General features: G+C 39.7%; 1 pseudogene; it reads right to left on the bottom strand.

The window, feature by feature from the left end:
- Window positions 1-53556: 53556 nt before the first annotated feature.
- Window positions 53557-53936, bottom strand: LOC783117 (histone H4-like; annotated as a pseudogene).
- Window positions 53937-72089: the final 18153 nt, after the last annotated feature.

Here is a 72089-nt window from a genome sequence, read left to right as displayed (position 1 = left end):
AAGAGAAACCCGAGTAAAACGGTAGGTGTTGCAAGAGGGCATCAGAGGGCAAACACATTGAAACCATATTCACAGAAAACTAGTCAATCTAATCACACTAGGACCACAGCCTTGTCTAACTCAATGAAACTAAGCCATGCCCGTAGGGCAACCCAAGACGGGTGGGTCATGGTGGAGAGATCTGACAGAATGTGGTCCACTGGAGAAGAGAATGGCAAACCACTTCAGTATTCTTGCCTTGAGAACCCCATGAACAGTATGAAAATGCAAAATGATAGGATACTGAAAGAGAAACTCCCCAGGTCAGTAGGTGCCCAATATGCTACTGGAGATCAGTGGAGAAATAACTCCAGAAAGAATGAAGGGATGGAGCCAAAGCAAAAAGAATACCCAGCTGTGGATGTGACTGTTGATAGAAGCAAGGTCCAATGCTGTAAAGAGCAATATTGCATAGGAACCTGGAATGTCAGGTCCATGAATCAAGGCAAATTGGAAGTGGTCAAACAAGAGGTGGCAAGAGTGAATGTTGACATTCTAGGAATCAGCGAACTGAAATGGACTGGACTGGGTGAATTTAACTCAGATGACCATTATATCTACTACTGCAAGCAGGAATCCCTCAGAAGAAATGGAGTGGCCATCATGGTCAACAAAATGCAGTACTTGGATGCAATCTCAAAAATGACAGAATGATCTCTGTTCGTTTCCAAGGCAAACCATTCAATATCACAGTAATCCAAGTCTATGTCCCAACCAGTAATGCTGAAGAAGCTGAAGTTGAATGGTTCTATGAAGACCTATAAGACCTTTTAGAACTAACACCCAAAAAAGATGTCCTTTTCATTATAGGTGACTGGAATGCAAAAGTAGGAAGTCAAGAAACACCTGGAGTAACAGGCAAATTTGGCCTTGGAATACAGAATGAAGCAGAGCAAAGACTGATAGAGTTTTGCCAAGAAAATGCATTGGTCATAACAAACACCCTCTTCCAACAACACAAGAGAAGACTCTATATATGGACATCACCAGATGGTCAACACCGAAATCAGATTGATTATATTCTTTGCAGCCAAAGATGGAGAAGCTCTATACAGTCAGCAAAAACAAGACCACGAGCTGACTGTAGCTCAGACCATGAACTCCTTATTACCAAATTCAGACTTAAATTGAAGAAAGTAGGGAAAACCACTAGACCAGTCAGGCATGACCTAAATCAAATCCCTTATGATTATACAGTGGAAGTGAGAAATAGATTTAAGGGCCTAGATCTGATAGATAGAATGCCTGATGAACTATGGAATGAGGTTTGCGACATTGTAAAGGAGACAGGGATCAAGACCATTCCCATAGAAAAGAAATGCAAAAAAGCAAAATGGCTGTCTGGGGAGGCCTTACAAATAGCTGTGAAAAGAAGAGAAGCGAAAAGCAAAGGAAAAAAGGAAAGATATAAACATCTGGATGCAGAGTTCCAAAGAATAGCAAGAAGAGATAAGAAAGCCTTCTTCAGCGATCAGTGCAAAGAAATAGAGGAAAACAACAGAATGGGAAAGATTAGGGATCTCTTCAAGAAAATCAGAGATACCAAAGGAACATTTCATGCAAAGATGAGCTCGATAAAGGACAGAAATGGTAGGGACCTAACAGAAGCAGAAGATATTAAGAAGAGGTGGCAAGAATATACAGAAGCACTGTACAAAAAAGATCTTCACGACCCAGAAAATCACAATGGTGTGATCACTCACCTAGAGCCAGACATCCTGGAATGTGAAGTCAAGTGGGCCTTAGAAAGCATCACTACGAACAAAGCTAGTGGAGGTGATGGAATTCTAGTTAAGCTATTCCAAATCTTGAAAGATGATGCTGTGAAAGTGCTGCACTCAATTTGCCAGCAAATTTGGAAAACTCAGCAGTGGCCACAGGACTGGAAAAGGTCAGTTTTCATTCCAATCCCCCCAAAAAAGGCAATGCCGAAGAATGCCCAAACTACCGCACAATTGCACTCATCTCACACGTTAGTAAAGTAATGCTCAAAATTCTCCAAGCCAGGCTTCAGCAACATGTCAACCATGAACTTCCTGATGTTCAAGCTCGTTTTAGAAAAGGCAGAGGAACCAGAGATCAAGTTGCCAACATCCGCTGGATCATAGAAAAAGCAAGAGAGTTCCAGAAAAACATCTATTTCTGCTTTATTAACTCTGCCAAAGCCTTTGACTGTGTGGATCACAATAAACTGTGGAAAATTCTTCAAGAGATGGGAATACCAGACCACCTGATCTGCCTTTTGAGAAATTTGTATGCAGGTCAGGAAGCAACAGTTAGAACTGGACATGGAACAACAGACTGGTTCCAAATAGGAAAAGGAATTCGTCAAGGCTGTATACTGTCACCCTGTTTATTTAACGTATATGCAGAGTACATCATGAGAAACACTGGACTGGAAGAAACACAAGCTGGAATCAAGATTGCTGGGAGAAATATCAATAACCTCAGATATGCAGATGACACCACCCTTATGGCAGAAAGTGAAGAGGAACTCAAAAGCCTCTTGATGAAAGTGAAAGAGGAGAGTGAAAAAGTTGGCTTAAAGCTCAACATTCAGAAAACGAAGATCATGGCATCCAGTCCCACCACTTCATGGGAAATAGATGGCGAAACAGTGGAAACAGTGTCAGACTTTATTTTTCTGGGCTCCAAAATCACTGCAGATGGTGACTGCAGGCATCAAATTAAAAGACACTTACTCCTTGGAAGGAAAGTTATGACCAACCTAGATAGCATATTCAAAAGCAGAGACATTACTTTGCCAACAAAGTTTTGTCTAGTCAAGGCTATGGTTTTTCCTGTGGTCATGTATGGATGTTAGAGCTGGACTGTGAAGAAGGCTGAGTGCCGAAGAATTGATGCTTTTGAACTGTGGTGTTGGAGAAGACTGTTGAGAGTCCCTTGGACTGCAAGGAGATCCAACCTGTCCATTCTGAAGGAGATCAGCCCTGGGATTTCTTTGGAAGGAATGATGCTAAAGCTGAAACTCCAGTACTTTGGCCATCTCATGCAAAGAGTTGACTCATTGGAAAAGACTCTGATGCTGGGAGGGATTGGGGGCAGGAGGAGAAAGGGACGACAGAGGATGAGATGGCTGGATGGCATCACTGACTCGATGGACATGAGTCTGAGTGAACTCCGGGAGTTGGTGATGGACAGGGAGGCCTGGCGTGCTGCGATTCATGGGGTGGCAAAGAGTCGGACATGAGTGAGCGACTGATCTGATCTGATCTGATCTGATGGGACTGGATGCCATGATCTTAGTTTTCTGAATGTTGAGCTTTAAGCTAACTTTTTCACTCCCCTCTTTCACTTGCATCAAGAGGCTCTTTAGTTCTTCTTCACTTTCTGCCATAAGGGTGGTGTCATTTGCATATCTGAGGTGATTGATATTTCTCCTAGCAATCTTGATTCCAGCTTGTGCTTCATCCAGCCCAGCGTTTCTCATGATGTACTCTGCATATAAGTTAAATAAGCAGGGTGACAATATACAGCCTTGACATACTCCTTTTCCTGTTTGGAACTAATCTGTTATTCCATGTCCAGTTCTAATTGTTGCTTCCTGACCTGCATACAAATTTCTCAAAAGGCAGATCAGGTGGTCTGGTATTCCCATCTCTTGAAGAATTTTTCACAGTTTGTTGTGATTCACATAGTCAAAGGCTTTGGCATAGTCAAAAAAGCAGAAATAGATGTTTTTCTGGAACTCTCTTGCTTTTTCTATGATCCAGCAGATGTTGGCAATTTGGTCTCTGGTTCCTCCGCCTTTTCTAAAACCAGCTTCAACATCTGGAAGTTCACAGTTCACATATTGCTGAAGCCTGGCTTGGAGAATTTTGAGCATTACTTTACTAGTGTCTGAGATGAGTGCAATTGTCCAGTAATTTGAGCATTCTTCGGCATTGCCTTTTTTGGGGGGATTGGAATGAAAACTGACCTTTCCAGTCCTGTGGCCACTGCTGAGTTTTCCAAATTTGCTGGCAAATTGAGTGCAGCACTTTCACAGCATCACCTTTCAGGATTTGGAATAGCTCCACTGGAATTCCATCACCTCCACTAGCTTTGTTCGTAGTGATGCTTTCCAAGGCCCACTTGACTTCACATTCCAGGATGTCTGGCTCTAGGTCAGTGATCACACCATCGTGATTATCTGGGTCGTGAAGATCTTTTCTGTACAGTTCTTCTGTGTATTCTTGCCACCTCTTCTTAATATCTTCTGCTTCTGTTAGGTCCATACCATTTCTGTCCTTTACTGAGCCCATCTTTGCATGAAATGTTCCCTGGGTACCTCTACTTTTCTTGAAGAGATATCTAGTCTTTCCCATTCTACTGCTTTCCTCTATTTCTTTGCATTGATCGCTGAGGATGACTTTCTTATCTCACTTATACCAAAATTATGAAAGTCCAAATGAGCTTTAACAAGTCTATTTCCTTAAATACAAAATGATGCTAACAAGGAATTAATAAGAAATTCTACAGAATACTCAGTGTCAAAGACAATCTCGTGAAATAGTGAATTGTATGTTCTACATGATTAAAAAAAGTGAATTCTAAGTTCTAATTAAAATACTATATGCTTACCTCACCTATAATGCATACATTCTGTAGCAGCACATTACTGTATATACAGAAATAAAACTGCCTTGAGAAATTTGCAGTGATAATAAGATAAACTAGATAATGGTGAATTTATTAATAACTCCAAAAGGAAATTTTACTGCCAAAGAAAAAAGTTCACCATATCATAGATGACCTGGCTTTACTGAATTGAATATTTAACTTCTAGAAAGAGTTGAACCGTGATTAGACTTGGCAAAGAATTTTGTGTAAGTGTATTCAAAATTTATCTGTCAAGAAACATCCTTGAACTTCTGAAAGGCAGTTCAATGCAAGGGTTAAGAGTGTTGTCTCTGGAATCAGATTGCCTGGGTCTTATTCACTCATTCAGTGAATATTTGTTGTGGGCCTAAAATATGTTCAGTGCTGTTCTAGGTATTGTAGATGGAGTAGTGAAGAAAGGAGGCTGCAAAGTCCGTGCCTTCATGGACCTTACATTCCAGTGATGGCAGAACAGGAGACACATGAGAAAGTCAAATACAAAATGTGTTGATGAACAATATGTGCTAAGGAGAAAAACAGCTCAGCAGCAAGAAATAGGAAAGGTCATTAGGTGGGGGCCATTGTAGTTTTAGCTAAGTGATCTGGGAAGGTCTCATTGAGAAGAGATGTTTGAGGAAGGATCTGGTGCTAATTAGAGGGTGAGTCCTGTGTGCATATTGGAGAAGGGCATCTCAGGTAGAACAACAGTAACTGCTAAGTCTTCAAGGCAGGAATATATCTGAAATATTTGAGGAACTGGGGGGAGTCTGTGTAACTGGAGGTGAATAAGAAAAAAGAAGAAGGAAGTGAGGCCCTGTGGTTGGGGGAAGGTAGCTCGTCAAGAACTGTGTGTACTTTGGCTTTTCCTCTAAGATGGGAAGCCTCTGCAGGGTTTTGAGCAGAGGGATGACTTCATCTACTTATGTTTTAACAGGATCATCCTGGCTTATAGTTTGAGAGCAGACCAAAGGAAGGCAAAGCAAGACTCAGGGGGTCTAGTTAGGAGGCAACTGCATTAGTCATGAGATGTAGTGATTTGGACCGGGGGTAGTGAGGAGCGATCAGATACTGCATATGTTTAGAAAGAACCTTGGATGTGATGTGTGGAAGGTTCAGTTGATACCATGCAGGGCCCTGTGGAGCTCCTGGGCACAAGGCCTCTCTGTGTCCCCCATTTCTTTGATTATAGGAAACAGCCTTCATTCAGCCTCCATGACCTTCCCTGAGTTCCACTGGGCAGATTCAGTTATTAATTAGAGAAAGGAGGGTGGACCAGGGAGAAACAGTCAAGAGCAGCCTTGGTGTGAGGTTCTGTTTCCCCATCAAGTGATTCACACAACAATATCTTTGAGCTGTTTTGCAGACACTGAAGCCCCCTCCAGTGGGAGAAGTTGACGATTCATGATGGTATGCTGCCCACAAGCATGGAGATCCCAGACCCATTGGACCTGAAGGTTGATGAGGCTGACTCCCACTTACCTCGCCACCAACCCATTAGAAGAATGTCCACAAGTAAATCATACCCTCTTGGAACAATTTCTATAAAACTTCTCACTGTCTTCCCCACGTGGGGACACATGGCTTTGGGGGTATTAGCCCACTGTGGCCCCCTTTGTCTGGCAAAGCAATAAAGCTATCCTTTTCTACTGCATCTAAAACTCTGCCTCCGAGATCTGATTTGGCACCAGTGTCCAGAGAAGCTGAGCTTTCAGCATCACAGTCATGGGTGTAAACAAAAGCAAAGGTATGGCAGAAATGCCTATAGCACAGGCCTTAGACTCGGACATGTGTGTCTTTGAATCTAGTTCCATAATAACATCTTGAACAACTTACAGAGCCCCCATTTAGCATCATTTACTCCTCTTTAGAATGAGCATCACAATATCCACCACCCAGAGTTGTCATGAGTATTCAATATAATACTATAAAATAACATATAAAAATCTCTTACCACCACACCTGATACATGATCAACTTCTCTCAGGGTAAGTGTAACTTCTCTCAGGGTCAGTTCGTACTCAGCCTTTTCTCTCTTTATTTTCCAGACATCTGTCTTCCCCTCCAGCCAGACCAGTTTACTACTGTGGGTCCTAAGCACTCCATGCTCCTTCTCTACTCAAAGACTTGGCTCAGACCCTCACCACTGTCTGGAATTCAGTCCTACTTCCTTTCTTCTCCTAACTCCAGGTTAAAACCTATCTCCTATCTCCTCCCTGAAATTCTTCCCTTCCTCTCTTGAAAGCCCATAATACCTTCTTTCTCTAAAATTTCATGTTTCTCCCTGTATACATTACCCATTTCACACACATTCGCTACCTTTTCAGGAAGGTGAGAGAATATAGAGGAAATTGGAGTGTTAACCAATAGTCCAGGCTATGAATAAAGGCCCTACCTATTTGGGCTGGGTTGCCCTGCCTTGGTCAAGTTATCTCATTTTTTTCCTCCTGTAAGACAATGACAGCAGCAGCTCTGTGTCTGAGACTGTCAGGAGAACTAGATGGAATAACCTGTGCACCTTGATTGTGCTGAGTGGTGAATAAAACAGTTGTTTCTTTTTCCTTCATGTTTCTTATTTCTAACTAGATTTTAAGATTCCAAAGGACAGCTGTATATATGTGCTTGATATTTATTTGTATCTTTCTTAGGATCTACATCAATGGCTTTCAAACTCTTTTGATAAAGTACAGTAAAACAATGCATTTATATCGTGTCTTAATCTATTTATCTCATATATAAAATAAATTTACATATACATCTACTTATAAATGGATATATACCTATAGACACATCTTCACATATGTATGCTAGACATGCATGCACACAACTGATACAAGTTGCATGAAATTATATCCTGACAATCTGCTATATTTTATTTTCTTCCACTCTAGTCTATTCTTTTTTTTTTTAATTTTATGTCATTAAAAATCCAGTGGATACTGGTAAAATTGACTCCATGACCCACTAATAGGCTTGTGAGTTTTAAACAATGAAAAACACTGGAATGTCACATAGTAGGCACTATATATTATATTATTGAATGAGTACTTGTGACACGGAAATTTTCCTCATAGTCCCTCTCCCACTCTCTTGGGCAATCTCCCTGCCAAAAAGGACAAGACAAAAGTGTTTGTCATTTGATAACTTAGATGCTGGGTCACTCTTTATTTGGGATGTGTCCTTTCCTATAAGCCACACTGAAGACATATGCTATGGACTCTGACATGTTGCTTACAATTTCAGCAGGTGTCATTACACACCAGCCTTCTGCTGGCATATGGCATTGTACCTCTGAAGCCAGCTACATAAAGCCCTTAGGGTTCTGGAACAGTAACGGGCCCTTTGTCCTCTGTACATGCATTTGGCTTTTTTGTTTTCCCAGAACCGTCACTGGCCCCCTGCTTCTCCTCTTGTCTATATTAGAGTTCTGACAGGCACAGAATAAATTGGCTCTCTTTAACTCCAACTCAAACTGAGAATCAATATTCCTTAAAAAAAAAAAAAAAAAAAGCACAGGAGAGAAACAGTACCATGTGTGGCCAGTACACTCTCCACATCATCTCAGGAACATGGTACCCCTTCTCAATTCCAATGACTAAACTCCAAGGGAAAACATCTGAGTTTTTCTCCAGAGTTCATCCAAAATTGACCACTATCTCCAAATGAAACTACCTCCCAAAGCTTCCTCTTGAGGCTTTTTGCACAGAACAAAGTGAGATAGAAAGCACTGCAGGCATGCCTACTCATCTCTCCTACACATTTTCTAGAGTTCTACTCTTATAAAATTATAGCCCCTGGCAGGAGGACCCTGGTACTGTACTGAAAAATGATTGGACTAACAGAAATTAAAGCAATATGTGCCTGGAATTAACTGCTTCTTGCTGTGCAGTGGAAATATGTAGAAAATTACTGCCCACCTGGCCTGTAGCCAATGAGGTATATCAGCAGCTGAAGGAAGCACTGGCAACAAACTGTAAATAAGCTTTTGGCATGTATTTGAATTAGGTTCATTTTGACATCAGAAATAGATAACCTTACAAAATGTAGAATCTTAGAACCAGGTATTCAAACACAGCTCAAGCTTGTATAAAAATTAAAAAGATTTCACTGTTTACCTGTTCCTTGGTGTTTATCACACCCAAATAAAATGAGATTAAAAAGAGAGACTGCTTTCTTTCTCAAGATCCATAGGAGTTATAAAAATGTAATCAAACCTTGGTTGACTGCGTGGAAATACTTGGAAAAGAGATAAATACGCTTACACATGTAACTGTGCCTTCCAGTGGCATTTATTTTCCTATTTTGATTTCTGTGTTTCTTTCTTGCTTAGCACGTAGTAGGACATCTATCAATATTGGCTGCCTTGAATGGGTAAATGACTGCCACTTTAAACTTCTATTTAAAAAAAAAAAAAAACAGGCATTAGCATTTATTTTATTGACAATAATCGAGGGTCTCCTGTGTGTAGATCCTTTGCTGGGGGGAGAGGATATAAAATGAAGAAATGAACTCCTCTACAACTCAAGAAATTCTCAATCAGTAAGAAGGGTGAATAAGAACAATTGCAGTAAGATGTGATAACTGTTCTTGCAGAGCTATAAAGAAGGATCCATGGCATTATACAGGAAAAAATGATGACAGAATCAGGGAGTACTTTAGAGAAGGAAGGGATTTATGTCAGGTTTTCCCCACCCACTTGGTATCGCATCATGTAGAAGTGCAGGGTTTAACGATATGGTCTATTTTGTCACAGTCATGTGAGTCCTAATCCATCATTTATAAATAGGAAAAAAAAATTTTTTAATTTTGATTACGAAGAGTCAATGGGGCTTCCCTGGTGGTCCAGGGGTTGAAAACACACCACCAATGCAGGGGACATGGGCTCAATCCCTGGTCCAGGAAGATCCCACATGACATGGAGCAACTAAGCCTGTGTGTCAAAACTACTGAAGCCCACATGCCCTAGAGCCCATGCTCCACAACGAGAGAAGCCACTGCAATGAGAACCCACACACTGCAACTAGAGAGTAGTCCTCACTATCCACAACTAGGGAAAGCCCGCTCGCAATAAAGAAGACCCAGCACAGCCAAAAATAAATAAGTAAATCAGATCAGATCAGTCACTCAGTCGTGTCCGACTCTTTGTGACCCCATGAATTGCAGCACGCCAGGCCTCCCTGTCCATCACCAACTCCCGGAGTTCACTTAGACTCACGTCCATCGAGTCAGTGATGCCATCCAGCCATCTCATCCTCTGCCGTCCCCTTCTCCTCCTGCCCCCAATTCCTCCCAGCATCAGAGTCTTTTCCAATGAGTCAACTCTTCGCATGAGGTGGCCAAAGTACTGGAGTTTCAGCTTTATCATCAGTCCTTCCAAAGAAATCCCAGGGCTGATCTCCTTCAGAATGGACTGGTTGGATCTCCTTGCAGTCCAAGGGACTCTCAAGAGTCTTCTCCAACACCACAGTTCAAAAGCATCAATTCTTCGGCGCTCAGCCTTCTTCACAGTCCAACTCTCACATCCAAAGAGTCAATGACTTTCCCATGATAACATAGCCAGTGAATTTCTTCTGTGACTCTTTGTCTGGGACTCACGCAGACAGTCAAACCAGATATGTTGCCACACTGTTCCACATTCTCTTTGATCACTATCATGGTCCCCATTGTTTCTCTACCTTTCTTTTTTTTTCTATTTAAGATGATCAATCTGTGGATGTTTCCCTTTCCTCCCTCAGATCTGTTTTTAGAAAATGGCCTAAGATCATTCACAGTGAAAATGACTGTAACAGCTTCTACTGTGACACTCATCAAGGATATTTTTATTTCATTTCAGAAATTCACTTGTGATCAGGGGATAGAAGGGAGGTAAACAGGATTGCTCTTTGCAAGTCTGAAAATACCTTCATTTATTACATTCTCTGAGTATGTGGCCCAATGTTAGACCTACTATGCTTCAACAGTAATTCTATGAGATAATGCCGATAAGACATTTAACATGACCCACGAAGTGCAAAAGGAAGCTTGAATGGAGCATCCATTTCCATCCCTCCTCCTAAGTGGGAAGTGACCTTTGCTCCAATGTTTCTTCAATGTTATTACCAAAGTTCATAAAACACGACTCCTGAAAAGAAACTCCACCAAAGAGAATGCAGACACTTTCAATATATAACAGAACTGCTGATAACAGGAAGAAATGAAGGTGGCAGGAAATGCACAGACCCCAGACAGGAAAGGCCTGAGTTCCTGCACGGCCCCTTAACATTTTTTAAGCTTTAGTTTTCTCATCTGGCAATTTGTGCTACTCAGCTTTGCCTTCTTGAGCTCACAGGCATGTGGCAAGGATGTCATTAATTAAAGGATGAGAAGATAAGGTATACATATTATCTATATATGAGTAGCCATATAGGGTATATATTTGTCCTGTTTTCTGCAAATAGGTTTTTAAGGGCTTTTCAAGGTATATAATGAATAATGTATTGTTTTTTTTAAGGTCTAACTTTGCCATCAAAAAATGAAGAAACTCAAAACTGGAACTATATGCTGGGAAAGAATGCACTATGTGACTTCCCACTACCATTGATTTTGTGCATTCTCATTGTCAAAGTTTTTAGTTTGGAAAGGTGGTAAGAAAACTACAAATTGGTTACTAGTGCCAGTTATATATTCCAGATACCTCTCTTCAAGTTCAAAGGAGAGGTGGGGGAAACATTAAAATAATAGAATTTTATATCTGAAAGGAAGCCTTGTCAAATTCTGCCATTTATTACATGAGACAGTACGTAGTTGGCTGACCTTCCTGAGGTTAACAACGATGTGTTATTTTGGGTTCCCCCAGAAGGAAAAGAGAAGTAGGGAAATGAGACATGGGGAGCGGGGGAAGCCAATCCAAGGGTGCTTTATCAAGGCACCCCACCATGGGAGAGTGGGGCTGAATTCTGCTGGGAAAACTCTGGGAGCTAGAGTAGACCATGTGTCTCAGTTGTCCTGCTTAGGCTGAGGGAGGTGGAGTTTGTATACAGCAAACCCTGTTTGAGGGTTGCTCCCAGGAGGCAATTATACTTCACTCAGCATGTCCAGCCTGCTTCACTGGCAGCGAGGTGAGCATCAGTGCACGAGCATTCTCTTAAAGAGGTACAGGTGCTGGTAAGCCGAAGTCAGGGCTCAGCCATATAGATACCCTCTATAGGGACTCATACACACACAACATGTGCACCTTACATGGTCACCTTTGTCATCCTTGCAACACCCGTTGAGGCACAGAGGGCAGAGCCGAGCACCCCCAATTGCCAGAGCGAGGAGACACAAGCTGGGCCCTGAGAGTACCTGCTACACACTGTCAAGCAGCTCAGTCAGAACTTGAATCCAGGACTACAGGTGCCTTGTGTTGCTGTTCAGTTGCTAAGTCATGTCCAACTCTTTGTGACCCCATGGATGGTAGCCTGACAGGCTCCTCTGTTCATGGGATTTCCCAGGCAAAAATACTAGAGTGGGTTGCCATTTCCTTCTCCACAGTATCTTCCCAACCCAGTGATCGAACTTGCATCTCCTGTACTGGCAGACGGATTCTTTATTGCTGAGCCACTTGGGAAGCCTCCTTTAGATGCCTATACCCGGCATGGCATAAGCCAGCCTAGCATGCTGTCTTCTACTATACCTCATCCCTCTTGCCTACCAGTCATGTTAGGTTCTGTATTAAACGCTTGCAAGAAAGCAGGGAATGTGTAAACAATTTCATGAAAACAGTGAAAATATGGAGTGATGGTTATGCATTGGTATTAGCATGATTTTTTTACATATTATTTATTTTTTCTTGCCTTTTTTTTTTTTTGCTTTTTCCTTTTTTAGCATGATGTTTTAAGGCATTTATTTTTGAAAGTGACATTAGTTCAGTTCCACTGTTTGGAATTTTATAACTGAATTGAATAAACAAGTCTCTGATTGCTCTCTTGACTAGAGAGTATATTTTTGTTTCTTTAAAAGAATGTTATGCTTATATAAAAATAGGCTTGAGAAATTTGGTAAAGCTTCAACTGTATTTCAGGAACATACACAATTTTAAAAAAATATATATTTCTGCCAATGTCAGTGAGCTTCCTGCTGAGACCAGTGAGCCCCTAGGCTGCATCAACAAGCCCAACTCCACTACTGTTTATAAGGGGAATTTATCATCTACATTCTGTAGAGAAATAGTACAAACCTGTGGATTTATGCTGCTTAATTCATCATACAGCTCAAAGCCCCAAATAATTTTCCTACAGGGGGTTTAGATGAAATGACAACTTAAAGCTCAACAAGGTTAAAAGTCATGCAAATGGGTCATACACTGACTTAATAATGGGCCTGAAATAATAACAATATAGAACAGTCTTATGGACTCTGTGGGAGAGGGAGAGGGTGGGAAGATTTGGGAGAATGACATTGAAACATGTAAAATATCATGTAAGAAACAAGTTGCCAGTCCAGGTTCGATGCATGATACTGGATGCTTGGGGCTAGTGCACTGGGACGACCCAGAGGGATGGTATGGGGAGGGAGGAGGGAGGAGGGTTCAGGATGGGGAACACATGTATACCTGTGGTGGATTCATTTCGATATTTGGCAAAACTAATACAATTATGTAAAGTTTAAAAATAAAATTAAATTAAAAAAAGAGGTTATAATTTTAACTATCATAATTTAATATTATTATTCTCTCTCTGATGAGCAACATGAGTGATTTTTTGGTATTAATATTTTCAATTATTGATGGCCTCATGGTTACTTAAGAAGAAAGAAGGTGTCTTTATGTGTATGAGTCCACCCTTCCCCACAAGGTGATTGTCTAAGTTAGAACAAACATTTCACTGAAACTAAGATACAATCCCCATGGCGAAAGGGCATCTCCTTGGGCTTCTCCCCAAGCCATGCAGAGAGTAAACTGTCCCACGGGTTGAAGAAGCCCTGAGCATGAAGCTCAAGCACGTCCTGGTTGTATCTCTTTTCTTCAGTCCAACAAGCCACCCAGAAACAATTTATGATAAAGAAGTGACTCCTTCTCTTGCCCTTCTCTAACTTTCCCAGAAGCTCAGGCAGATGCTTATTCTCTAAGGAGAGCAAGGTATCAATACTCACAGAATGGAGGACACTGGCCAAGAAAATAATGTATGTCCCTCTGAAGTGCTGAATGATAATGATGCAAAATCCTAAAGCAGACAGTGCCAAGGATGATTTCATTATTTTTTTAATGTAAAACTAATCCAACCTCATAAACAAATATTGAGAGTTTTATCCTTTCAGAACATCCTTTCTTTCTTTAAATTGGAGTACAGTTGATTTACAGTGTTGTGTTAATTTCAGGTGTACAGTGTATGAATTCAGTTATTTTTTCCAGATTATATTCCATTATAGGTTATTACAAAATTTGAACATAATTCCCTGTGCTATACAGCAAATCCTTGTTGCTTATCTATTTTATGTAGAGTAGTTTGTATCTATTAATCTCATATTCCTAATTTGTCTCTCTCCGCTCCCTCTTCCCTTTGGTAGCCATATGTTTGTTTTCCATGTCTGCGAGCCTGTTTCTATTTTGTATATAGATCTATTTTTATCCCTTCTTAAAGTTGCTGTAAATTTATTTACCACTTGGTGGTGCCGTGCTTACTTGTGTCTGACTCTGCGACCCCACGGACTGTAGCCCACCAGCCTCCTCTGTCCAGATAATTTTCTAGACAAGAATACTGGAGTGGGTTGCCATTTCCTCATCCAGGGGATTTTCCTGACTCAGGGATCAAACCTGCATCTCTTGTGTCTCCTGCATTGGCAGGCAGATTCTTTACTACTGATGCAGTTACTTACTTTTAAAAAATAGATAACATCTCTGCCAATGAGTAACCCTATTTTCCTAAGCTTGCACCTTCTATTCTGAACTGTTGATTCTATTTAAAATGATACTGTGGACTGTCTTTGAAGGACGGAAAAGAAACTTCGAAAAACCAAGTTCTGTCACACAAATCCAGGTGACTTTCTCCTCAGCTTTTGATAGCACCAATAGTCCAGAGTGCACATCCCTTAAAAGAAGACAGAAACCACTGAACTTAAACTCTGCTGCTCTGGGGAATGTTTTCTGCTTAAAAAGATGCTGTGGAATTGGCAATGAGCAACATAAGGCTGTTTTAAATGGGGCAAAGCAAAGGTGGGAAGTGGAACAACTATATGGATAATTCAGACCAACTAGATAATTGGAGCATAATTAGCTGCTAACTTTGAGGCATTATTTAGCTGAAAAATTGGATCTGTTTCCAGCAATCCCTCAAATCTAATACATCCATCATTTAAAAATTTTTAATTGGTTTTAAATAAAAATAAGTCACATTAGCATCATTTCACATTAAAATAAAAACACCCTACCTATTCCCTCTTCTTCATATATTCTCCTACCAAGGCCAATTAATTCTGCCATGAAAAGGTTTAGGAGGAGGTTTCTTATTTGTCCTCTATCCCCTTGGTTTGGAGAAGGCAATGGCACCCCACTCCAGTACTCTTGCCTGGAAAATCCCATGGACGGAAGAGCCTGGTGGGCTGCAGTCCATGGGGTCGCTAAGAGTCAGGCACGACTGAGCGACTTCACTTTAACTTTTCACTTTCATGCATTGGAGAAGGAAATGGCAACCACTCCAGTGTCCTTGCCTGGAGAATCCCAGGGACGGGGGAGCCTGGTGGGCTGCCGTCTATGGGGTCGCACAGAGTCGGACACGACTGAAGTGACTTAGCAGCAGCAGCAGCATCCCTTTGGTTACCACTACTGTCTGCCTCTGCTCTTACTTTGCATCATTATTATTGTGTTAAAGTCCTAGTTGCCTATCTCTTTAGATTCCTACCCTTACTCTGTAGTCTCCTGAGACCAAATTTCTTAAGGTATTTTTTTCACTAAAACCACCCCTTTATTTAAGAACCTATTTCCTACTACATCAAATCCAAATTTCTTACAATTAAATGTTATTCAAAACATTATCCCTCTCTAGCCAACCTTGATCTCCTCTATACAGAACATATCATTTTTCACTTAGGGTTTCACATTCAAATGCTCATTCAAAACTAATTTGTGAGATTTTAAAGGTAGCTAAGACATAGAAATGAGTTAGAGAAATAAACTGGGGTGTATGGATGCCAAGGGAGAAAAAGGAGGAGTGGGATGAACTGGGAGATTGGGATTGACACATATACACTATTGATACTACGTTGAAAATAGACAACTAATGAGAACCTACTGTATAGCACAGGGAATTCTACTTCAGTGCTCTCTGGTGAACTATATGGGAAGGAAATCCAAAAAAGAGGAGATATATGTGTATATATATATATATATATATATAGAGAGAGAGAGAGAGAGAGAGAGAGAGCTGATTCTGTGAAGAAAGCTGAGTGCCAAACAATTGATGCTTTTGAACTGTGGTGTTGGAGAAGACTCTTGAGAGTCCGTTGGACTGCAAGGAGATCCAACCAGTCCATTCTGAAGGAGATCAGTCCTGGGTGTTCATTGGAAGGAATGATGCTAAAGCTGAAGCTCCAGTACTTTGGCCACCTCATGCGAAGAGTTGACTCATTGGAAAAGACTCTGATGCTGGGACAGATTGGGGCAGGAGGAGAAGGGGACGACAGAGGATGAGATGGCTGGATGGCATCACCGACTCAATGGACATGAGTTTGAGTGAACTCTGGGAGTTGGTGATGGACAGGGAGGCCTGGCATGCTGCGATTCATGGGGTCGCAAAGAGTCGGACATGACTGAGTGATTGAACTGAACTGAATTGCTGATTCACTTTGCTGTACAGCAGAAATTAACACAACACTGTAAAGCAACTAGACTCCAATAAAAATTAATTTTAAAAAAGCTGGGGCAAGATCATATAAGGGTCTTGTGAATAATATTAAGGCATTTATTTTTTTTCATCCTAAAAGGAATGAGAAACTATTAAGGAGTTTTAAGCCAAGAGTGATATGATCGAATTTTAATAGAAAGATCTGGCTACATTTTAGAGAGCAGAATTAAAGGGTAAGAGAGATTATCTATTGACAACTCAGTATCACCACAACCTCTTCTCCAATTCTCTTCTCCATTACCTTTCCCAGAGTACTCTTTGACTTATTGTTTTACATTACAGTTGATTAATGAGAGGCAGTCATGCAAGATTTTTAAGGCAGAAAAGAAGGCAAAGCCATTATTTTCTTCAAGGAGTTGCACTAAGACCCAAGGGAAAATGTGACATTCACAGCATCTTCCTGGTGAGCTTATTGCTTCAGGATGAGTCTTTAGGTGTCAGCCTCCCTGATCTAATATCAGCTTCCTTATTCTCTGCTCTCCCAGTTCTTCCAGCACTTATGCAGCATCATTTCCTACATGAAACCCTTTATACCTGGCATAAATAGAGCAACTTCTGCTTCCCTAACCTCTCCCTGACTGATAAACAGGAGGCCAAACAATGACATTGAGAGCTCTGTTAGAACGTTGAAGGCATGATCCAGGTGAGACGAGACGGACGTGTGAATTGGTTCAACAGCAATGGGAATGGTGGGGGCAGTGACACATGTGGGAAGTGGACTGGCCTGAGCTTGCTGGTTGGGTAGAAGGATGTGTCGTGTGTTGGTGTTAGTCGCTCAGTCGTGCCCAACTCTTTGCAAGCCCGTGGACTGTAGCCCACAAAGCTTCTCTGTCCATGGAATTCTCCAGGCAAGAATACTGGAGTGAGTTGCCATTTCCTTTTCCAGGAGATCTTCTCGACCCAGGGATCGAACCTGGGTCTCCTGCATTGCAGGTGGGTGCTTTACCTTCTGAGCTACTATGAAAGCCCTGGGTGGAAGAGTGAGGCCAGTAGTTCCTCAGTGTGAATTGTCCTCCCAGTAGACACAGTGCTGTGGTGCCTGAGTGGGGATGTCATCACTAACATGGAGGAAACAGGTGTAGAATTCAGAAGAGGAAAGATACAAAAATCAATATTTCAATTTGGTTCTGATGCTGGAGTCAGTAGTGACCCCAGAGTGAGCACCTTGCATACATGACATGCAGACATGCACAGGATTTATATGCATGTCACAGAACCACAGAACAATAAGCTTCCACAGCTGGGAGGTTTTACACAGCATATGACCAAGTACCTCTTTGTGCAGATGGGGAAATTGAGGTCTGAGGTAGCCCAACCCCACATAGGTGGTAGATGGCAGACTTGGTTCCAGAACTTTGTTTTCCATTCCCCTAGTCTGCTTCCTCATATTCAATGCTGTCTCATGTGCATTTTCTTTAATGGATGCTATTAATTCTTCAAGGGCAAACCCAGCCTTCTTTAAGGATCCCAGTAAAGCATACCCTTGCAGAGGGCCTGGGCTTCCTTCTAGATTTCATTCTAAAGAGGTTAAATAGAGGGTTTCACTTTCAAATGTTCTCTTATCAAACTCTAGGCACAAGCCAGATCTCCCCTACCACCAACAACAGTTAATATTTAGCTACTTGGAAAGTTACATATTCTGTTGTTATCCAGCCAGTAGATGAATGATTGCCAACAGATAATGTTCTTTTCAGCACCTAGTTCCTCAGTTTGCATCATCTGACAGTGATTTTTGTCCATCATTCTTGGTTTTCAACCCTGTAATTGCTCTCAAGCCATTTATTTAATGCCATGTAAATGTGTACATGATTGTCATCACATATTAATCTTTTGGGTGGAATGGCATTAAGCTTTTAGGGGAAATGAATGAGGTCCCTTAATTTGCTTTTATCTTGCTTCTTGCATTGTACTTATTAAAATAACACAGGCTTATCAAATTGGGACTCCTTTTTATAAATCAGTAATGATTTGTTAACCATTATGCATTTCCAATGCTCTATATCCTTTCCCTGAACACTGCTCCACATCTCTTTATGGTTTAGGATGGGTTTCCTGATCTCTAAATCTCCTGAATTTGCTTTTGAACTTTCACTGATGTGATGAATTCCAGTCCTTTCAAATGTTGTATTGTTCTATCATGCCCTGTTTGGTGTTATACTGTGGTCCCAGTGTTACAGCCCAGACACCATATCTGACCTCCTGCAGGGCACAGAGAAGGGTCAGGCAGCATAGGGAAGGGCTGCAGGAAATAACCAAGGCCTATGTAACTAAATAAAGCAGCCAGGATAGAATTAAGAGCCATTAAGTTGTGAGGTTAGAGGAGCCTGGGGTTCAAGTAAGGAAGAAGGAATAGGGGTCAGTTTAACGAGGATGTTTGTCAGCCTGTGGTCTCACAGTAGCAACTGCAGATAGAATGGTGGTAGCATGTACCTCTCTTACAGACCACAGTCTCAAGGAGGAAAGGGGTGAATCAACAAAGGATTCTAGATTCCTGCTAGGAAAACAAGCAGGACCAAAAGCAGAGACCTAGACATCAAATGACGAAACCGGCGATTATTAATTAAACAAGAGTCTGAAGCCAAGATTCTCAAGCTTTGATCCAAGGTCAGAGTGGCACACAAAGTCAAACAACATGGAGCTTCCAAACTCATGATCTGGGATCCTTAATTTGTCCCTGACTTGAGAACATTTCGCTTTCCGCCTCCAAGTGAGTGCCCAGGCTTGGCTGAGTTTGTTGGTCAGAGTTAGGAGGCTCCAGCTGTGAGACCGGGATGACTGCCCAAGAGAGAATAGGGCTGGCTGCGATGAAGAGCTATAAAAGGACTCTAAGTCGGATGTTCTTTAGCCTCCCTCAGTGCATTCTTTACTTTCACGGAGGTAATTCATCTGGATTCAATGGCTTATTGGCCTCTGATAGTTTCATATGGTTAACTATCTTGTCCAAAGTAAATAAAAAGCCTTTAATATCTTTTACAGAGGAGAAAGTAATTCTGAAAACCCAGGTGTAACCTTCTGTTTTTTCTTCCTCTCTTCCTCCCTTCTTCCCTTCCTTCCCTTTTTTAAAATCCTTCTTTCTCTTCCTCTTTCATTCTTCCTGCCTTCCTTTGCTTTTCTTTTTTCCTTTCTGGTAATTCTATAGCAAACGTCTCAGTGGCTCAGCCTCTCTGTATTAGACGTTCTTTTAATTTTATGATGTCTCAGGAGCCATGAGATCTTTGATTGGAGCGCTTCTAAAAGGACATCTAGATGACTAACAATGGTCACTGCAACTATGTACCACTTGTGTGTAGGATATATTTTCTGGAAAGTGTTATTAAGATTTTACTATTTCATTTCTGGGCTTCCCAGGTGGTTCAGTGGTAAATAACCCACCTGCCAGTGCAGGAGAAACAGGAGACATGGGTTTGATCCCTGGCTCCAGAAGATCCCTTGGAGGAGAAAATGGCAACCCACTCCAGTATTCTTGCCTGGGAAATCCCATGGACAGAGGAGCCTGGTGGGCTACAGTCCATACGGTCACAAAGAGTTGGACACAACTGAGTGACTGAGTAGGCATTTCATTTCTACCTCTCTTAGCTTGATACCTGGTGAAATAGCTAGGTTGTTAGAGGAAGAAGAGATTAAAGAGGCTTCATCAGAGATTTTAGCTTTTTGTGGGTCAAGGAACACTTTTGGAACCTGGTCCTTTCTTATCTAAAGATGCACATATGGACACCACATGTACAGACATTTACGGAGCTTCAAAGTAACTCTGGTCCCTGTCCATGGACACTATGTTAAGGATCTCTTCCTGGGCAAAACATGTCAAATGAAGATAGTGAAACTGGGGACCACAAAGATTAAATGCTTTGAAAACCTTGAATTCCACAGTTGCTGAGTCATTCCTTGTCTGGGCTCCATGGTACTCTGGGCATGACAGTGCAAGTGTTAGTTGCTCTGTAACCCACCAAGCTCCTCTGTCATAGGACTCTCCGGGCAAGAATATTGGAGAGGGAAGCCATTCCCGCAGCCTTGCCTTTATCCTACCATACAATACTGACCCATTTCCTTGCTGGACTGTATGCATCTTAAGGCCAAAATCCACATATCAGTTATTTGTATAGCTCCAGCACATACAAGGCCTGGCACACAGAAAGCCCAGTTAACTGATAAATAAAGTCCAGATCCGACGATCTGTAAGTGAGAACTCAAAGGGCTGTACTCTCTGACCAGGATGGTTATCATTTTCTTGTGTTGCCACCATCAGAAGGCAGGTTCTGGGGTCCCCTCTGGCTCCCTCACTTTCTCAATACTTTTGTTCATATCACTTAACATTCTGGTTTTCAGTCTCGTCCTCTTATAAATAGTGATAGGAGCATGTAGTTGTACTGTTGCCATGAATACAAAATGAATACTGCATGTAAAGCCCTGTGCACATGGTAATTATCTTTTTTACAATATAGCAATTAAACATTTGGAATGCAGTCTATGTCTGAGAGGCTCCACTGTGTGGTCTGAGAGCCCAAGCTTCAAGTCAAAATAAACAGCACGGAGATTGGTGAAAAGGAGAAAGAAAATCTATCTTGTGGATGACTTTTGGAGGTTTCTGAGCCAAGCATCAATACCAGGCTAGGATCAGAATTGGGTCTTGGAGGCTCTAACTCCTATTCCTTCAGCCTTTCTGGTGGCCAGAGTACTCCTTGAGCTTTTCGTCACCACTGTTTCTGTATTTGTCCTGCAGCTTGTAAACCTCATCTCATTGATGTAAGCAGAAGGAAATAAAAAATGATGAGACCTGACACTTATGCAGCATTCAAAAGTTTCCTATCTACTGAACTACTTTTAAAAAAGCACCTTCTAACAAGCACTGAGGAAATGAAACCGCAGGGATAGTTATTAGGTTAGGGATGTGGGAAAAGGTAAGTCCCCTCACCCCATCTCATCATATTAATTGATCCAAACGATAGCTTTTGCTCCTTCTGTATCATCCATCACAGACCTGGTGGCTGGCAATGCTGAAAAGGGGTGCCAGCCAATCAGATGCGTCTGCCTGTGTACTTCAGCATCTGTGACTCATCAACGACCAATTAGATGCCTTCAGTTGGGGAAAACTCTCCTCACCAGGGTAGAAACAAACTCTGCACGCTGCTGACCTTTACATCAGCAGCTTCTGTTTCTGATCACGATGGTGAAAGGCCAGTGCGGGCCTGGAAGCCCCACCCTGCCACATGAAAAGAAAGCCTGTGCTTTCCTTTTGTGCAAGAGAGTTATTGTATTTGGTGCTGTTTGTGCTTGGCTCTCTGCCTTAGAAGCAGCTCTGAGCTCTGTCTCAGAAATCCTAATGACTCTTGTGGGGTAGATTTGTTGGCTGCCTTTTTCCCTGGGGAGTCCGCAGCTATTCCACAGTGTTTACAGTTGGGACTCACTGTGCCTTTCAAGAGAAATTTTTCTGCTCATCCCATTAGAGACTGCATAACCTCCATCTACTCTGTGGCCTGGGTTGAATGAGGTAACTGAGACTTTTGTATAAAGCGCTGGGATTGTAGCCGCTATCCTAGCATTTGTGAATCTGTGTGCTTTTCTATCCTCTGCCACCCTTGAATGTGTGAATGAGACAGAGACAGAGAGATTCTAACTCTAAGCCATCTGCATTTTGTCTTGGTCAGAGAATAAAAACCAGAGCTTTTACTGTGGAACTGTAGTCCTTCCAGAGTTTTCTTTTCACTGTGTCTTGACCTTGCTGTTGTTATTCAGTTGCTCAGTCATGTCTGACTCTCTGCAATCCCCTGGACTGCAGCACACCAGGCTTCCCTGTCCTTCACTATCTCTTGGAGTCTGCTCAAACTCATGTCCATTGTGTTGATGATGCCATCCAACCATCTCATCCTCTGTTGTCCCCTTCTCCTCCTGCCCTCACTTTTTCCCAGAATCAGGGTCTTTTCTAATGAGCCAGCTCTTTGCATCAGGTGGCCAAGGTACTGGAGCTTCAGCTTCAGCATCAGTCCTTCCAGTGAATATTTAGGGTTGATGTCCTTTGGGACTGACTGGTTTGGTCTCCTTGCTGTCCTAGGGACTCTCACGAGTCTTCTCCATCATCATAGTTCAAAAGCCATCAATTCCTTGGTGCTCAGCTTTCTTTACAGTCCAAGTCTCACATCTGTACATGACTACAGGAGAAACCATAGCTTTGACTATAAAGACCATTGTTGGCAAAGTGATGTCTCTACTTTTTAATATGCATCTAGGAGAAGGAAATGGCAAACTACTCCAGTATTCTTGGCTGAAGAATTTCATGGACAGAGGAGCCTGGCAGGCTCCATGGGGTCACAAAGAGCGACTAATATTATACACCAGGTTTGTCATAGCTTTTCTCCCAAGGAGCAAACATCTTTTAATTTCATGGCTGCAGTCATCGCCTGAAGTGATTTTAGAGCCCAAGAAAATAAAGTCTGCTACTGTTTCCACTTTTCCCCCATCTATTTGCCATGAAGTGAAGGGATCAGATGCCATGATCTTAGTTTTTTGAACCTAGGGCCCCTTATCAGCAGCCATGCATTTTGTGGTGGTGGTTTAGTTGCTCAGTCATATCCGACTCTTTGTGATCCCATGGACTGTAGCCCACGAGGTTCCTCTGTCCTTGGGATTTCCCAGGCAAGAATACTGGAGTGGGTGACTATTTCCTTCTCCAGGGGATCTTCCCAACCCAGGGATCTAACCCACATCTCCTGTGTTGCACATAATCTCCTGCATTGCAGGTGGATTGTTTACTGACTTAGACACCAGGGAAGCCCTCAGTCCTAAAGTAATGCAGAATGTTCAAAGATAAACATGATTCAGAGAATCTTAGCAAGTTTTATTGATGTCCTGCCTCATCCTGAACTTTTCTGATCCAAACGTTTCTGATCAAACTCATATAACTTACAGGAAAATACCTTCCTATAAATACTGCAAGGCAGTATTTCACTATGTTTGCTAGTTTTTCCTCTTCTCCTCACCATAATAATCAGGCCTGTCACTGTGAAAGGAAGAGAAAGGGAGCTGTATTGTATGTTATGTGCTTTCTGATATCACCCAAAGCATAAGTAGGCCCTCAAGCAATGCTTATTTATTAACTGATGGGTATAATGTAAATTTATTAAACTTTTCCCCCCAAGTCAACTGCATTAGTCAGGGTTCTCCAAAGAAACAGAACCGATAGGATATGCATGTATGTGTAATTTTTTGAAAGAAATTGTCTCATGTAATTGTGTAAGTTTGGCAAGTACAAAATCTGACAGCAGAGGCTAGCAGACTGGAGACACAGGAGAAGCCAGTGCTTCAGTTTAAGTCTGAAAGCAGTCTGCTGCAGAATTTTCTGTTGTGTGGCTTAGTTCAGTCTTTTGTTCTATTCATGACTTCATCTGATTGGATGAGGCCCACCCACATTAAGGAGAGCAATTTACTTTACCCAAAGTCCAATATTTTAAATATTAATCTCATCAAAACTACCCTCAAAGTAATATCCAGAATAATGCTTGATCTATCCAGGTAACATGACTCAGCCAGGTTGACACATGAAATTAACCATCACAGTCACCAATTTGAAATTTATCATAAATCAAAGATTAGCATGGTTCCAAATATCTACATATTCCACACAGTTCAGTTCAGTTGCTCAGTTGTGTCAGACTGTTTGCAACCCCATGGACTACAGCACCCCAGGCCTCCCTGGCCATCACCAACTCCTGGAGGTTACTCAAACTCATGTCCATTGAGTCGGTGATGACATCAAACCATCTCATCCTCTGTCATCCCCTTCTCCTCCCACCTTCAATATTTCCAAGCATCAGAGTCTTTTCCAATTAGTCAGTTCTTTGCATCATTGGCCAAACTGTTGGACTTTCAGCTTCAGCATCATCCGTTCCAATGAATATTCAGGACTGATTTCCTTCAGGATGGACTAGTCGGATCTCCTTGTTGTCCAAGGGACTCTGAAGAGTCTTTTCCAACACCACAGTTCAAAAGCATCAACTCTTCAGTGGTCAGCTTTCTTTATAGTGCAACTCTCACATCTGTACATGACTACTGGAAAAACCATAGCTTTGACTAGACGGACCTTTGTTGGCAAAGTAATGTCTCTGCTTTTTAATATGCTGTCAAGGTTGGTCATAACTTATCTTCCAAGAAGCAAGTGTCTTTTTTCATGGCTGCAGTCACTATCTGCAGTGATTTTGGAGCCCCCCAAAATAAAGTCTGTCAATGTTTTCAATGTTTCTCCATCTATTTGCCATGAAGTGATGGGACCTGATGCCATGATCTTCGTTTTCTGAATGTTGAGTTTTAAGCTAACTTTTCCACTCTCCTCTTTCACTTTTTTCAAGAGGTTCTTTAAGTTCTTCTTCACTTTCTGCCATAAGGGTGGTGTCATCAGCATGTCTGAAGTTATTGATATTTCTCCCAGCAATCTTGACTCCAGCTTATGCTTCATCCAGTCCAGCATTTCTCATGATGTACTCGGCATATAAATTAAATAAGCAGGGTGACTCTATACAGCCTTGACATACTCCTTTCCTGATATGGAACCAGTCTGCTGTTCCATGTCCAGTTCTAACTGGTGCTTCTTGACCTGCATACAGATTTCTCAGGAGGCAGGTCAGATGGTCTGGTATTCCCATCTCTTTCCGATTTTTCTACATTTTATTGTGCTCCACACAGTCAAAGGCTTTCACATAGTCAATAAAGCAGAAGTAGATGTTTCTCTGTAACTCTCTTGCTTTTTTGATGATCCAATGGATGTTGGCAATTTGATCTCTTGTCCCTCTGCCTTTCCTAAATCCAGCTTGAACATCTGGAAGTTCATGGTTCATGTATTGCTGAAGCCTGGCTTGGAGAATTTTGAGCATTACTTTGCTAGCGTGTGAGATGAGTGCAATTGTGCGGTAGTTTGAACATTCTTTGGCATTGCCTTTCTTTGGGATTGGAATGAAAACTGACCTTTTCCAGTCCTGTGGCCACTGCTGAGTTTTCCAAATTTGCTGCCATATTGAGTGCAGCACTTACACAGCATATGCCACACAGCTTCCCCTTATTAGGTTTATATTAATGTGAACTGGAAAATAGGGAAAGATGAAGTGAACCAATTAAAAAAGGTAGACAATAATGATAGATATCAGTTTTCCATCTGGAAACACCCTAAACTACAACTTGTGCCATAATTTTATGTTTCCCAATGTGTGATGATTCCAGGTGGTTCACAGACAAACATTTAAATTGAATATAACTAGCATGTAAAAACCATGACAATAGATATTCTTCCTTAGGGTAAAGCTAAATATAAAAAAGTAGCCATTAAAATATATTATGCAGATACCAGGTTTTTTTAATTTAAATTTATTTATTTTAATCAGCAGCTTCCTTTTGGGGCTTCCCAGGTGGCACATTAGTCAAGAATCTGCCTGCCAATGCAGGAGACACAAGAGGTAAAAGATGCGGGTTCAGCCTCTGGGTCAGAAGATCCCTTGGAGTACAAAATGGTAATCCACTCCAGTATTCTTGCCTGGAAACTTCCATGGACAGAGGAGCCTAGTGGGATACAGTCCACGGGGTCACAAAGAGTTGGACACGACTGAGCACAGCACATCCCAATAATACAGGACTTATAAAACACCCAATCATTCTACCAAATATTTAAGGAAGAATTCCTAACAATCCTCTCAAACTGTTCCAAAAATAGATGAGGAGGGAACACTTCTGGAATAACTTTTATGAGTCCAGAATTACCTTAATGTTAAAACCAGACAAGGATGGCACAGGAAAAGAAAATTATAGGCCAATATCCCCAATGAACATAAGGGCAAAATCCTCAACAAAATATTAGCAAACCAAATTCAACACTACATTAAAAGGACCATACACCATAACTAAGTGGGAATTATTTCAGAGATATAAGGATGGTTCAGTATCTGCAAATCAATTAACATGATATATCATATTAACAAATGATAAAAAATTATATGATCATCTCAACAGATGTAGAAAAAGCATTTTGCAAAATTCAACACTCATTTATGATAAAAACTCCTGACAAAGTGGGTATAGAGAAAACATATCTCAACATAATAAAGGCCATATATGACAAGCCAACAGCTAACATTACATTCAACAGTGAAAAGCTGAAAACATTTCTACTAAGATCAGTAAGAAGACAAGGATTCCACTCTTTCTTTATCACTATTATACAACATAGTATTCAAACTCCTAGCCAGAGCAAATTACCACCTTTATATAACATAGTGATGCAAGTCCTAGCCAGAGCAATTAGGCAAAAAGAAACAAAATGCATCCAAATTGGAAAGGAAGAAGTAAAACTGTCACTACTTCCAGATGACATGATATGTGATACTACATTTAGAAAATCCTAAAGACTTCACATAAAACCTGCTAAAAGTAATAGATTTAGTAAAGTTATAGAATACAAAATCAATATGCAAAAATCTGTTGGTTTCTATTCACTAATAATGAACCATCAGAAAGAGAAATTAAAATAATCCCATTTACAAATGCATCAAAAAGAATACAGTACCTAGAAATAAACTTAATCAAGGAGGTGAAATGTCTATATACTGAAAACTATAAGACATTAATGAAAGAAATGAAAGAAGACACAAATAAATGAAAAGATATCTCATGCTCATGGGTTGCTGCTGCTGCTGCTGCTAAGTCACTTCAGTCATGTCCGACTCTGTGCGATCCCAGAGACAGCAGCCCACTAATCTCCTCTGTCCCTGGGATTCTCCAGGCAAGAATACTGGAGTGGGTTGCCATTTCCTTCTCCAATGCATGAAAGTGAAAAGTGAAAGCGAAGTCGCTCAGTCGTGCCTGACTCTTAGCGACCCCATGGATTGCAGCCCACCAGGCTCCTCCGTCCATGGGATTTTCCAGGCAAGAGTACTGGAGTGGGGTGCCATTGCCTTCTCCTGCTCATGGGTTGGAAGAATTCATATTGTTAAAATGTCCATAATACTCACAGCTTGTATAGGTTCAATGGAATTCTGATCAAAATTTCAAGGACACTCTTTACAGAAACAGGACAAACAATCCTAAAATGCATATGGAACCACAAAAGACCCTGAATAGCCCAAGAATTCTTGAGAAAGAAGAGCAAAGCTGGAAGTATCATGTTCCTTTAAACTATATTACATAGCTATAATAATGAAAATAGTATGGCACTGGCATAAAAAATAGACACATGGATCAGTGAAACAGAATATAGAGCCCAGAAATAAACCCACATATATATAGTCAATTAATTCATGACAACGATGGCAAGAACATATGATGGGCAAAGGACAGACTCTTTTGCCCTTGCAAAAACTGGAAAAATTGCAGAGGCATATGCAAAAGAATGAAATGAAATCACTATCTTATACCATTCACAAAAATCAACTCAAAATGAGTTAAAGACTTGAATGCAATATCTGAAACTATAAAACTAGATGTAATCATAGTCAGTAAATTCCTTCTCATTGGTATTGGAGATGATTTTCTTGGATCTGACATCAAAAGCAAAGGCCGGAAAAGCAAAAATAAACAGGTGGGACTACGAAAACCTGAAACACTTCTGCATGGCAAAGGAAACCATCAGCAAAATGAAAAGGCAACCTACAGAATGGGAGAAAATATTTGCAAATCCTATATATGAATAAGGGGTTAATAGCCAAAATATGTAAAGAAATCATACAACTCAGGGGGGAAAAAATCTGATTTAAAAATGGGTAGACATTTTCCCAAAGAAAACATACAGAATGCCAACAGGTATATGAAAAGGTGTTCAACATCACTAGTCATGAGGGAAATGGAAATCAAAACCACATCGAGATATTACCTTACACCTGTTAAAATAGCTATTATATGAAAGACAAAAATAACAAGTCTTGGTGAGGATGTGGAGAAAAGGGAACTCTTGTGCACTGATGGTGGGAACATAAATTGATGCAACCACTGTGGAAACCAGCATGGAGGTTTCTCAAAGAATTAAAAATAGAACTACCATTCAATCTAGCAAATCTACTTCTAGGTATTTATTTGAAGAAAATGAAAATATTAATTTGAAAAGGCATATGCACCCCTATGTTCATTGAAGCATTATTTACAATAACCAAGATCTGAAAACAACCTAAATGTCCATGAATAGATGAATGGATAAAGAAAATGTGGTCTATATATACAATGGAATATTATCCAACCATAAGAAATGATGAAACCTTGCTAAATGAAATAAGTCAGATGAAAAAAGATAAGCACTATCGTATGATTTAGATTCCACATATCAAATTTAAAAGATAAGCAAAACAAAACTGAACTCAGAGACACAGAGAACAGTTTGGTGGTTTCCAGAGGTGGCGGTGAGAGGAAGGCAAAATGCGAAATGGGTGAAGGGAGTCAAAAGGTACACATTTCCAGTTATAAAATGAATAATCTATAGGGATATAATATACAACATGGTGATGACAGTTAATAATACTGTATTTCATATTTGAAAATAGCTAGGATATTGGCTCTTGGAAGTTCTCATCACAAGGAAAATATTTTAACTATGAATGATGACAGATGTTAACTGGACTTATTGTGGTGGTCATTTTACAATCTATCTAAGTATTGAATCATTATATTATACACCTGAAAAAAAAAAAAACAACAATTACTGTTCAACAGAAAGTCAAGACTCTGGACTCAAAGAGTGAACCCTGCATGAAAATGTTCCTGCCTAGGAGGGAACTTCATTAAGCACAGGGCTTATGGTTTGGGGAATGAGGCTTGCAGAAGGAAATCTGGGATACTTTTTTCTCTTTTAACTGAAAACTGAAAAGTCTGTGTGGCCTATATTGAGAAAACAAAGTAGTCTCTGAGGTCCTCTGACTGGCTGGCATCATCTGGGCTAATCTCTTTGGCCATGCATAAGTGCTGAACTAGTTTTTAGTGGGTTTTCCAAGGAGTTGTCTTTTCTGTGGGACAGATTCAGGATTGTGCTGCAGTAGGTATTCTCACTAGACACTTGTGCCTCCTGACAGGCTTAGGGTGATCAAGAGTCCCTTTAGAGAGAAAAGGGAATAGGGATAAAATAGGAGCTTGGAATTAACATATACACACTACATATTTAAAATGGATAACCAACCAGGGCCTACTGTATAGCACAGGGAACTCTACTCATTATCTTGTAATAACCTATAGTGTAAAGTGAAAGTGAAGTTGCTCAGTTGTGTCCAACTCTTTGTAACCCCATGGACTGCAGCCTACCAGGCTCCTCTGTCCATGGGATTTTCCAGGAAAGAGCACTGGAGTGGGTTGCCATTGCCTTCTCCAGGGGATCTTCCCAACCCAGGGATCGAACCTGGGTCTCCCACATTGCAGGCAGACACTTTATCATCTGAGCCACCTATAGTGGAAGAGAATACAAATATCTATCTATCTATATTACTTTGCTATACACCTGAAACGAATACAACATTGTAAATTAACTATATTTCAATGCATTTTTATTTTAAAAGAGGCCCTTAGCACAAGCCAGGCCTGTGCCACTGTCAGGAGGCTAGGCAGCCTCATCAGGATTTATCATTGCCCTCTGCATATCCCTTCCCAAGATACTTTTTAGCTGTGTACACCCACCTTTGCCTGTCTTTATAACTTTTGGTAAATTTATTGGGTGGTGAAGACTGTACCATGTATCACTTCATGGGAAATAGATGGGGAAACAGTGGAAACAGTGTCAGACTTTATTTTTTGGGGCTGCAAAATCACTGCAGATGGTGATTGCAGCCATGAAATTAAAAGACGCTTACTCCTTGGAAGAAAAGTTATGGCCAATCTAGATAGCATATTGAAAAGCAGAGACATTACTTTGCCAACAAAGGTCCATCTAGTCAAGGCTATGGTTTTTCCAGTGGTCATGTATGGATGTGAGAGTTGGACTGTGAAGAAAGCTGAGGGCCGAAGAATTGATGCTTTTGAACTGTGGTGTTGGAGAAGACTCTTGAGAGTCCCTTGGACTGCAAGGAGATCCAACCAGTCCATTCTGAAGGAGATCAGCCCTGGGATTTCTTTGGAAGGAATGATGCTTAAGCTGAAACTCCAATACTTTGGCTACCTCATGCGAAGAGTTGACTCATTGGAAAAGACTCTGATGCTGGGAGGGATTGGGGGCAGGAGGAGAAGGGGATGACAGAGGATGAGATGGCTGGATGGCATCACTGACTCGATGGATGTGAGTCTCAGTGAACTCCGGGAGTTGGTGATGGACAGGAAGGCGTGGCGTGCTGAGAGATTCATGGGGTCACGAAGAGTCGGACACGACTGAGCGACTGAACTGAACTGAACTGAAGACTGTACCAAAACCTTCTCCACTACATGAGATATACCAAGAAATCCTTCTGGAAAAGATGAGGGCTGAAAGGCAGAGAATGATTGTGCTCAGGGCAGGATCTCCATGTTGGGCTATATGACCTATGAATCAGTTTTCTTTATTTTGAATGCTAATCCTTCTAACTCTGCTCCTTCCAATCCCCCTAGGCCTAGGTAGCAGGAACAAATTTTATAGTTCCAGACATTAAGTGTGCAAATTGTGATATTCTCATATAATTTACTAAAATTAAACTTATTTTTTATCTTAAACCTCTATTATAGCTAGTGGCAAAATCTTAATATTAGATATTTAGAGTAACTGAGTCATTTCAATACTTTTAAAGCCAATTTAGAATTTTCCCCCTTCTCTCCTCTCTTCCTGAAATGGCAGCTAAGGTCCAGAAACAGAGAGGAGAATGTTTATGCAGCTTTCAGACATTAAGTAGAGTAGGCGTTTTGTTGGCGGCCATCTTCTATCGTTATCTTTTGCTGGTCTATAATTCTTTTCCTCTGACTTTGCGCACCTGGTCAGGTGGTGGGTTAAGGCAATGGTGGGCTAAAAGCAGGCCTTTAACCCTGCTTCATCTCTCTGCTGCTCCTCTGGGCTCTGATTCTTAATCTGAGTTTTCTAAATACATCTGACTGTCAGGTCCCATGGCTGGCTAGCTGGCTGGCTGGCTCTTGTTCTTGTGCCTTCTCTTTCTCTTTCTCTCCATCTCACTCTTGCTCTCTCTCTTTGTTACATCCACACCCTTTGGAAGGAAGGACTTAGGAAGCATTTACATGTTTTTTCATGAATGCCGCTCCATACAGAGATAGGGGCCACCCTTTCAGGCCCCTTTCACCCAGACCTGCGTGGGCATCAAATCTACTCTCAGGCTGATAGACCATTTTGGCACCAATTCTTCCCCCAAACTGCCATCCATTCACCTCCATGATCTCTATTCAATGAATTAAACACAGATTATATACACATATACAAGGACTCCTTCAATCCACCTTATCTGGAATGTCCTCCAATTGAACTTGTCTGAGATTTCTGTAATCCATCCTTCTGTGACAATGAGTTTACAGGGGTGAGGGTAATGGGCCTCTACTTAGGTAGGCTATCAAGTCAGGTTCCAGGGAAAACATCAGTTGGAAGATGGGGTTTAGGATTTTTATGCAAACTCATAGTTCCACAATGCATTTTTTTTTTTTCTTTGCTGCTGGTTTTGCCATAGGGCAGGAAAAAATAAATGGGAGTCAAAGGAGGTGCTCCAAAAGCTACTGGGAGCAATAAGGAAATATAATAGCTTCTCTGTAATAACTGCAAGCAGGCAGTTCAAATAAGTGAAACAGAAAAAAAAAGGACAGGCCAAGAATTCTAAAGCCCTAAACTGGAACAACTGAAAACCACTGCTGTCTGTGTAGCAAAATAGGCTTCTGGCTTTTAAAATGTTTTTGGGTGACAGAGAAATGTGACTTGTAGTCTAATCTGGAAAGAGAATGAGAACCAAATTAAGCAACAATGAAAGTGATTAAGAGTTAATGAGAAAAGTTGCTCCTAGATTTCATATTTCCTTCATGTTGTTCTGTATCTTTCATGAAATTTAAACCTTCTATATTATATTTTGATAGTTATATTTTTGGATATAAAAACAGATTGATGTGTGAGTTTAGCACCAATAAAAAAAGTTTACCTATTTATGCTCAGGGATGGCAAACTCTGGCCAATGGGACAAATGTGGCCCATCACCTGCTTTGGTAAATAAAAGGTTATTGGAACAGTCACCTCAATTTGTTTACAGATTGTCTATGGCAGCCATGGCAGAATTGAATAATTGCAACCGACTGTATGGTTCACAAAGCCTCAAATATTTACTGTCTGGCCCTTTACAGGAATAATTTCTTGGCCCCTGCTTTAAATGATGAGGCCATAATCCAGGCATCATTATCCACTTGGTGGCAATTTATATGAATCACTAGCATAATGCTTGTGAAAATTTAAGAAGTTCTTCAGGACTGGCCTAATGACATTACACTTCAAATTGATGATAGGAAATACAATTTGTTAGACAGGAAACAATCATTCATCTCTTTCTTTCCCCACTCCTAATGGAATACACTAGTTAATAAGAAAATATCATAGTCTCCTTTTCCTTAGTCAGCTGATCATATTGAAAAGATGAATCTTTTAAAATGATCAAAGTGAGACCTGTGAAAAATAGTTAAATCCTTGTTTCCCTTAATGAGCACTTGCTCTGGGCACCAGCACTGCTTGTGATTATTATCATTTTCTTTGAAGTTTTCCATTGCCATCACTATTTAATAGTATTGGCATGGTATGGTATGAAGAGCTCATTTCTCAAGTTTACTTTTTTCTTCCTTGTAAATACTACATGATGCTATTATCTGATATTGTGCCTGCTATGTCTGCACCATTGGTTCTCAATCCTGGCTATGCATGAAAATCATTTGCAGTTTTCCCAAAGTGCCAAAGCTCCAGCACCACCCCCTTTTCATAAAATGAAAATTTGGGGACTTCTTTGGTGATCCACTGGCTAAGACTCTGTGCTCCCAATGCAGGGGGCCCAGGTTCGATCTGTGGTTGGGGAACTAGATCCCCCATGCTACAACTAAAGATCCTGCATGCAAATAAATCAATTCAAAAAAAGAGTTCATCCAAGAGGCCCTCTTTGCTTAAAATAAATGAACATTTATCAGGAAGAGGACAAAGTCACCAGTAAAATATGCCTCAGATGATTCTAAGTTATAGCATCCAATGAGAGCCAGAGACCTAAATATAAGCAAGCTGTGCTTCCCACAAGTGTATTTCCTAAGTTAGAAGATCACGTTTGGTCTTTCTCAGAAAAAGCAAACCAACCTCAAATCTAGGAAGTCACAGATTCATTCTGTAGTACTCCCAACAGCAAACCAGATGGATCCTCAGACACACTAATATGAAAACCTAAGTACTGAGGAAAAGACTCTAGGACATCATCAATTAGAAGTGAAAATGAGAAAAGCGTTTCCTTGAATAAGTAACTTTCCTGGAAAGGGAGGCAGACATGCTTGTCTGGTTTCCTCCCATAATTGTGAACATTCAAGACAAACAGCCTGACTTGGAGGTCAAGCTTTTTTGGTCTGTTTTTAATTGCAGATGTGGCTGGGCCCAGCCTGGCTGTGGCCCCCTTCACCAAGGGCCCCTCTCAGTCCTCTTGGGCACTTGAGGCAGTTGTCAGATAAGGTCTCCAGCCTGTCTGTAAGTGGTGGTTGTAGAAACAGGGACTCATCTGCCCTGAGTCAAGAGCTCTTGAAATCACTTGTGCCATGGGTACCTGAAGCTTTCCTTTGCACGTTTTCCTTTCCTCTCTTTGCACTTCAGTGGTTCTGTGCCAGCGCTTCTCGAAGTCTCTCTTTACCCAGGCCTCATTCAGATTCACTTGGAGGTTCCTGCTGTCAGCCTCCTGGCTTGCCTGCTTATTTCTCTAGCTCATCTCCCTCCAAACGCATTCTGATGTGCTTTACCTTATCTCAAAGTGGTAAATAGTTTTCTTCAGATCTTTCAGCCTCATCAGAGTTTTGTTTCTTTTTTTTTTTCACTCTGAAATGAGTATTTTCTATCATATGTACATCTGATTATATTTTTTAACTTTCCTCTAAGTAAGTCCCAGGCTCATCTTCAATTTATAGGAATCTGTCTTGTAATTGATAGTGACATCTGGGCAAGAAACATCTTAATTGCTTTCTATTATTTGCATAAATCTTCCATAAAATACAAAATGGGTTTTTAACCTTACTAATGAATAAACATGTTAGCCCATACAGGTGAAGTGTTAATTGCTTTTTTCAGTTAACATTTTGAATGACAGCCCAATACAGGTGAGCTGTCAAATTTGGGCGTGTCTCTAAAATTTGGCTTCTTTACCCATTCAATCTCTCATTTTCCAAATGATCTAACTTGTCACAATAGCAGCTTTGAAAATTTTCATTCTTAAGGACAGATTTTTTTCCACAGAGATGAGTTAAATTTATTCAAGTATATTAATAAATTAGTCATATATCTTTGCTCATACAATTCAATATAGAAAGATCTTAAGGCCTTGATTAAGGGTTCAAAATTGTTAAAAGGCATAACATTACAAACCCATATTTTTTCTTGCAGAAATTACACACACAAACATACACACCTATACCCATACCACGTATATAAATTCCAAGTAGCTGCTAATTAATTAAAAATATAATTTGACTCTGAAGTACTCTTTACTGTGTTTCTTTAAGATGACATAAAACTAATCAATGATCTAAAGACACATACGAACTGGGAATGGAGGAAAGCAACCCAAAACATAATGGAGGATAAATGAGTTTCCAGAGGATCATCCACAAAATAGGTTATGTACAGATAATGGAAAGCTGATAGTAAGTTATTAAGTTTTTCTGTTTAGAACACGTGAAAAATACAATGCCTGCCATAACTGCAGAAACTTAGGGCTGGGAACATTTACATTTACGTGTTTATTAGCCAGACTGAATTTATTACTCTGGGTGCAATGTGCCCACATCTCTCAGCTCACATATTTGAGTGGTCACATTGCATCACACTCTACTTGAAATAAAACAAAATGCATTAAATGTTTCTTCACTTGTACTTCCCCAAAACGAATTTTTTCCCATCCTGATTTTGTGCAGTTGATTGAATGGTCCCTGGGGCTATCTTCTCTTTTTTTTCTAACAAGCATCATTATTAGCCTCTAGGGGGAGCTCTTCTACCCTACGTCCTTGCCACTCAACATGTGGTCTGGAGAAGCAGAGCATCAGTATCAACAGATAGAAATGCAGAACATCTGGACCCACCCCAGTCCAACAGAATCAGGATTTGCATTTTTAGTTAAGACCCCCAGATAATTTTCATATTAAATTTGGAAAAACACTGCTGTCTACACTCCACCATTTTCCTCTCTCTCAAGAGAAGACAGTTTAAGAGCCAAATAGCATTTGATTGGCTAGTCCAATATTAGAATTTTTCAATGACAAGAGCAAAATAACTGAAGATTAACATCTCACATGATAATACTCTCTTTTTAGATGAACTTCTTTTAATGGCAGTAAGATAGCTTAGCTATGTGACAATTAGATTCTGAGTTTCAGTTAAACTCCTTCCATTATCTTATTGTGTAATTTTAGGCAGGGGCACTTTGCGGGGTGGGACTTCCTTGTAGCTCAGATATTAAAGACTCTGCCTGCAATACAGGAGAAGTGGGTTTGATCCCTGGGTCAGGAAGACCACCTGGAGAAGGCAATGGCCATTCACTCCAGTATTCTTGCCTGGAGAATCCCATGGAAGAGAAGCCTGGTGGGCTATCGTCCATGGGGTCACAAAGAGTTGGACACAAGCGAGGAACTAACACTACTACTACTACTACTTTGCAGGGTTCCTGTGCCAAACAAAAAATGAAATGAAGAGATGCAGTTAATGAAGTGAATTTATGTTAAGATATAGTCTATCATAGTAAGAGCATGATCTCTGAAGAAAGACTTCTGGACTCAAAATCTTGGCTCCATCATTCATTAGCTGTGTGATGACTTTCTATGCATAATGGGGATGATACTGATGGCATCTACTTCGTGGGTCTGTTATTAAGAATAAAGGAGTTGATGTATAAAATATATAGAACCATTGTCTTGTACATGATAATTACTTAAATAAAAAAAAAAAACTATTACTATTATTGGGCATTAGGTAATCTCTATGTCCAAGAGGGCAAATACAAAACTATAAAACACTTCCAGTTGAACACTGAGCTTTCTTAAGAAAAGTACGGTTTAAAGTCATATCAGAGTGTATTAATGTCAGCTGCCTATACCATAGGGCTAAGCTTTAGTTTACAATATATTTACTTCCATATAGGCTGGGTTAGATTTGTTCCACCCCAAGGTCACCAACCATAGTCTAAAACCCCACGCAACCATCTTGATAGTGTACATGGAGGCTCATAACTGCAGCATGAGGACATAGCCACTCCCATCCCTGAGAATGTTAACACGGAGTGCAGGCCTTAGTGGCTGTGTGTTGTGTGACAAACATACCCAGGTCAGTGTTGGTATTTCCAGATTCCCCTACCCTGCCTACAATACACGGCTTCTTAAAACTAGTACATGGCAAAGGGGTAAAAACATTTGGAAGAGAATATACATTTGCCCTGCATCCTGAGCACTTCAGAATCCAAAATTTTAAACCCTGTATTTATCCTCCAGTGAGGTGGCAGCAACTTGTTAATGAGGACGGACAACCGATCCACTGATGGTACAAAACGGGGTCCGCCTGCAGTGCTGAGAATCTGTTTTCATAAAGAGTGATGCTCCACTCTTCTCAATTTATTTTCAGTTTTAACCTGATCAGCTCACTGATTTGAGTTCAATGTTAGACTATTTTGTGAATTTGCCCTCATGCCCAAATTGCTAAAAGCCACAAGAAAACATTAACAGTAGCAAAAATCTAAGCCTACACTCTGTGATTAAATTTTTTCCAGTGCTTTTCTAGCAAAAATATTTCTCCAGTGACAGTCGCCAACAACCTCGAGGCATAATCCAGAAGTATCCACAATCCTCATGGAGTCCCCAAAGGAGGTTAACTTATTTTCCTTTGTCTGCTCCTAACTGAGCTCAGTGTGGGTTCACCACACTCAGTCATCTGTTCCCTGCTCAGTTAACTTCTCCAGCTTGTGAGTCACCATTTGGCAACTTAAATGCATCAAAGGCTCTTTAAATTCTGTTTCAGTAGAAAACCAACAGAATCACCATTGTGGTGGATTCCTCGTAACCCCAGCTGCTGTTAGTGCCGTCAGAACACAGCCTTCCATCCTCAGCCCCTTTAGTATAGCTGCATTTCAGAGATACGCCTCACTCAAAATCAAACTCCTTTTTTGGGTTAGCAATGGTGTTCTGGTAAATGTTTAACAATGGTGTCGCCAATAAAACAAGCAAACAGACTCAGATTTGTAATCTTTGTTGATTGATTTTTTAATTTTCATGAAGTAAATACTCCTTCCAGTTCTGATCTCAAGCTACAGATGTGACTGACTTCACTGAATGTTGAGCTGTGAACGCATACAATCAGCTCCTGGGAGCCGGAGTGAGCACGCTCCAGCACACTACCGCATGGTGGCCCGTATCCAACAGCTGATTATGTGGGAGTAGAAAGACCTGGCTAACTCAGGACAACTCAGAAGGCACTTTCCTGGGGTTGGTTGAGGCGACTGTCAGGCCAACAGCATAACTCATCCTTTCCATCCACCCAACTATTCCTTCCTTCCACAGGGACTGGTCCCAAGGACACTCCTTAATAAGCATTATGCATCCTAAATTCTGTCTATTTCTTAGGGAACCCAACCTGTGCCAGTAATTTTTTTTTTATTTCTGTGTCTGCTGCCATAGATTCCCTTCTGTTTTAAAGAAAAAAAAATACTTTGTATGCTTTTATACTTTTTGTAAAACAGAGACCCAATTTAAATATTAATAAAGGACCTCCTTCATGGTCCAGTGGTTGGGAGTTCACCATACAATGCAGGAGATGACTTGGGTTCAATCCCTGGTTGGGGAACTGGAATCCCACATGTCAGTGAGTGGCTGGGCCCCTGTGCCGCAGGTACTGAGACCATATGCCACAACTGGAGAGTTTGGGCATCGCAATGAGGATGCCGTGTGCTGCAGCTGAGACCCAGCACAGCCAACTAAATAAATACATATTAAAAATATTAATGGCAAGGTATCAGATTTGCAAAAAGATCATCAGGATTATAATTACAAATTTTTGTAAGTTAATGAAAGCCTTCAGAGGACATGGCAACATTCTCTAAACTTGAGTGTCTTTTTTGAGACTCCTGAGTCACAAATAACACTTACAGGATACATTATAATGCAAAATGCTGTCTGCATTTCTGCAACTTCAGGAAAGAAGAACCAGTTTTTTTCCCTTCCCATTCTGATAAAATTTATTTCATAAACTGTTAGAAGTGATTGCTATGTCAAGGCAAAACCACTGGAAATATATACTAACTAACATAATGGAGAAAGATATCAGGCTGGAGTAGCCCAAAACTTTTCATACAAAATAAAGGGCAGAAAAAGAATTTTTAACAAAAGATCTGTGGCACACCTAGTGTTCTGTATCTACACTTTGATCTCATTCACAGTACTCTTTTGGACCTGGTGCCAAATCCTGCCATACCCATGTCACCTTTGAAGGCACAGATGACTCACTCCCAGGAAATACCTTGAGATTGTTTCAGGTTCTCTCTACCTAGGCTTACCCTGAAGCCCCTTGTACTTCCATGTCACTCATGAGCACACAAGTGGCATTCTGGAATCTCTGTTCAGCTGTGACCTCACAACATTAAACATATTCCAAATATCTATATACAACCCAGAGTCACTTCTAATCTGGTGGTTTGCTTCCTTGTTTGCTAGGACCCATGAGGCATAAGTACCCCCAGACTCATGGATTCCCCTAGGTTTGTTCACAATGCCACTCATCCTCCACTCCACTCAATCACACTGTTATAAATGGGGCTGTCTTCAGAACACCAGGACATAAAGTGGCGTAAGAAAGAAAGTTGGAGGACTAGTTGAGCTCAGACAGTGCCTGTGTTGAGACACTATAGTAAAAGAATAGGTTATCGCCATTGTAATAATAAGTTATAATAATAGTCTTAATGATGGTTGCTATTTGTAGGTGACCCAGTGGGTATCTGAATACTTCCTAATTTGGCTTTTACACAACGATAAGTTTCCTAAGGGCACAATTCATATCTGATTCTGTATGATAAAACAACAGCATAAAAAATAAAACAATGGCAGTGGTGATTCAGGTGATTGCAGCTCAGTTGTGGGGAGTGGCAGGGAGAGGAGAATCTCATAACTAAGGTGCAAAGCACTTTTTTCCTTAAGATGTAAGTACTGGAGCACAATGCCTTAAAGTGGAGTTTCCATTGGAAATGAACCATGCACATCAAGAAGTCTATAAACAAGAAATGCTGGACAGGGTGTAGAGAGAAGGGAACCTGCCTATGCTGTAGGTGGGATTATAAATTGGTTCAACCATTATGGAGGTTCCTTAAAAAAAAAAAAAAATAGAACTACCATATGACCTAGCAATCCCACTCCTGGGCATATATCCAGTCAGGAAGAGCTCCTGGAGAAGGAAATGGCAACCCACTCCAGTATTCTTGCCTAGAAAATCGCTTGGACAGAGGAACCTGGTAGGCTATCGTCCATGGGGTCGCAAAGAGTCAGACATGACTGAGCGACTTCACTTTCCTTTCCTTTCCAGGGTAAGCCAGACAGAGATAGGCAAATGCCATATGCTATTGCTTATATGTGGAATCTAAAAGAATGATACAAATGATTTATTTCTAAAACAGAAATAGAGTCACAAATACAGAAAACAAACTCATGGTTACCAGGGGTGAAGGCGGGTTGAGTGATAAACTTGGAGATTGGGATTGACATGCACTCACTACTATATATGAAATATATAACTAATCAAGATCGACTGTATAGCACAGGGAACTCTACTCAATACTATGTGATATATGGGAAAATAATCTAAAAAAGAGTGGGTATATGTATATGTATAACTGATTCACTTTCCTGTACACCTGAAACTAACACAACATTGTAAATCAACTATACTCCAATAAAAATTAAACAAAAAAAGAAATGAACCATGCAAATGTTGAAGTCCTGTGTCAGTTTGAGTTCTAAAATTTTGACACGGATTAATTTTTTGACTTATTTACTAATGATGGAAAACTAAAAAAAGTACTTGCACACTATATGAACTGATAAAGAATGCAATTAATTCCATGATTATCCATTTTAAAAAAGTAAAAAGGGAGGATAATATTAGTAATAATAGCAACAGCAACCATGTGGCCATCTGCTTTGAGTATCTGCAATGTGCTAGACAATTGACATTCGTTTATTAACGGTCAATAAAGTTATTGTTGTTTATCTATTAATAGAAACACGATATCGTAGACATGATGGCTTCAGTTTGTAACAGAAAAGTTTACAAAGAGAAAAGGAATCTGGATTACTAATGAAATACTGTCTCATTGCCCTCCCTGTGGCATTTGTCTGCAACCAGCCTGCCTTGTGGGGTGAACAGACTACGCTGAACTTGGGAGGAGCAATACAATTCCAACAGAAACTCTGCTTCCTACAAGCTCTACGATTTCACTTTGAATAAGATGCATAAGTCAATCCTACACAAACAAATCAGACACAGCAGGATTGTGTGTGGATAACTGAGAGGCAAGAGGATATAACAATACATATGCGTCCAGTTTATTTAGATCAAAACTAATAAATTGTGTTCAGCTTACAGACCTGAATATATCCATAGAAACATAAGAGCTAATAGAAGACTTCTAGGAATAATCAATATTCTTTGCTGTTAAAGGCTTTATGATGACTTTTCTAGTTATTTTGTATGTTTATTCCCTGGATGGTTTACTGCCAGTCTGTTTCTGTTCAGCCTTGACCCCATTGCTCCTGCTTATACTGTGCTGCTTTTTGAAATGTTAGCTATTATCACCAATTTTACAACCTTCTACCATTTATCTCCTTGGTACTGAAGCAGTTCCTCATTTTTTTTTTACCTCAGTCAATTCTGTTTCCTCACATCCAAAAAATGATTGAAGTAGCCTGATTTGTTTTCTGTCTTCCTACCATAGCCATGAGAAGGTGATCGTGACACACATAATGTGGTGAGTCATTGTGACGGTTTGGTGAGATACAGTATGTGACTGACACTGAGGCACTTAACAAATGTTAATCTCCCCTCCCACACCCTCATTTTTCTGTTATATAAGTTATAGTTGTTATTATTACAGTATCTGGCTCTGGCTAATCTCCTTTGGAACAAAATTCTTTAGGTGAACAATTCATTCCTGTTGAACTGGTTGCACCCATCAAACAGAACAAGACCTAAAACAAACAGCTTTGTATTTACTTAAGCAGAACAAGACCTAAAACAGCTTTGTGTTTCCATCATTTCCACAGGGCTCAAGAGCCTAGACGTCATTTTCTTCTGCACTTTTCATTTGCACCTCATGACGAGCCTCTGAGGTAGGTAATAATCTAAGAAAAACTGAGGCACAAGATAGTAATGGCTTGTTAATGTCACCCACCCAATTAGTAGAAGAGGTGGGCTATGCTGTTTTCCTGTTTCTCAACTATTCTGTCCATGAGACTGTGATGTTTCCCAAGGAAATGATTACAAACAACCCTTTGCAATTAAAAATACACATAACAGATACAAAATCTCCTAACTTAGTCTATATGGGGCATGAGGATCTCTGTTCTCAGCTGGAAAGACTCCATTTTGCAAAAGACCTGCACGGCATTTAGTATAAACCTACTTTCAAACACACACACACACACACACACACACACACACACACACCCCTTAAGAGTTCTCAGTCAGAAACAGCCAGGCAACAGCCCACTTGACCCAAAGCCAATTTCAAGAGCCAACTTTTTCCCGGCCACAGCAAGGCAGGATGGAGCAGCCATAATTATTTCTATGAGATAATCCTACCACCTCAGGTCTGCTAAGGTACAAGTGAATGCACTTAATTGCTCATCTGTGTATTTGCTTGAATATAATCAACCACTTACTGGGAGTTGCTGTCTAACTATTAGGATATTGGCACAAGAAAAGCTAAATAAATTAGAGAGAGTTCACTTACTATAAAAGCTGCCTCTGGAAGCAAAGGCATGAACATTCCCCCGTGTTCAGAGGCAGGGGGGACTGAAAGAGATTGAGGCTGGAAGTCAGGCTACAGTCATAACCAAATGCTTCCTCCTCATGGGCCCTGCCTCCTCTCTGTTAATGCAGGCAGGGCCCAGAAGTGCTGACCTCTGGAGACTGCACATGGGTCACACCAGAGCAACGGCCAGTTGATCCAATGTACCTATTACCCCCGGAGCCAGCACCAGCCTGAAATGAGCTGTGCTTGATGAGCAGAGAGCCAAAGGCTGCCTTTTTATAGCACTGTATAGGATGAATAACAGCTGTTACTTCAAGCATGAATACGACAACAAGGGGAGGAGAAGGCTAGACAAGGCAGAAAAACAAACAGCATGATGTTTGGTCTCTGGAGTAATTATGTTGATATCTGGGTGTTTGTCTTTTGTCCCCAGGGTCTCCCGCATTGGGCTTGACCATGTTCCGCCCCAGGGCTGGAGCTCTGAGAAAAGTGGCAAGCCCACGGGCTGCTGCAGAAAAGATTCCATGTGCTCCTTGAAAACAGGATAAAAGGATAATTGGGCCCTCTCTCCCCCAAAGAGACCTTTCTGAGCAAAGACTAGAGGGAGATGTCCCCTCAGGTAACAGCCACATTTAAAAGAAAGATTACCTGTGAAATGATGGGTCCTCGAAGATTAAAGGACCCACAGCTGAGGTTTCCTTCTTAGATCTTAAGTGACTCTCTGATGTTTTGAAGGTTCTATCAAATGCCACCTTCCTTCACCTATTGTCCCAGCCTCTGGTTCCTCTCTATTTATTGTACCCGATCCACTGCTCTGGAACTTCAGGTACAGTTTCGTGGGCTCTTTGCTTGTTTGCCTGCATGCGCATTTGCATTTAGAATGAAATCAGTATTTAAGAGTGAAGTCCGAAAGAGAAAAACAAATATTGTATATTAACACATACATATGGATTCTAGAAAAATGATACCAGTGAACCTATTCACAGGGCAGAAATAAAGACATAGACATAGGGAACAGACTTGTGGACACAGGGGGAAGGGAGAGGGTGGGGTAGATTGGGAGAGTAGCATTGACATATATACGCTATCATGTGTAAAAGAGTTAGTTCATGGGAAGCTTCTGTATGGCACAGGGAGCTCAGCTCAGTGTTCCGTGATGACTTAGAGGGATAGGATGGCAGCATGGGAGGGAGGTGATATATGTATACATAAGATTCATTCACGATATTGTACAGCAGAAACTAACACAACATTGTAAAGCAATTATATTCCAATAAAAAATGAAAATTAAAAATGTATAATGATATCAGTATTTAAAACAGTATCATTTGTATGCATTATAACACATAGGAAGAATTCATCTGTTGCTATAGGAAGTGCCAGTCCTCTTGGCTTTTGTAATAGATTGCATTCTTTCCAGTGTGACCTTCAAAGATCACGTGTTCACATCCTCTTCTCTCCAATCCAATCATGTGTTGTTTCCTGATCTGTTTTAGCCCAGAAATGCACCTCTATGTTCCTTGCTATTTTCTACCCTCAAGCAGAACTACCTACAGTTTATGGGGCCCAGTGAAAAATGAAAGTGTGGGAGATTCTGTTTACAAAGCAGAGGAAAAAATGCCATGAAAGGCAATAAAATATAAAGCCATTCCTTTCTTCTGTGGTCTCTTACTCTCTCTAAACGTGGCAGTGTGTTTAATTAGCTATTTAATGTTATTCAAAGTTAAGCAAAATTAAAAATTTTAATCATTAGCATACACTTAACCGTTCATCGTTATATGGTGCAATGCCATTTTTAAATGCAAATAGAGGAGCACTTAACTTGTTTACAGAATCACAGAAATTATACAATTCATTTTCATAGCTTATACAAGCTTTTACCACAAGAGAGGAAATGCTGCACACAACCAACCCAGTTGATTTTGCTTCATTTCTTGATAAAAGCACATTTACCAATCTCGTCTACCTTCAGCTTACCGATGAGTAAAGAAGACCATGTAAAATATCATGTATGAAACGAGATGCCAGTCCAGGTTCAATGCACGATACTGGATGCTTGGGGCTAGTGCACTGGGACGACCCAGAGGGATGGTATGGGGAGGGAGGAGGGAAGAGGGTTCAGGATGGGGAGCACATGTATACCTGTGATGGATTCATTTTGATATTTGGCAAAATTAATACAATTATGTAAAGTTTAAAAATAAAATAAAATTTAAAAAAAATAAAAAATAAAGGAGCTGGAACCAGAGGTCCTCCTATCTTTCCCTTTCCTTTTATGTCATCATCTCAGTGACAGTGGTTGGCTAGTACAGGAAAGTAAATGAATAAAAAAGTTTATGATAAGGTTCTCTGCTTCCACGTGGTTCCTAGAACATTCTTAGCTTCTTTCTGTGTGTTAGAAGTAAGTTTCATTAAAAGAAGACAGCAAAATACATGTCCAGTGTGACCTAATTTTGGTAAAGAGTAGCTATGGATAGGGGCTTCCCTGGTGGCTCCGTGGTAAAGAGTCTGCCTACAAATGCAGAAGATGAGGGTTCAGTCCTTGGGCCTGGAAGATCCCCTAGAGAAGGAAATGATAACCCACTCAAGTATTCTTGCCTGGGAAATCACATGGACAGAGGAGCCTGGCAGACCACAGTCCATGGGGTTGCAAAAGAGTCAGACACGACTGAGTGACTAAACAATAACAGACATGGATATAAGTAGATATAGGTGGAACCTATTCTGGAAAGATATGCACTAAAAGGTTAATAGTGATAATCTCAGTTATAGAAATAAAATGCCTTTCTTATTTTTGCTTATCTGTGTTCTCTAAGTTTCTACAGTGCATATACACTGCTTCTGTAATGATGAATATTATTCTGTTGTTGTTGTTTAGTATTATTTTTAAATAAAATAATTCTGGAAGGTATGTTCTAAGGGAAGGAGGATATATGAAACTGTTTAATAAGATTTCTTTGTATGGTGGTATTTTTCCAGATCTCAGTGCAATAACCCTTTATCCTTTTCTCTTATTTGATACTCCTTGGGTCCCCAGCCCCTGCAGATAGCCCAGTAGATACTGGGATCCATCTCTATTTTGACATAAATTTCTCTTGTTCAGCCTGTCTTGTCTCCCAGCCAGCTCTTATAATTGTGACTCTGGTTCTGCAAGCACTTAGTCCTTCAGCGTAACTGTCCTTGGGGCTTTGGGCTTTCCCTCTGTCGGCACTGGTGCTGCCTGTTCAGGATGGCATTGGCCTTGATAATGTCTTTTTTTGTTTCTCCAGCAGTCCCAGCTCAAGGCCTGGAGGGAAGTGTCTTTGCAAAGACACACACGCACACACAATTCAATTATCTGTGGCAGAATAGGCAAATGCATAGAGACAGAAAGTAGATTAGTGGCTGCCAGGGGCTGGGAGAGTAGCTTCTCATGTGTGTGGGTTTTCTTTGGTGTTAATGAAAAATTTTAAATTAAATTGTGGTCATGACTGCACAACTTTGAATATACCAACAGCCACCAAATTGTACACTTTAAATGGGTGAATGGTATACATATCAATAAATTTGTAAACAAATATCTGTGGCACTAATTTTTTAAGATGAATCAACTTTCCCTGAAATCAACATGCTTCTTGTTCGCCTCCTGATACTGTTAATTAACTTCAAGAATACACACTGAGGTTGGTCTAACGGTCCTTATGCACTCTTCTGTTTCTAAAATTATTAATATTAGCTTAAAGGAAGTATCGCTTTTCAGAGAATTCAAGGATCTTCCCAAAGGAAATAGATATTTGTAGGTATATTTAGTGTTGCATTGTGGAAAGAACAAGGACAAGAAGTAAGCAATTCTGAGTTCCTCTACTGACCCTACTACTCACAATTTGTGTGAGTTTTACCAAGTCATTGCACCCCTTGGGCCTTGCTTTTCTATCTGTAAAATGGGTGGATCAGATGACATGACTGCCAATGTTGCTTTCAACTTTAAAGTTCAGTGATTCTATACACCTGGCCAGGTATTTGACTATTTTTGGAAATTAGATTAACCTACTAGGACATCACTACTAAGTTCTTTCTAAATAAAATCTTTTTGAAAAGTTTAGACCTTATTGTCAAGTCTTGAATAACCTCACATATCTCAGTTAGAGCTTAAAACATGATTAGTCACAAATGTGTGTGGGAAATAGTAACATAAGTGTGTGTGTGTGTGTGTGTGTGTGTGTGTGTGTGTATTCTTGCTTTTAATTATGAAATGTCTGGCATCTCTCCAGAAAGCATCTATCTGCTTTCACCTAATGGAAAGGATTTTAAAAACCAAGCTGTGTTTCTCCTGCCTCCCCTCCAAGAGACAGGAGGCAGCAGCCAGCTCAGCAGGGCTAACCTCAGCTGGCCGGTCCAGTAGTTTGTGATCACGGGCAATGGAAAGCCAAGGCTGCAGAAGCCGCAGGAGATGTCAGTTCTGACACATGGGCCCCCATGGTGTCCAGTGCCTGTACTGGCTGACGCAGCCATGCAGGTGCCCTTGATTATGAAGGCAGAAGCTGAACTCTCAGAAGCAGTTTGTGTTTTCAAGCCCCCTCTGAGGACCCTGAGGTAGTGCAGCCAGGATGAGGCTGGAGATGGAAATTGTGGAAGGAACAAGGGGTAAAGGAGCAGCCCTTTTCAGCATTTCTGCTGGACAGCTTAGTATTTTGAATGGTTCCGACACTTCCAAAATAAGATTCCCATGTTTTCCTTGCCAGAGCTCTTAAACATTTTAAGCAAAAGTGCATTTGATTCTGAGATTGAGTTCATCCTGTTCAAAGGATTAAGTAATGGAGCACTGCCAAAGAATGGAAAGGAATCCTAAAACCAGCCAAACTAAAATTCTATGCCTTTCTTTTTCATCTCCCCATCTCCCATCCTTTCCAGTTTTGATTAAAGCTATTTGTAAATAAAACAAAAGAAAACAGATCTGACCTATTCAAACTGTCTTTTGACAATATACAAAGTGTATTTTGCCCCTCAAATGGTCTTTGGTACTCCGCTTGGTCTGTGACTTTCTAACATATTCCATTAAAATCTTGGTATTATTCCTTTTCCCTCCTCTAACAAGCTCTCTCTTGGTGAAAATAATTCCTGATGACAGCAGCTCTGGTAGCATGTTGGCGAGCCTGCCGAATTCAATTTCTAGGCCTTCTAGAGCAAGGCACAAAACGTTCAGGGATACAGAGTTACAGGTATGAAAATTTAAACCTTTGATAGCTTTAAAATATGGAATCAAGATAATTACTATATTAAAACAGACAGAGAAAGACAAATATCACATGATATCACTTACATGTGGAATCTTAAAAAATGATGCAAATGAATTTATTTACAAAACAGAAACAGACTCACAGACAGAGAATCAATTTAGTGTTAGCAGAGGGGAAGGGAAAAGGGGGGAATAAATTGGTAGACTGGGATTGATACATACACACTACTATATTTAAAATAGATAACCAACAAAGACCTAATGTACAGCACAGGGAACTCTGCTTAATATTTTATAATAACCTAAATGGGAAAATACTTTGAAAAAGAATATATACATATTTATGTATAACCAAATCACTTTCCTGTCCACCTGAAACTAATGCAACATTGTAAATCAACTATAGTCCAATATAAAATAAAAATTTAAAAAGATAATACCTATATTGATACTCAAAGGTCAACTTATACAATGGTCCAAATTTATTGCAATTACTTTGCTTGATTCCTCAAAAAGGGGGAAGAATTATTTCAAAGTTCATTGAATCATCATCACTTTTGGTCAAATGGATACTTAGACTTTTGACTTTGCTTCTCTGCGTCTATTACCAGTTGCACAGAAATGTAATTTGGTTTACAACAATCTCATAGAGACATGTTAGTGGGTAGGAAGAATTGGAAGGCAGACCACCAGGTCAAGAAGTTAGTAATGTCTTAAAGAAAAAATATCCAAATTATTCCTTTAGCGAATTAGCTGTACTTTTGAAGACACTGGTGGTCATTGTATGCAGAGATCTACTCTTAGTAGTTCCATGTAAAGATTTAATAAAGATAAAAAGCACCATTTGTAATACAATGTGTTATTGTTCACAAATAATGCCAACCCCTACCTATAGGACAGTTACATATTCCTACGCACTGAACTCGGGCATGGCTGTGTGAGTTACTTTGGCCAGTAAAATATCATAAGTGACTTGTATCTCTTATGGACAGAAACTTTAAAAGCCAGAACATGGTTCTCTAGTTTCTTTTTTCCTTCCCTCTGGAATTACATAAGCAAGTATCTGGAAGCCTCCATCAACCTGGATCAGTGAGAAAAGATAAGCAAAGTCTTATCTCCGCCCCCTCACCTCCACTGCTGACCTCCACTGCAACAGACATGAAATATGAGTAATAAACACCATTCCTTTAAGTTGTTGCTCTTTGAAAGTTGTTTGTTACTGAGCCCTAACCTTATTTGGCATGACTGATACATCAAGCCTGCCTTTAAGACTTTTAACTAATGTAGTATGGAGGACAAATACACATACTAATGCTTGTATAAATAATAAATACAAAAATGCTTAAAGGTACAAATTCAAATCTTACGGTCCAGGGACGCAGATCAAATTATGAAAGAATCAGGAAGGGAACATGCACATAAAGCAAAATTTCTAGATGACCTGGAACCCGATGCAGCTACTTCAGGAAATCCTAGATGTGAATCTTGAACAAAGTTATGAAGATGAAGAGGTAATTGATTCGTGGGAGAGGCTGCTTCAAGGAGGTGACAGTTTGTAGGAATGACAGCAATAATTTCAATAACTTCTTCACCATGTTACTGTGTTCCCATTCCTTCTTCCCTGGGAACTTCAGATCTACGGATTCTTTCTGTTCTCTCTCACTAGTGGCCATGTCAGGTCAAATCACATACCTTCATTAAATTTAATCCAGATTGCTGCCCTATAAAAAAGTAAATCTTCCTGAAAACTTAAAGAAAGGTGTTTATCCAATTAACAAAATTGTGCGTCCCTCGGCCTACCCCAAAACATAGAGTGAAACAACTGAAGACGATTTTCATCAGCAAAAGAAAGAAGTAATCCTGCTCATCTGCTACCATCAGGCTTACTGTGGGGGCTAGCTTTGGCACCTTAATGCTGGAAGTTTCTCTCCCCATCTTGCTCTATCATATTTCCTCATCTATATTACAGAAACTTTCATTTCAGTCTATTATTTCCTTCAGCCCTAATTTATTTTCTCACTTTTAAATTCACCATTAAAATGAAAAGCAAAGGCACGCATATTTGCCAGACAGTTTCTCTGAGGTTCTTAGAGCCCTAATTATGATATGAAAACATGATTTCCAACTTTGCAGATGATGCTAAATTGAGAGAGAATAAAAACAAATGAGGAATAATTAGGTAGTGCAGCCAGATATAAAAGGATGTACAGCATTTACATTTCTGGACTAATAGATGGCAAATGCAGGGCTATACAGATAAATGGAAGATAATTAGCACCCCCCCAAGTAGTAACAGAAATGGGGATCTCTACTAAATCAGAAGCTGCTGACGAAAAGTGGTGTGAGTGAGAAGAAACACAGCGGGATGTGGGGGTCAGAGAGGGTGACTCCAGCCTGGCAATGATTGCATCATGGAAAAACTCCAGCGATCTGGCCTATTCTCCAGCCACCCTTGTAGTCTGCAGCCCTCCCTCCCTCTATCACAGAGAGGCATTCTGCTGTTAACAATGTGCTTCTTTAGAGCCTTACATAGAGCCTGGCTCTCTGCAGTCTTTGCATGGCAGGCAAGCTCTGTAAGAAGAAGCATAACTTCAGAGGAAGAGCATTTTCTTTAGTCAAGAAATTTTACTTGGCAGTACATATACAGCACACAATTTCTAGTAGTTGTTAAAGGATTCTTCTGGTGGATTAAAACGGAAATCCCATTCTGACTGCCTTGACAATGCAAAAGAAAACACATGCACATTATCTGCTTAATTCTTGTTGCAGGAGTCACTTTCCTCCAATGGTCAGTCTCTCATGCTCTCTGAGTGGGCTCTTGGCTCGAGTTTCTATTCCTAGACCTACAATGAAATCCAACTTATCATCATCTCCCTTTCCACTTGCAACTACTCTAGCTTTGGTTTTCTAATGACAACTAAACAACACTGGCTGACATTCTAGAACAATAACAGTAATCGATCATTAAAGAACCATGGCATGCATATCCAAAGACAAGGGCTGGCCAGTCACTGAGAATTCCTCCTTCCTCACTGCTCTTGACCCTTTTATGGCGTAAGGTATCATTTACCAAACATTCATGGATCTCTTTCATTTTTAGCTTTGTACTATATGATGTGATCACTCACCTAGAGCCAGACATCCTGGAATGCGAAGTCAAGTGGGCCTTAGAAAGCATCACTACGAACAAAGCTACTGGAAGTAATAGAATTCCAGCTGAGCTATTTCAAATCCTAAAAGATGATGCTGTGAAAGTGCTGCACTCAATATGCCAGCAAATTTGGAAAACTCAGCAGTGGCCACAGGACTGGAAAAGGTCAGTTTTCATTCCAATCCCAAAGAAAGGCAATGCCAAAGAATGTTCAAACTACCGCACAATTGCACTCATCTCACACGCTAGTAAAGTAATGCACAAAAATCTCCAAGCCATGCTTCAAATAGTATGTGAACCGTGAACTTCCAGATGTTCAAGCTGGATTTAGAAAAGGTAGAGGAACCAGAGATCAAATTTTGAACATCCATCGGATCATTGGAAAAGCAAGAGAGTTCTAGAAAAACATCTATTTCTGCTTTATTGACTATGCCAAAGCCTTTGACTGTGTAGATCACACCAAACTGTGAAAAATTCTTCAAGAGATGGGAATACGAGACCACCTCTTGAGAAATCTGTATGCAGGTCAAGAAGAAACAGTTAGAACTGGACATGAAACAACAGACTGGTTCCAAATCAGGAAAGGAGTACGTCAAGGCTATATTTGTCACCCTGCTTATTTAACTTTTATGCAGAGTACATCATGTGAAATGCTGGGCTGGATGAAGCACAAGCTGGAATCAAGATTGCTGGGAGAAATATCAGTCACCTCAGATATGCTGATGACACCACCCTTATGGCAGAAAGTGAAGAAGAACTAAAGAGCCTCTTGATGAAAGTGAAAGAGGAGAGTGAAAAAGATGGCTTAAAAGTCAACATTCAGAAAATGAAGATCATGGCATCTGGTCCCATCACTTCATGGCAAATAGATGGGGAAACAATGGAAACAGTGTCAGACTTTATTTTGGGGGGCTCCAAAATCACTGCAGATGGTGATTGCAGCCATGAAATTAAAAGACATTTGCTCCTTGGAAGAAAAGCTATGACCAACCTAGACAGCATATTAAAAAGCAGAGACATTACTTTGCCAACAAAGATATGTCTAGTCAAAGCTCTGGTTTTTCCAGTAGTCATGTATGGATTTAAGAGTCGGATTATAAAAAAAGCTGAATGCTAAAGAATTGATGCTTTTGAACTGTGGTGTTGGAGAAGACTCTTGAGAGTCCCTTGGACTGTAAGGAGATCAAACCAGTCAATCTTAAAGGAAATCAGTCCTGAATATTCATTGGAAGGACTGATGCTGAAGCTGAAAATCCAATACTTTGGCCACCTGATGTGAAGAAATGACTCATTGGAAAAGACCCTGATGCTGGGAAAGACTGTAGGTGGGAGAAGGGGACGACAGAATATGAAATGGTTGGGTGGCATCATTGACTCAATGTACATGAGTTTGAGTAAGCTCCGGGAGCTGGTGATGGATAGGGAAGCCTGGCATGCTGCAGTCTATGGGGTCACAAAGAGTCGGACATGACTGAGTGACTGAACTGACTGGCTGATTATATCATGACCTGTTCCACTCCTTCTCTCTTGTGCTTTTCTTCCCACTCACCTTGTGGTCCTCAGTGGACCTTCATAAAAATACAGCCCTTCACCCATAGCCTTTTTATATACTCTATCTCATAGATACTATCCATTCTCTTATTTCCAGCTATCACACCGCTACACTATACTTTGAGTTTCAATTCTAATTCTTTGTGATCCATGAATCCTTTTTGTTTTTTCCCCCAAAGTGATTTCTTGTTGCATTAAACTTCTCTGATCCTCAAGCTATACTTCATAGCCATTTTTTTTTATTTTTTTTATTTTTAAACTTTACAATATTGTATTAGTTTTGCCAAATATCGAAATAAATCTGCCACAGGTATACCCGCGTTCCCCATCCTGAACCCACCTCCCTCCTCCCTCCCCTACCCTCCCTCTGGGTCGTCCCAGTGCACCAGCCCCAAGCATCCAGTACCGTGCATCGAACCTGGACTGGCGACTCGTTTCATACATGATATTATACATGTTTCAATGCTATTCTCCCAAATCTCCCCACCCTCTCCCTCTCCCACAGAGACCATAAGACTGATCTATACATCGGTGTCTCTTTTGCTGTCTCGTACACAGGGTTATACAGAGTGAAGTAAGCCAGAAAGAAAAACACCAATACAGTATACTAACACATATATATGGAATTTAGAAAGATGGTAACAGTAACATAGCCATTTTTATACCTAAAATGTAAAACACATCATTATAATAGAATGAAATCTTGGAGATATGATAATGAACAGACTGGTTCTCCTTTCCTTCTGTTAATTTAATATCTAAATAGGTCCCTGTTCCAGGAGCACAGCTGCTTCTCAGAGCTTATCTCCTATTGCACCATCTAAAAGTCTTTAATGGGCAAAGAATTAAGCTTTCCCAATCTCTTTCTACTCTCCTCCCATTGGTTTCTATATGCCACATAAAAGAGTGACTCACTTGGAGTATCCCTATGCTTATCTACCCCAGTCCCTCATCAGGGTTAGGCTAACTTTTTTTCTCAGTGTAGTAATTTATTTTATTTTATTTATTTTTTTTTTTTTAGGGCCCTTAAAAGGACCTTTTGTTGAATACCGGAGAACGTGGACACTCAGCCGCCGAAGCCGTAGAGGGTGCGGCCCTGTCGCTTGAGCGCGTAGACCACGTCCATGGCGGTGACAGTCTTGCGCTTGGCGTGCTCGGTGTAGGTGACTGCTCGCGGATCACGTTCTCCAGGAACACCTTCAGCACCCCGCGGGTCTCCTCGTAGATGAGCCCGGAGATGCGCTTCACACCACCACGATGAGCCAGGCGCCGAATAGCAGGCTTGGTAATGCCCTGGATGTTATCACGAAGGACTTTGCGGTGGCGCTTAGTGCCTCCTTTGCCCAGACCCTTTCCGCCTTTGCCGCGACCAGACATGGCGTAAACCCAGAAAATCGAAAAAGCCCAGTGTAGTAATTTATTTTCATATCTTGGCACTTCCTCATTAGATCAACTGTCTAGCTTTATTCCTTTAGGATGGGTGTCTACTACAACCCACTGAAGGGGCCCAGCCTCTTCTCATCCCATCCCCTCTATGTCCAGCTAACTCTGAAGCTTCTTGACGTTTTCTGCCTACTCCTTTCTAACACCACTGCTGGTCTCCTTGCTATCAGCACTGCTACTACTCCTATTCTCTTCCAGAGATGACAAAACATCTAGTCTACTCACCTTTTTCAGAAGAGCAGACAACACATAAACATACATACATCTCATTGCCATCAATTTCACCAGTACTCCAACCCAAACCAACAGTTCCGAGACATACACCAGAGTACTGTCACCTCTATTCATACTCAGCCCCTCAGGCGGTTGATAAAATAAGGTATTCCTTGTTTTATAAAATTTCTGTTGACTGTTCCTATGGAGGAGGGGAACGAACACAGGCAGGTCAGCTCTCAGCACAGGAAGGCAAAGCAAAGGTTTCTCGCATTTGCAGCACAGCAGATGCAGGGACCACTTGGGGTCTAATGCAGACTTAGGGCATCTATTTGGTAGATTCCCTTTATATACTAAAATGTGAACCTGTTTTTTTTTCACCCAAACTGCCCAGTATTTCAGCAGGAGGAGAAATGCCCTTGCCACCTACAGTCACTCAGGTTCTATAGTCCCTCGGCATATGTGGTTAACCAGAGGACTTCCATCTGAAAAAGATCTAAATCTTTGGGTTCCTGGCATGCTACTTTTCATTAGAGTTATTTCAGGATGATTCTTATCTTCCTAAGCCATTGTAAGGTCCTAGAAGTCAGGATGTTGTATTATATTGATACATTTAATAAGCCTGTCTGCTGTTAGTTTGGCACCCCACTCCAGTACTCTTGCCTGGAAAATCCCATGGATGGAGGAGCCTAGTAGGCTGCAGTCCATGGGGTCGCTGAGGGTCGGGCACGACTGAGCGACTTCACTTTCACTTTTCACTTTCATGCATTGGAGAAGGAAATGGCAACCCGCTCCAGTCTTCTTGCCTGGAGAATCCCAGGGACGGGGGAGCCTGGTGGGCTGCCGTCTATGGGGTCGCACAGAGTCGGACACGACTGAAGTGACTTAGCAGCAGCAGCTGTTAGTTTAAGTTCTTAAAGGTATCAATAGTTACCATAAAGAGCATTAGGCTTACAAGTGCTGGGTTGGCATTCTGCTAATAGGATGTGCCTTCTTTTACTCATGTTTTACTTATTTTTCTATTTTTTATCATGACAATTTAAAAACATATACAAAAGTACCCATGACCCAGCTTCAATATTTAGAAACAATTTGCCAGTCTTGTCTCATCTATACACTGTATTTTTTCCTCCCACTTGAATAGTGTGAAGCAAACAAGAAATATCAGATGTCTGTTCCTCAAACAGACGCTTTTTAAAACTAGGTTTCTAAAAATTATTAAGATATAATCTACATACAGAAGGAAGATTCATCCATTTTAGTAAGAATGTTTTTTTTAACATACATCAGTATAATTATAATCCAACTAAAATTAACAATAATTTCTAAGTGGCATCTAATACTTGATTCACATTCAAATTCCCATAACTGGGTCCAAATTGTCTTTTTCAGTTGATTTGTTCAAATGAAGATCTCAACAAGGCCCACACATTGCATTTTTTTTTTTTAGATTTTTTAAAATGTGGACCATTTTTAAAGTTTTTATTGAATTTGTTACAATATTGCTTCTGTTGTTTGTTTATGTTCTGGCTTTTTGGCCATGAGGATATGGGATCTTAGCTTCTCCACCAGGAACTGAACACATACCCCCTGCATTGGAAGACAAAGACTTAACAACTGGACTGCCACAGAAGTCCCTGTATTTGTTTTTTATGTCTCTTAAGCTTCTTTTTATTTTACAATAGTTCCTCCATTCCTTTTTTTCCCAACATGAAACAAATTTGTTACAGAATACAGACCATTTTTTCCCTGTATATTTAACTATATTCTGGATTTGGCTGATTGTATCATCCTGGTAGAGACCTCATAGACACAGAAGAGATCAAGAAGAGATGGAAAGAATAAACGGAAGAACTATACAAAAAAAGATTTTAATGAACTGGATAACTACAATGGTGTGGTCAGTCACCCAGAGCCAGACATTCTGGAGTGTGAAGTCAAGTGGGCCTTAGGAAGCACTGCCGTCAATAAAGCTAGTGGATGCGATGGAATTCCAGGAGAGCTATTCAAAACCCTAAAGGATGATTTTATCAAAGTATTGAACTCAATATGTCAGCAAATCTGGAAGACCCAGGATTGGCCACAGGACTTAAAAAAGTCAATCTTCATTCCAATTCCCAAGAAGGATAGTACTAAAGCATGTTTTAACCATTAGACAATTGCACTCATCTCCCATGCTAGTAAGGTTATGCTTAAAATCTTACATGCTAGGCTTCAGCATAATGCAAACCAAGAACTTCCAGATGTCCAAGCTAGGTTTAGGAAAAGCAGAGGAACCAGAGACCAAATTGCCACCATTCACTGGATCATAGAGAAAACAAGGGAATTCTAGAAAAATCTACCTCTGTTGCATCAACTATGCTAAAGCCTTTGACTGTGTGGATCCTAACAAACTGTGGAAAGTTCTTAAAAGAGATGGGAATATTAGACCAGATACCATCTTATCTACCTCCTGAGAAACGTGTAGGTGGGTTAAGAAGCAACAGTTAGAACCCTGTATGGAACAACTGATTGGTTCAGGATTGAGAAAGGAGTACAACAAAGTTGTCTGCTGTTACCCTGTTTATTTAATCTATACAGTGAGCACATCATGAGAAATGCTAGGCTGGATGAGTTACAAGCTGGAATCAAGATAGGCGGGAGAAACATCAACAGACTGCAGATGATACCACTCTAATGGCAGAAAGTGAAGAGGAACTAAAGAGCCTCTTGATGAGCGTGAAGAAGGAGAGTAAAAGAGCTGGCTTCAAACTAAATATTAAAAAAACTAAGATCATAGCATCCGACCCCATTACTTCATGGCAAATAGAAGCAAAAAAGGTGGAAGCAGTGACAGATTTCCTCTTCTTAGGCTCTAAAACCACTGCAGATGGTGACTGCAGCCATGAAATCAGAATGATTTCTTCTTGACAGGAAAGCAATGACAAACCTAGATAGTGTGTTGAAAAGCAGACATTACTCTGCAACAAAGGTTCATATAGTCAAGTCTATGGTTTTCCCAGTGGTCGTGTATGGTTGTGAGAGCTGGACTGTAAAGAAGGTGGAACACCAAAGAATCGATGCCTTCAAACTGTGGTGTTGGAGAAGACTCCTGAGAGTGTCTTGGAAAACAAGGAGATCAAACAAGTCAATCTTAAGGGAAATCAACCCTGAATACTCATTGGAAGGACTGATGCTGAAGCTGAAGCTCCAATATTTTGATCACCTGATGTAAACAGGTGACTCACTGGAAAAGTCCTTGATGCTGGAAAGATTGAAGGCAGAAGGAGAAGAGGGTGTCAGAGGATGAGATGGCTGGATGGTATCACCAGTACAAAGGACATGAACTTGGGCAAACTTGGGAGATAGTGAGGGACAGGGAGGCCTGGCATGCTGTAGACCACAGGGTTGCAAACAGTTGGACATGACTGGGTGACTGAAAAACAACATCATCCTGGTATCATTTAACATGTTTCTCCATCCTTTGTATTTCCTGTTAGGATATTACTTCCCACTGCATCCCTTCAGGTGGTACATGAAGACTGGCTGCCTCCTTTTGGTCATGCTAAGATGGATCAGTGGGTTCAGGTACTTTCAGCCTCATCTATTCATTTTAAATTTCTTCATCCACTTTTCAATGAATAATCTTAGCAGCCTGAGATGACTGCTGCCTGGATCTAGAATTTTATTGTAATTACACAATTGTGATTTTTGTAATATTATCATTCCTTATGAATTTATTACTTGGCATTCTAAAAAGGATGTTCTTACAGGCTATTCGGTGACTCTAAAATACAGTTCAAACACAAATAGTAGGTTAAATGTTGCATTCATTTACATTATTTACCAATTTTGAGAATGGGAAGTTGATTCTTTAATAAACTCTGAAAGAGCTAGATTGATTTTAGTACTATTATTAATCCTCTTATGTTCACAGGCCCACTATGTTTATTAGTCTTAAGTGAGTGAAATTGCTCAGTCGTGTCTGACACTCTGTGATCCCATGGACTGTAGCCTACCAGGCTCCTCCATCCATGGGATTTTCCAGGCAAGAATACTGGAGTGGGTTGCCATTTCCTTCTCCAGGAGATCTTCCTGACCCAGGGATTGAACCCGGGTCTCCTGCATTGTAGGCAGATGCTTTACTGTCTGAGCCACCAGGGAGTCCTTCTTAGTCTTACTACGCTTAAATTATTCCAAATCTGACAGTAGGATTTTTCTGTGTTCCTTTAACAGGACAGTAATGACACTACCTTTTATATTTCTGGAACTAGATGCCCCAAAGTTCATCTTGTACATTTCCTGCCTCAGAACTGAAATCACCCATTTCTCTAAGGAACTCTGGTTCATTTAATAGGACTTCATATTTAAAGATGACAACTTAGATGCTAGGGGTAATCATTAGTTCTATGCTTCTCTTCAGAGAATTGAGGAATTGAGGTAGGAGATTTGCAGTCTACAGAAAAGAAAACTAAATCTTTAGTTTATAGTGATGTTTCAAATTCACATGTAAGATTACAGGGACTATATTTAACTCCTTTGATTTCATAGTTTTATCTTCTTTTGTTCATGACCCAAATCTTAGTTCTTAAGGACATTTATATAAATCACCCCATATAGATTCAAAATAACAATACCATATTATTTCTTACATAGGTGTTTGATTGCAGTCTAACATTTATTTGACTCTTTTTGTCCTTTGAATAGATAATATAGCAGATACAGTGTCAAAACTCTGTCTTTTAAAGTCACTTAAAATAATTCTTCCTTATGTGCTTATCCTGCGGCCTGATACATAAAATATTTTAAAGTAAATTTTAAATTTGTGAGGATTAATTTTATGCTTTATTTTGTTTTAAAATAATATAAACCACTTAGATATTTCCCAATTCAAAACTATAGTAAAAGATAGTTACAGATAAATACAGAGTTGATCTTTTTCCCTTCCAAGCTGTACTCTTTCTTTTCTCTTACAGGTAAACATTTTTATTAGTTGGTTTAGTCTCCATTGTTTCTATCAAAAAATAAAAATAACACTGGAATATTACTCAGCCATAAAAAGACCCAAATAATGCCATTTACAGAAACATAAATGTACCTGGAGATTATCATACTAAGGGAAGTAGTTCAGAAAGAGAAAGACAAATACTATATGATCTCACTTATATGTGGAATCTAATATAGACACAATGAACCTATCTTTGAAGCAGAAACAGGCTCATAGATATAGAAAACAGAGTTGTGGTTGCCAAGGGGAAGTGGGCTGAGGGAGGGATGGACTGGGAGTTTGAGGTTAGCAGCTGCAAACTATTATGTAAAGAATAGATAAACAACAAGGTCCTATTGTATAACACAGGGAACTATATTCAACATCTTGAGATAAACCATAATGAAAAAGAATATAGAAAAGAATATATATATATAACTTGAGTCACTTTGCTGTGCAGCAGAAATTAACACAACACCAGGAAAATAATTGGGTTGGCTGAAAAGTTCATAAATCTACTATACTTAAAAAATAAATCAATATTTATAATAAAAAATTTATATATATATATGCATGAAATATATCATATGGAGTATTCTTCTCCTTACATTTAACAGTACGTCCCGGAGAGACCATTTCATAGGACATTGACATCTTTCTTTTTCCTTTTTACAGCAGCATAGTACTCCTTTGGGTGGATGCCCTATAGTCAATTTATTCAGTTTCCTCTTGATAAACACTGGTTTATTTCTAACTTCCTGCTATTATAAATAGTGTTATAATTAATAGCTGTTTACAAGGATCATTTCATATTTTGCCACTTCTGTTTTGAGACAGATTTCTAGGAGTGAAGTTGCTGGCAAGGGATAAATATTTATATAATTTTGTCAGATACTGAGAAATTGCTATGTGCAGTCTTAGGAAACTCATGTACATGTCCCTGGTCCTTCATTTGCAAAATATAAGTAATACCTCCTTCCCAAAATATTGTAGGATCAAACCGACAGTGGAACTCAAAGCACCTTTAAAAAAAAACATAAAGCAATAAACAATTGTAAGTGATTAGAATTAATGAATAACAATTCATTGTTAGAGGAGATTTATGTAGCCATGCCAGTGTCTGGAAATGATCTCATTGGCTGAAGTAGAGAATCAATCTAAGACATAGGGAGAAAGACACAGAAAATCTTGAGATCTATGTAAGATGCTATGTGACAATAAGAGAACAATTATTTCCCCATGTATGAAGACGTTGAGGAAGCCAACAGCAGAGCTGAATTTTGAAGCAGACAAGGAGATTACTAGATGGAGATAATTGGGCATTACAGAGTAATGGGTCGGGGGAGAGACTGCACCAATAATAGAGGAAGGAAATTTTACTGGGAGAATAAGAATTCTGGTATAGGGGATCTTAGTGAACATGTGCTGGGGATTGTATGAGTATTAGAGAAATAGGTCAAAGTCAGGATGTAAAGGGTATTTATGCCATGCAAAGAATGTTTTGCTTTATAATATATATTGATACAATATGTGTGTGTGTGTCATGGGTGGTTGACCTAGAAGTTTTCTCAAATCTCCTATTTTATATATTCTTTGTAAATGTGAAAGTAAGTTACTGATAATTATTAAATACATGCATTATCTATTATATAAAATGAAGTGATATTCCAAACTATTAATATTGAGTTCATTTTGAAACAAATGTTTGAAAGGCCAACTGCAGAAAAAGAATCCTTATTATACTAAGCCACATTTTGTCTTTGGTGATACTTTCCAAACACAGAAGGATAACACAAAACCATATTCCCCTGTCTTCTTGCTATCTGGGTGAGTCAACAGAATCAGGGTAGTTGCCTACCAATTCTATTACCATTTACCTAGCTAAGCCATCTTATGGGTGTATGTGGATTTCCAGAATACTAACCGGAAGGAAGAGAGGAACCTGACAGGCCAGCCAAAAACAAGCTCTGCTTTCCCCAAAGCTCCAATGCATTCTTCCTTCTGGGGCTCTGCAGTCTGTGACTATCTAAACCCTGACTATGTAAAAAAAAAAAATCAGCGATATACTGGGTTGGCCAAAAACTTTGTTCAGGTTTTTCCTGTAACAACATCTTCTTTTTGCCCCATCCAATATGTGTTGGGAGCTGGAATTTTAGGATGTATTTTTTAAAATATTTATTTATTTGGCTGCTTTGGGTCTTAGTTGCAGCATGCAGAATTCAGTTCCTTGACCAGGGATGGAACCTGGGTCCCCTGCATTGGGAGCACAGAGTCCCAGCCACTGGACCATGAGGGAAGTCCTTGTATTTGTTTTAATAGTTTCATATAGTTAAGTTTTGGTAGTGAAGTAAATCTTTAGTTCCAATGTCAAGAGTAAACTTGTAATACCAGGAATAGTTGTTTGTCTCTGTAAATGTGGTTTCATGAGTTGCATGACTCATATAATCAATTATTCCCTCTCTGCTTCAAATGGCAAGAAGCTTAAACCCAAATTCACGGTCTTCTCCAACTAGACTTCTTATATTTGAGATTCTGTTGTTGTTCAGTCACTAGGTCATGTCCAACTCTGTGACCCCATTGACTGCAGCTCGCCAGGCTTCCCTGTCCTTCACTATCTTCTGGAGTTTGCTCAAATTCATATCCATTAAGTCGGTGATGCCATCCAACCATCTCATCCTCTGTGGTCCCCTTCTCCTCCTGCCCCCAATATTTCCCAGAATCAGGGTCTTTTCCAATGAGTCGGCTCTTCGAATCAGGTGGCCACCAAGTATTGGAACTTCAGCTTCAGCATCAGTCCTTCCAATGCATATTCAGGGTTGATGTCCTTTAGGATTGATTGGTTTGGTTCATATTTATTGGGTTGGCCCACAAGTTTGTTTGACTTTTTCCATAACATCTTATGGAAAAACCTGAATGAAATTTTGGGCCAAACCAATATTTGTGACTGCGTGTAGTGTGTGTGTATATCTCTATATATTAATACATTCCTCTATTCTCCAATCTCTAGGCATTTGGATCGTTTCTGGCTTTAGACTGCTACAAACAGTATGTCTATGAAGATTCCTATATGGTTCTCTTGGTGAAAATGTGTAAGAGTTTTTCTAAATCACATTCCTAGATATGAAAGTATTTGGTCATAGGATATGTAAATACCCTGCTTTGAGAGAGACAGAAAATTCATTTTCCAAAGTCACTCTAATTTATATTCCTACTAGCTGAGCATAACAGTATTTCTGTTGATACACATCCTCTGTCAAGCTTCTCAATATTTTGCCATTCTGGTGGGTGTGTAGTGCTATATTATTTCACTCTTAATTTGCATTTGCATTAGTAAAAGATTTATGAATCTTTCCATCTGCTCATTGGCTATGGATATTTCTTTATTTTGGTGAATTGCTCGGTTTCTGAATTTATTCTAATTTACTTTTGGGCTGTCTTTTTCTTATTCAGTTGTATTTTTAACATACTCTGGTCACTAATCCTTTGTTAGTTACATGCTTTACGAATAACTTCACCCAGTTGTTGGCTTCAATTTCCTTTTCTTTCTAGTATGTTTTAATGCATAATGGTACTTAACTATAAAGCAGTTAAATTTATACATCTCTGGTTTTATGCACAGATCTTTTGTGTCTTAAAAATACCCTTTTCTATACAGAGGTCAGAAAGATTTTCCTATATTTTCTTCTAAAAGTTTTAGTTTTGCATTTCACAAATGAGTCCTCAAAGCTTCTAGAATTGATTTTATGAATTGTGCAATTTAAGGATTTATCTAAACGCTTTAAATTTTCTACATGGAAAGATGATTGTTCCCAGCATCATTTACCCAAGAGTCCTCCTGTATTCCACAGTGGTAAGCAACACAACATCTGTCATACAATCAAAGTTTTGTACACACTCGCACATTTCCTAGATCTCTATTCTAATTTATTGCTCAGTTTGTTTTCATTATGTCCACTAACATACTGTGTTAATTATAAGAGCTTTAAAATCTTGGTATCTGGAAAAGACTGCTCACCCCAGACCGACAAACATTTGACTGTTAAATTTAAAAACTGACTTCATGTACTATAGTCTTTATAAGTTATATAGTATCATACAGTATGTATTATTTTATGTTTGTTTTCTTTTACTCATCATTATGTTTGTGAGCGATGTACATACTGTTGATGCAGCTATCGCTCATTTATTTTCAGAGCTGTCATAGCTGTACAGCATTCTATTTTATGATCTTATCATATTTTTTCTCTGTTTTACTATTAAATGAATATTTGGGTTGTTTCCAGTTTTCTTTCATTACACTTGATAATTAAAAATTCTTGAGTTTATTGAGAAAGGTGTGTTAAAATTTTCCACTAAGTTTCTTAATGGTGAATGTATGAATTTACCCATACAATTGTATCAATTTCTTGCCACACCAAATTTGACACATATATTAGATTCATGCAAGTTTAGAATTATGTTATCTTCCTGGTGGACTGATCTTTTTTCAACTTTATGTAGTGACCTTCTCTATTTCTAATAATGCTTTTGGTCTTAAAGTCTTTTTGGTCAGATATCAATATAATGATCCCAGAATTCTTTTCCTTTTAGTCAATATTTACCCAGTTTATTTTCTCATGTCCTTTGGTTTTCTAGCTTCTGCACTGCATGCTTTTGGCTTGCCTATTATAAAGATCATACAGTCAGTTGATTTTTTTTCTATTTTAACCCAATACGATAATCTGTTTTTCACTGGTAAGTTTAGTTTATTTATATTTATTGAATATATGTTAAGACTTACTTATATTATCTTACTTTAAAGTTTATATTTATATTTATCATGCTTTTAAAAATTCTTTTTATTCCTTTCAGTTTTGGGTTGATTTTTTTTCTCTAATGTGCTTTTTGTCTTTACTGTTTTGTTAATTATATTTCTTAACCTTCACCCTTGAAATTTTATCTTATGTATTTAACTAAACAATATCATTGGAATATGTTAATTCTAAATAGGACTTTCCAAAATTACATGCTGTTTGTTTTCCAGCATTATAAATCTGTTATTGTTATTATATTGCTTACTCTGTGGTTAATATTTGTTTTTACCTTCTTATTTGCTCAGATTGTCCTTCCGTGATAATGTAACTCTTTCCTGAAGAACATCCTTTAGCAGCTCCTTTAGCAAAAGTGATGGCTCAGACGGTAAAGTGTCTGTCTACAATGCGGGAAACCCAGGTTCAATCTCTGGGTTGGGAAGATCCCCTGGAGAAGGAAATGGCAATCCACTCCAGTACTTTTGCCTGGAAAGTCCCATGTACAGAGGAGCCTGGTAGGCTACAGTCCATGGGGTCGCAAAGAGTTGGACATGACTGAGCGATTTCACTTTCACTTAGCAAAAGTCATTGGTGGTGAAGGTATCATAATTTATGGTGTTCTTCAAGAATCATTTCATTTTAGAGGTAGTTTACTGAATACATATTTCTAGGTTGTGATTCATTATTTTTAAGCACACTTTCTAGTTTTGATCTTGCTAATTAGTAGTCTGCTACCAATCTAATTGTCTTTCTTTTATGGGTAATCATTCCTACTCCTAGGAGGATACTTTTAATACATTTTTTGTCTTTGAAATTCTGCAGGTTCTCTACAATGTGTCTCAGCATGAGTCTGTTTTACTTATTGTGCTTGAGATTCATTGTGTTTCCTGTATATGTGGATTCACATTTTCCATCACTCTGGAAAATTCACACCCTGATCAGAATCTCAGAAGAAGTAATAGAATCAAGAAAGGCAAATTGGTGATGTGGCTGTTGTTCATATGTTTTCATAGCTTAATATAATTTCACTTTATGAATATATTATCATCTTTTTATTCTATTAGTTAAAACTTTTTACAAGTTCTCATTACATTTACAAACATTTCCAGTCTCTTCTCAATGGGCTCTTATTGTTTGCAAATGTTTCTTTAAAAAAAAAAACAAAAAACATTTCAAACATAATGGTTTTGTATTATGTGCCTTCCAATCTGTGTATCAGTGATTTGGGGAGTCTTAATGTGTGGTGGTTGTTTCTCCTTACTTTCATTCATTTCAGTTTCCTTCTCTATTCTTGGGTGCTATTTGATTGTGAGGCCATCACTTGATACTACTGTGTGGGAGTGCTACCTAAGTTAAGAACATTTTCCCCAAAGAGGATTTGCTTTTGTTGCTGATGACCAATGGCCACCACCAAGCTGAGTCCACTTTTACTTCCCTTTAATGTTGCAGTTTACCCTCCTTTCTTGGTGGGACAAATCGAGAGTGGCATTGACATATATACAACACGGTGTGTAAAATGGATGGCTAGTGGGAAGCTGCTGTATAGCACAGGGACCTCAGCTTGGTGCTCTATGATGAGGGAGGGGATATATGTATACTTATAGCTGATGTGCCCTGGAATAGGAAATAGCAACCCACTCCAGTATTCTTACCTGGAGAACTCTAAGGACAGAGGGGTCCATGGATGTGCAAAGAGCTGGACATGACTGTGAGCGCGTGCGCGAGCACACACACACACAGCTGATTTGCATTGTTGTATGGCAGAAAACAAAACAATATTGTAAAGGGATTATCTTTTAATTAAAAAAAACATAAAATAAAATTTCACCTTAGTACAAAATCCTACCTTTAATTTCCCTACTTTGCTTCTGGATCAAAGCTCACAGTATCCATACAGACAGTACTTCTATTCTCATCCATATTCAGGATCCCTCTTTTTCCCAGCTATCCTCCATTTTATACTCCCAGCTCATACTTCAGACCTCTTTTTTGGGTTAGAGGGCTTATTGGGATACTCTCTTGCCTTCTTTAAGTCCACTACTATGCGGTGGATCCATATGTGAATATGCTTTACTCCCTCGGAACACTTAGTCTGTTATAACACTAGAAGCAATGCCATAAAAGAAGAGTTAAATAAAGCCATATGCAGCAACACAGATGGACCTAGAGACTGTCATACTAAGTGAAGTAAGCCAAGCAAAGACAAGTATCATATGATATCACTTGGAATCTAATTTTTTAAAATGATACAAATGAACTTATTTACAAAAGAGAAACAGACTTACAGATTTCAAAAACAAACTTATGGTTACCAAAGGGGAAAAGTGGGGGGAGGAGGGATAAATTAGGAGTTTGAGGTTAATGTATGCACGCTACTATATTATAAGACAGATAACCAACAAGGACTCTTAATATTCCGTAATAACCTATATAGGTAAAGCATCTGAAAAAAGAATAAATGTGTGTATATGTGTAACTGAATCATTTTGCTGTACACCGGAAAGTAACACAACATTGCAAATCAACTACACTCTAAAAATTTTTTTAAATAAATAAAAAGGAGAGATATATACTGTAAAACTAAGAAACAGAAAAGGTACAATGACCATAGTTTCTCACTCCTTACCTCACTCCTCAGTACCACTTTCACAACACAACTTATTTAAGTGTTTCTGCTCAGAGAATTTATGATGGTAATCTCCATATCTCTAAATAATATCAATATATTTTCTTACCTTTGAAACATGTGGATTTAGTTTATTAATTTTCCCTTTTCTCTTTCCTCCTCTATTTTTTTTTTTTTACTGAGCTTAATTCTCTAATTAGTCACATTTGTAGCATTAAACAGAATATTCCACTAGCTCTTCTTCTAACCTCCATCAGTATCTCCATCCTATTTTTCTGGCCTGGGAAATCCCATGGACAGAGGAGCTTGGCGGGCTACAGTCTATGCAGTCACAAAGAGTTGGACACAACTGAGCTCATGTGCACAAATTCCCTGACTTTGAGGATATGAGCATACTGACCCTTTCTTCCATGTATCCCAGGATCCTCCACTCATGTTCTAACTAATTTGAATTATGTACTTACTTTTATATTACCAGATTGTTAACATTTAAATTGTTTGCAACCAAAGTCAACATTTCAATAATTGTTTCATAGAATGATTGTAAAACCTCAAAATCAATAAAGAACATTTTCATTTTTGGGACAACATAAATACCTTCAGTACAGGGCAAGTTCTATTTTGAGACTGCATTCCCTTCACCCTGAGCTCAATACTACGATCCTCAAGCCACATGAAGAGGATTGGTTCAAGTGCAAATAAGTATTGTCTTCCATATATATATATTTTTTAACTCCTGAACATCATAGTACAATTTGTTTCACAGTTACATCATTCATGACTTTTTATATAGTTTTCAGGCTTTCTTTTCCCCTCTGGAGTTTCAAATGGCCTTTGCTTATTTCTTGCATGATTTAACTTTATAATTCCATTCTTTTTTTCCAAGTGCTGAATTACACATTCTAGTCTATCAATTTCTTCCACCACCACCCCCATCCTACTACCTGGAAGCCTTCCTCCTAGAGTCTCTATCGACTAGATCCAAACTGGCTTGGTTGTTCTGCAAGCCTGCCAAACTGCTGTCATGTTGAGATGTCACTTCAGCACTTACTTGAATTGGAGCCATCGTTTCCCAGTTCCCATTGATTCCTTTTGCTTGGTTTACCTCAAAAAAATTGTTTTTTTGGGCAGAGTTCATCCTTGAGATATTCTTTAGAAAAGGTGTGTAAGAAATAAAATTTACAAATCCTTGGATGTTTTCATTCTTTCTTTACATCTATGTTTTTTTCTCAGTATAGGAACATGGACTATAATTTTGAAGCAGTTGCTCCATTATCACATAGGATGCATGCTGTGCTGCTCAGTAATCTTAATACTACTCTGATTATTCACATGCCCACTTATGTAACCTTTGTGTTGTTGTTGTTGCTTAGTTGCTATATCATGCTCAACTCTTTCACAACCCCATGGACAGTATCCTTCCAGGCTCCTCTGTCCATTAGATTTCCCAGGCAAGAATACTGGAGTGGGTTGTCATTTCCTTCTCCAGGAGATTTTCCCAACCCAGGGACCGAACCTATGTCGCCTGTATTGGCAGGCATTCTTTGCCACTGAGCCACTTGGGAAACCCAGGTAATCTTTATAAGTACCCTTTAAAACTCTCTCCCTTTGGCACACCTTCATGAAGTCATTTTTTGAAATCTCTCAGTTTTTCATGGCCTGCTCTCCCACTTTCTTCACTCTTACCCTTGGATAACTTTTTTCCTTCTTATTTTAGAAAGAAATCTAGAAGGGTATGAGGCAAGTATGAATTCCATAGTCTTTCATCTCAAGTCTCCATCACTTATTTTCAATATATTATATTGTCATATTGTATTTACCTTGTCAGGTGCCCAAACTTCTTTTTGGAACAGATAAGGATAAAATATTTATGCAATCATTCAATAACATTCTAAAAGTTGAGGGCAGCTGAGATGTTCCTTAATTCAGACTAATACATTTTTAATTCTATAATCTTGGAAAATATTGGAGTATCGATTCCCTGGGCTAGCTAAGAATAAATGCAGACCCATGGGACTCAGAGTCTAACATCTAACAGTTCAACCTCCAGAGGGATGAATGGGATCAAACAGCTGCAAGCAGTGAAAAATCTTAAAAGCACCAAGGTAACTGTGATGATGGAAAGTGTTGTTGCAGAGAGAGCCAAAAGAATAATTTGGGGTAAATATAGTTGTGAATTATTTTGCCCAAGGCTGCTCTTGGACTGACAGTCAGATCCTGTATTGCCTGAGGCGAATAGATAATTAGCAATGGCCAGAGATACTGGAGCAACAACCTATAGTGAGAAGGAAGGAAGGAACACCCAAAGGAAATAAAAAGGCCCATTAAAAGTTTCTGGTTTATGAAATACAAGTTACATGGCCTGGAATATCTAATTAGCTCCCACAGCGATAGACCTCATTACTTTTCACATAGTGTCTAAGGTCACCATACTTGGCATTCAAAGAATTGTTAAAACGTCCAAGACAGCTGGTTTCACTTCCTACCTTTGGCACCCCGGCAGGCCACCACAGAGAACTGCCAGTTTACATTCTCACAGGAAGCTGTACACCTTGAATCCTTGCATTGTGGAAGTCAATATCAAGTATGGGTGTGAACATGGCCACCAACCACCCCCATTCTGCTTGTTTCAGGGGAGGAAGATCTTTTGCCGAGGTGACGAGTAGTCCTGTGGGAACAGAAAGAATCAGTTGTCCTAGCTTTCTTTCTTTTACCAATTTTTTGAGTACTACGTGATTAGTTTTAGGCTTTGTACAAGGCATTGGGAAGAAAACAGTGGAGACATGGATAGGTCATTAGACCATGCCCTTTGTATACATGTAGTAGCTTAGCTTTTTATGCATCCTTCCCAGAAGAAAGAGAATACCCTAATTTAATAGAACCCATAGCTTCTATCTTTTTAAAACAAGACAGCTGCAAGGCCAGGATAGACATTCCCATATTCCCTTTAGCATAATCAACAGGGTTGTCTTTGCATTTGGTTTATCTTTGAGATAAAGTTTCCCAGAAACTTACAACCCTGGTAAAAGATAGGTCCTTTTATTCTATAGCCCCACTTGGGAAGAAAGGGAGAAAAGAGGTAGAAAGGGCATAGGGAAGAAAAAGTTGCATACACTAAACCAGACACAGCAGATTCAAATTAATTTATTTATCTGGCAAATATTGACTGAAATCTCACTTTGTATCAGTCCCTGTTTTGGCATATGGCTTTAGAAGTTAAAATAGACAAACATTTCTGTCTTCACGGAGCTAATATTCTAGTTGGGGAAAGGCAGATAATATAAATAAATATAGGCAAAATATGCATTATATAAGACAATGATCAGGATTTAAAAGGAAAACTAAGAGAGACAGGAAGTGCCGAGGAGAGAAAGGTTCAATTTTTTTATATGTGTTCAAGAAAACTGTCAGTGAGAAGATGATATTCAAGAGACATGGGAGAAAGGGAAGCAGTGTATGTAAATAATATAAATAGGTGGCAGTAAAATGTTCTAGGTAGTTTGATAAAAACAAGTGTAAAGGCTCAGAGGCATTTTCAAGGGATGCTGAGTAAGTGTAACTATATTAGAATGAGAGCAGGTGAGAGAAATAGATGAGGGGTCAGATAGGGAATGAAAACCTAGATCATGTAGGGTCTTGTAAGTCCTTTTAAGTACTCATACTCTGAAATAAGCAAGAGCCATTGAATTTGAAGAGCTTCATGATCTATCTGATCTAGGTTTTAAGGGATTATTGTGTAAGGGTGGAAAGTCAAATGCAAATGAACATACTGGAAAGTAGCACCATAAGGACAATAGCAAGAAGACAAACATTTCAACATGAAATGTTTATGCCTTCTCAAGAGAACTGTGAAATTTGACACCATTTACAAATCTTTGATGCCCAGAGAATATTATTCTGGGTTCCTAAGAGATATAAAAATTAATGATAAGTGAGGCCAAAATAGACCATTCAAGTATGACCTAAATCAAATCCCTTACGATTATTCAGTGGAAGTGAGAAATAGATTTAAGGGACTAGATCTAATAGAGTGCCTGATGAACTATGGACGGAGGTTCATAACACTGTACAGGAGACAGGGAGCAAGACCATCCCCAAGAAAAAGAAGTGCAAAAAAGCAAAATGGCTGTCTGAGGAGGCCTTACAAATAGCTATGAAAAGAAGAGAAGTGAAAGGCAAAGGAGAAAAGAAAAGATACACCCATTTGAATGCAGAGTTCCAAAGAATAGCAAGGAGAGATAAGGAAGCCTTCCTCAGGGATCAGTGCAAAGAAATAAAGGAAAACCATAAAATAGGAAAGACTAGAGTTCTCTTCAAGAAAATTAGAGCTACCAAGGGAACATTTCATGCAAACATGGTCACAAGAAAGGACAGAAATGATAGGGACCTAACAGAAGCAGAATATATTAAGAAGAGGTGACAAGAATACATAAAGAACTATACAAAAAAGATCTTCATGACCCAGATAATCATGATGATGTGATCACTGACCTAGAGCCAGACATCCTGCAATGCGAAGTCAAGTGGGCCTTAGGAAGCATCACTATGAAGAACACTAGCACACGTGATGGAATTGCAGTTGAGCTATTTCAAATCCTAAAAGATGATGCTGTGAAAGTGCTGCACTCAATATGGCAGCAAATTTGGAAAACTCAGCAGTGGCCACAGGACTGGAAAAGGTCAGTTTTCATTCCAATCCCAAAGAAACGCAATGCCAAAGAATGCTCAAACTACCGCACAATTGCACTCATCTCACACGCTAGCAAAGTAATGCTCAAAATTCTCCAAGTCAGGCCTCAACAGTATGTGAACCATGAACTTCCAGATGTTCAAGCTGGTTTTAGAAAAGGCAGAGAAACCAGAGATCAAATTATCAACATCTGTTGGATCATTGATAAAGCAAGAGAGTTCCAGAAAAACATCTATTTCTGCTTTATTGACTATGCCAAAGCCTTTGACTATGTGGATCACAACAGACTATGGAAAAGTCTTCAAGAAATAGGAATGCCAGACCTCCTGAGAAATCTGTATGCAGGTCAGGAAGCAACAGTTAGAACTGGACATGGAACAACAGACTGGTTCCAAATAGGAAAAAGAATATGTCAAGGCTGTATACTGTCACCCTGTTTATTTAACTTATATGCAGAGTACATCATGATAAATGCTGGACTGGATGAATCACAAGCTGGAATCAACATTGCCAGGAGAAATATCAGATATGCAGATGATACCACCCTTATGGCAGAAAGTGAAGAAGAACTGAAGAGACTCTTGATGAAAGTGGAAGAGGAGAGTGAAAAAGTTGACTTAAAGTTCAACATTCAGAATACTAAGATCATGGCATCTGGTCCCATCACTTCATGGAAAATAGATGGGGAAGCAGTAGAAACAGTGGCAGACTTATTTTTGGGGGCTCCAAAATCACTGCAGATGATGACTGCAGCCATGAAATTAAAAGATGCTTACTCCTTAGAAGCAAAGTTATGACCAATCTAGACAGCATATTAAAAAGCAGAGACAT

This window comes from Bos taurus, chromosome X, assembly GCF_002263795.3.
Source record: "Bos taurus isolate L1 Dominette 01449 registration number 42190680 breed Hereford chromosome X, ARS-UCD2.0, whole genome shotgun sequence".
NCBI lineage: Eukaryota > Metazoa > Chordata > Mammalia > Artiodactyla > Bovidae > Bos > Bos taurus.
The sequence above is the reverse complement of the archived record's forward strand: the minus strand, read 5'-3'. Positions and strand labels throughout refer to the sequence as shown.